This window comes from Ostrinia nubilalis, chromosome 2 (genome assembly GCF_963855985.1).
Source record: "Ostrinia nubilalis chromosome 2, ilOstNubi1.1, whole genome shotgun sequence".
Lineage (NCBI taxonomy): Eukaryota > Metazoa > Arthropoda > Insecta > Lepidoptera > Crambidae > Ostrinia > Ostrinia nubilalis.
The window spans coordinates 10855855-10911610 of record NC_087089.1 but is presented as its reverse complement, the minus strand read 5'-3'; the positions used below and the strand labels follow the sequence as shown (position 1 = coordinate 10911610).

At 38.2% G+C, this 55756-nt stretch overlaps 4 protein-coding genes and 1 long non-coding RNA gene across 11 annotated transcripts; 2 read left to right on the top strand and 3 right to left on the bottom strand.

Annotated features, from left to right (window-relative positions):
- Positions 1-2984: 2984 nt before the first annotated feature.
- On the top strand, positions 2985-20713 carry LOC135083166 (serine/threonine-protein kinase Pak). The gene is made up of 13 exons (XM_063977904.1): positions 2985-3134; positions 3525-3656; positions 3878-4038; positions 6970-7141; positions 7682-7797; positions 9641-9742; positions 10339-10499; positions 11088-11216; positions 11582-11759; positions 12205-12406; positions 15139-15254; positions 15763-15981; positions 18179-20713. The coding sequence occupies exons 2-13, from the start codon at positions 3545-3547 to the stop codon at positions 18260-18262; spliced, it is 1752 nt and encodes a 583-aa protein (XP_063833974.1). The 5' UTR covers positions 2985-3134; positions 3525-3544; the 3' UTR covers positions 18263-20713.
- A 2067-nt stretch (positions 20714-22780) lies between these two features.
- On the bottom strand, positions 22781-28228 carry LOC135083231 (methionine-R-sulfoxide reductase B1). 2 transcript variants are annotated; one of them, XM_063977971.1, is made up of 4 exons: positions 27973-28228; positions 27713-27817; positions 27133-27294; positions 22781-23572 (listed from the first exon to the last, which is right to left on the bottom strand). In XM_063977971.1, exons 1-4 carry the CDS (start codon positions 28058-28060, stop codon positions 23391-23393), a joined length of 537 nt encoding a protein of 178 aa, XP_063834041.1. In that variant the 5' UTR covers positions 28061-28228; the 3' UTR covers positions 22781-23390. The 2 variants fall into 2 exon arrangements, with proteins under 2 accessions (XP_063834041.1, XP_063834047.1); XM_063977977.1 differs by having other exon boundaries at positions 22781-23536; positions 27973-28226.
- A 1001-nt stretch (positions 28229-29229) lies between these two features.
- On the bottom strand, positions 29230-41058 carry LOC135083193 (uncharacterized). 6 transcript variants are annotated; one of them, XM_063977931.1, is made up of 19 exons: positions 40807-41058; positions 40438-40563; positions 40105-40245; positions 39911-39967; positions 39699-39825; positions 39433-39585; positions 32713-33307; positions 32440-32618; positions 32171-32307; positions 31907-32082; positions 31720-31824; positions 31396-31553; positions 31209-31313; positions 30963-31133; positions 30686-30878; positions 30414-30576; positions 30145-30273; positions 29889-30014; positions 29230-29481 (listed from the first exon to the last, which is right to left on the bottom strand). In XM_063977931.1, the coding sequence occupies exons 1-19, from the start codon at positions 40948-40950 to the stop codon at positions 29383-29385; spliced, it is 3084 nt and encodes a 1027-aa protein (XP_063834001.1). In that variant the 5' UTR covers positions 40951-41058; the 3' UTR covers positions 29230-29382. The 6 variants fall into 6 exon arrangements, with proteins under 6 accessions (XP_063834001.1, XP_063834007.1, XP_063834015.1 ...); XM_063977937.1 differs by having other exon boundaries at positions 40105-40242; XM_063977945.1 differs by lacking the exon at positions 31209-31313 and having other exon boundaries at positions 40807-41057.
- LOC135083246 (uncharacterized) lies at positions 33320-39384 on the top strand. The gene is made up of 2 exons (XR_010259552.1): positions 33320-33803; positions 38524-39384. It is a non-coding gene; the product is annotated as an uncharacterized LOC135083246 (long non-coding RNA).
- Positions 41059-41489: 431 nt separating the features above from the next.
- Positions 41490-55447, bottom strand: LOC135083315 (E3 SUMO-protein ligase RanBP2-like). Its single transcript, XM_063978054.1, has 12 exons — positions 55254-55447; positions 54945-55170; positions 48641-54438; positions 48408-48550; positions 46909-48323; positions 46492-46697; positions 45887-46027; positions 45080-45277; positions 44335-44658; positions 43365-43565; positions 42803-42925; positions 41490-42694 (listed from the first exon to the last, which is right to left on the bottom strand). The coding sequence occupies exons 1-12, from the start codon at positions 55320-55322 to the stop codon at positions 42650-42652; spliced, it is 8889 nt and encodes a 2962-aa protein (XP_063834124.1). The 5' UTR covers positions 55323-55447; the 3' UTR covers positions 41490-42649.
- Positions 55448-55756: the final 309 nt, after the last annotated feature.

Here is a 55756-nt window from a genome sequence, read left to right as displayed (position 1 = left end):
CAAACTTCATTTGGCGTCGCCTCTTCTCGCTTACCATCAATTACAGCTGCGATTTTGACTGTTCCTTTACCTTCTGCACGGATTGCTGTTCCGTCTGCAGTTGTAACAGTATGAGAATCTCGTAACACATCAAAGTTTTGAAATAAATCTTTCCGCATTGTGACGTGATGCGTTGCGCCGTTGTCCACATACCAATTATTTTGGTCTATAGTGACATCCATGGAATAAAGCGGCAACATCATGCTCACTCCTGCATTTGTTTTCTTTTCAACATCACTTTGTCTCCTTGGGCAGTCCCTTTTCAAATGACCCACTTGCTTGCACTTGAAGCATTTCAATTTGCTTCCTTTGAAGTCTGTACCCTGTTCCTGACTTTGCTCTTTCCTCAAATCCTTTTTCTTGGATTTCAAAGCAAACGCCCCAGCACTGACTTCTCCTTCCTTGCTATTAAGTGCCTTTTCATGAGAACATAACTGACTTGTTATATTGTCAACCGTCCGGTCTTTGTTTGACATCAACAGCCAACTCGCCTTAAACGAAAAATAAGATTCAGGCAAGGTATCCAATATCTTGCAAATTAATAAAAGCTCTGGCAAATCAGCACCAGCTTCCACCTTTTTCAATTCTTGTCGCAATTGGAACCAAAGATTCTTTAATTTCGATATATGAGTCGCCATGTCATCAGAATCCGCCTTGGTATATCGGAAAAAATCCAGACACAAATCGTAAACTTTGTTGTCATTTACACCATCATACAGTTTGTGCACTTCTTCCCATACCTCCTTAGGTTTCGACAGTCTTATAACTTTGTCCAATGTCTCATCGCTTATATTATTTGTTATGAGAACTAGAGCTATGCTTTCCAATCTCCTGTGCTCTTTAACAGCAGCAATGTAAGTTGCCAACGACTCTGCCGCACCCGCTGCATCTCCCGCAGCTGCTTCAGGTCTTACCGGCTCTACTGCTCTACCTTCAACTATATCCAATAGTCCGTCAATGCCCGATAGTACCGCGGACATCCGGTACCTCCATTGGACCCAGTTGTTGGTGTCCAACTTTGCAATTTGTACTCTCGTCAGATCCATCTTCTAACTCGAAAAATCTGGGCCCATAACCTGTTGTAGCAGAGCGTAGTTGAGTGTTATTTGGCAGTAGAAGAATACACCATGGATAGCTCTTATTATTTCCTGACACAAGTGACAATTAACCAAACATTGTTTCCATAGCAACTTGAAACTTTACTTATAACGCCGCTTTGCTTGCCAGCTACATTAACAAGCATAAGGCGAAATCTCAGATCGATCTGCGGAGCAGAGTTGCGATCGTATTGCTGCCGAAAAATTTTCCAGACGCCGCTAGCATCAAATAAACTGCGTATCAGGCTGAATAGACGATGTTCATCCTTTACCGTTTATTACACAGACTCACTGTTTATCTACACAGTAACAGCATAGCGTTTTCCTGAAATCATAGTTTAAGAAAACCACAAAGGTATTATTATACCTACGTACCGTATCCTAATAGGACAAACTGCACACTTCACTCTTGGGTTATAAGCCATGCGTTAGACTTCCATAATGGCGGTAGAATAGGTACGTCGGTACGCTACCCTACCTAGTGGAAGTTTTCATATTTTCCCCGGATGCATATTGATAAAGGTAGTTTACCGTTTATTTATTTTGTTGATTTATAAATCAACACAATCCGTCCGATGGAATTCCTATGTCTGAAATGGTATTGGTAAGTTGGTACTTACAGCTTATTGTAGCAAGCAATCACATCTTGCGACTATCACATTACACCACACCATCCTTTGATTTGACCTCTACGCCAACTCTTGCTCCTCTTCTGCACGTGGACATAATATTTCCTCTTTCCTTTTGAAAATAAAGACATCTAACGGAAAACCCTTAGGAACAAACACAGCTAAAAAGGAGTGTTATACCGTTAGGAATGAACATTGCTAAAAAGGAATATTAGTTTTAAAACACATCTAACGAAAACCGTTAGGCACAAGCATTGCTAAAAAGGAATGTTAGTTTTTTTAAAACACATCTAACGGAACACGCCGTCAGGTACGAACATTGCTAAGAAGAAAAGTTAGCTTAAAAACATATCTAACGAAAAACCGTTAGAAACAAACATTGCTAAAAAGTAATGTTACTTTTAAAACACGTCTAACGGAATACCGTTAGGTACAAATATTACTAGAGAAGAAAGATAATTACTTAAAATTACACTGAGTTAGATTGAATGCAATCTACCCCCGAACGGTAACACCGTTGTAAAAATAAATTACACTGCGAAATAAGTAATCACAGTAATTTTTATAAGTTTTCAGCCAGTACATAATAATTTAGAAGTACTTACATTATGATGGTAATATTTTACCTGAATCACGTCACGACTAGTACCTGTGAGATGGGTCGCGAACTAGCGGAGCTAATTCTACGACCGTCTCGAACGGGAACTAAAACACCAATGGCGAGAATATCGAAACCTAGTTTCGAGCTACCGTTGGTGGCGCTAGTGTCGTTAATTGAGGCGTGCTTAGGAGGTGGGGGACCGGAGCGGAAGTCACGTGGGCAGATTATACGTCAAAACTAGTACTCAAACAGGAAAAGACAGACACTACTCTCATTATAAAGGCTTCGAATAACGGTACAGTACTGTTTAATAAAAATATTTTCTTGCTACAAATAATACGTAACATTTCCAGAATCTACTATTTTATGTATTTTATTGTTTTTAGCTTTTTAGCACCTGCACCGCCTACTCAAATTCTCTGTTTTGCTCAAGGTCAGCTGGGAGAGAATGCCATATGGCATTAAGCTCGCCTTTTTGTACAAATCATTCTTATGCGTATAAACTAAGCCGGAAATATTAATATCACACTCATGAAACCATTATGACTAATATTATTCAATTGTTTTTGTTTATAGTCATGATTCTTGGAATCACTAGACCATAGTGTAATGGCGGCTCATCGCTGCTATTCTTTCATGTGTGTGAATGATAAAATAATTTAGTTTTTGTAAAATTTATGTATTTATCCGTGACATATTTATTGAAATGTAACAAAAATATAAACGTGCTTGTTCATTTATTATTTTGAAGACCTTATTTTCCCTTAGGTAAGTAAAATCTAGTGTTTAGTCCACAAATTTTGTCGCATTCGCAAACCTTTGCGGGGCGCGTCCATGAGTAATATTGTGGTTTACTTTTTATTCTTGTGAATGGATAGACAAGCTACACTGTGATTTGTGCCCCCGTGACCCTTTTACATGAGTTTAAAAAGGAGATGTATTGATAGAATGTAGATCCTTACATTGAGGACAGGTTTGAAACATTCTGGTTATATCCTAAGAATTTCTATACTACTCAAACTGAAAGTGTTATAAATAAACAGTTGAAATTGGTATACAAGTTCAGTCTCAGTGTATCCAGAATATTGTAAAGATAATAACAATGAATGGCAATCATACAACCATAATTTCTAAATATGTGTATGTTTCTATTTGCAGAAGGGCAATAAATAAGCAGGATGTCGAGTGATGAGGACAAACCTCCTGCGCCTCCTGTGCGCCTCACTAGTAATAGAGCCACTGACCGAGGGGACTCTGTGGCATCAGTGGACATGAGGCCACTGCCAAAAGGTATTGAGCATCTCAATAGTGTCTTATTCATTCAATAGCAGCACAACACTTACATACAATAAGATTTTAACAATAACTTGTTGTATATTCATATGGCACTACCAAAACTTTTGGTTTGTACCTTATTAGTATGCTACCAGTAACTCATTGTGCTCCAACTTTATTAGTCTCAACATATATATTTTATCCAATTGTTAATTGAATCATAATTTATCTTTCAGAACCTGATGATAGTGGTGATAGAAAAAAGAAAACACTAAAAGCAAAAATTAAAGGCTCTAAAAGTACCGCCCATAATGATAATAAACCCAATATTAGCTATCCAACAAATTTTGAGCATACTGTGCATGTGGGATTTGACGCAGTGACTGGAGAATTCACAGTGAGTATCTATAATTATGTTAGTTATACAACATTGATTAGAGATTAACACAGTGTCTGCATAAACCAAATGTTTACTTTGCACTTTTGGAAAAACCCATGACACACCACACTGCCTTGATGCAATCTCAAGCCACCCCTCTGAATTTTCAAATACCTATTACTAAATCAATATAGACACATGTTCCTGTAGGGCATGATAAATACTCATTCATTTGTGCCATTATTATTCATTACAAATATTACAATAGAGATCAGTAAAGGAACAAATTATTCATTACTTAATCTAGACATCATTAGGTTGATATTCATTTAAATATCTATACAGGGTGTTACGTAAATGGGTATATGAGCCGACACTAGCCTATGTTAACATGGTCATATAAATGGTATGGTGAAGTCAGAAAATTGATATCTTCATTTTAATTATTTTATTTTTCATACAAATCGGATTTTATAAAATTAATTTAATGAAAATTAAAAAAAATAAAATGATGATATCAAATTTCTGACTTCACCATACCATTTATATGACCATGTTAACATGGGCTAGTGTCGGCTCATATACCCATTTACCTAACACCCTGTAGAAAATTAATTTTATATTAGATGATTCATGTGCACACACACTTTAATACAACTAAAATATCTTGATACCTGTATTGTTCCCGTGGATGTTGTCACAATTATCAAGATTTATTATTGATACTAAATCTTCAAAAAGATTTGGTTAAAATCTCAGCTATCAAATGTGCAAAATTTGGTTATGCCTTTACACAGTGCCTTATAGCTGCTTTGCTTTCTTTTGCAAGCTACAAATTGATATACCCATATTTTATTTCGTTTCTTTTTAGTATAGGTAGGATTATAATATGGCAATGAAACCAAAATAGTTATTTGAAAAGAAAACATTAAATGTTGTTCTTGGATTTATGATATAGACTGCAGCTGTAACTTTATATTTAGATGACTAATGAAAGCAAGGGAAGCATGTTTATTAATAGATTGTGATAATCTAGTATAAATATTTCTATTTGAAATTGTAATATCTCATGGAATGTTTTATAAAATAGAAGCCACATCTTATAACCCAACTTGTAAATTATGATGATGGCGTGTATCTAATTTAGTTGTATTTTAGGAATCTCTTGTTTTAAATATGGCCAAGACTGAATATATTTTGATGTCACATAATTGAGTTCCATGTATTACCGCTTTTGTTTCAAGCTGCCTATGACAGTAAGTAATAGCTTGTATTACTGAATGCCTTTGTGTTTTCTGCAAATATGAAGGCATTTCTTCATAATTTTGTATATTTATTGTTTTATAAATACTTATTTTTGTACTTAACTCCTATAGATCTCTAATGCTGTATGCTTGTATGTTGTTTTGAATACTTGGAGGGTTCTTTATAATAGCATGAAACAGTTTTTTTTTTGTTAAATGGAAGTGCATTCAGATAATTTAAATTCAATGATAACTCAAGGTTAATGCTGTATTCTTCAATGAAGAATCTATAGAAGTTTACCTTTATGGGATGGTCTCAACTCAAACATTGCATTTTATTGATGTTTTACTTGTATGGCCTGGGTTTATGCTTTATTAAGGTTACACTTTTCAACAAAAAATATGTATACACATTAGTATTTTCAAATGCTATTATTGACTATGCACAACCATAATTTTGAGATAATTGTTTATGTTAGTATAGACTCCTGTTTTGCATCATTGCATGCTCTAATAAAGTATTTTATATCTTATTTATCTATTTTGCTCAAGTACTTTATTTTTTATATTCTGTTTGATAAATGTATCAGCTCTTAATTATTTTATGCTTATATGCTCCTTCAACTGTGATACCTATTCTTCATAGTGTGTTAGACATCTAGCTAGTTATCTTTAATGGAAATCTGTCACCTGTTTTAAACTAATCCTTATTTTCAACCGACTTCAAAAAAGGAGGAGGTTCTCAATTCGACCCGTATGTTTTTTTTTTTCTATGTTTGTTACGCGATAACTCCGCCAATTATGAACCGATTTTAACAAATCTTTTTTCGGCGTATAGGTAATACCTCAAGGGTGGTCCCATTTAAATTTAATAATAGAAAAAACAACCCCCAAGGGTGGAAAATTGGGAATTAACTTTTTTATACGCAATATCTCCGCCGATTATAAATCAATTTGAACGGTTATTTTTTTGTTGAATAGGTATTATCAAAAGGGTGGTTTCATGCGAATTTGAAGAAAATATTTCACCCCCAAGGGTGGAAAATTGGGGATGAACTTTTTTATACGCAATATTTTTAATTTTTAGTTTTTTTTTGTGTTCACGCATTTGAAGTCGGTTTTATTTTTTTAAAAAGTTAATTATATTTTAGATTTTTAAATAATGTAATTAGTTCTATCCATGTATAATTCACGTATATGTTAGTCAAGCATGTTCTTAAACAATATTCATATTATCCCTAACAACTTGCGACCGCAAAATCTGTATTTGTTCAGATAAAAAAAAACTGGCAAAAGTAGTTTTGCAGAGGCCTTTCTGCAGTTGTTTTGTAAATATACAGCTTTGACGAGCACTGACTGCGTGCGTGTGCCTATTATAATATAAAAACTAAAATTGATTGTGTTAAAACAATGTTTAAATTAAGTATTAACACAAGATCTATCCTAGCTGGCAAATGCTATTTAATAACCTGGTTGTCTTAATTTTCTATGGACTTTTTAGCCATAACCGGTGGCCATAGTTGAATGTTAGTGATCCCTAGATGTAAATTGGTGGTTGTCCATGGGTTATGTGTCACTGGCTCCAAAACTGATATTGTTTGTAATCTGTGGCTACCTAAATATCTTTTATATTGATGTTTTATGTTTTTTATTGAAAAAAAAAAAGAAATATTTTTAATTTTATTTTTCGTTCGTTTTCGTAAAGGGAATGCCGGAAGCATGGGCGCGGTTACTGATGGCTTCGAACATCAGCAAGCAAGAGCAGAAGAGCAATCCGCAAGCCGTGCTAGACGTCCTCAAGTGGTACGACGCCTCTGCGACGCAGCCGCCCCCATCCAAATACATGACCTCAGCTCAGATGCACACCACTCATTCCGGTAAACACTATTAACAATAACCAGTAATTCAATATCATTCAATATGCATACCATTTCTATAATGTGATGACTAAACGCCTAAGCTACGCGGCTACTATTGAAAAATTCCTTATTGTCGTGTAACAACTGCCCCAAACTAACAGCTAGGAAGAGGGACAATTGGTGTTATCTATACCAATCTCATGTCAATGACGATATTGTATTGTATTGCGGTTGCCAACTTAAAATATTAATGCTAAAAAAGGAACCATGTAGGCAACGTAAGCAATCCCGCATTAGCGTTGCCGTTCCTGTAGTAAAAAATACTCAAAAACTTAACTCGGACAAACGTTACTTCGACATTACGTTACTCCGACACTATTGACATTACGTTACTCCGACACTATTGGATATCGAGTAAAACGCCTTATGTTTTTTAACGTTTGTCGGAGTTCAGTTGTTAGCCAGAAAAAGTTCTGGGTGGCCTCCACAAAAAAGGATGACATTTTTTATTACGCATTAAATAACATAACCATAACTAACGGTTCCCAACTCCATCAGGCTCGTCCGTATCGAGGGTGTCTTCTAGCAGCCCGTCGTCGTCAACGCCCACAGACACGGAGCACCCCGAGCCGCCGCCTCCGCCGCCGTCCCGGCCCGACCGCACCAAGAGTATTGTGAGTCTAGTTGATATTCCTAGTGAACATAAATCTTCAACCACACCAACGCGTGCAGATCGCCATCGCTGGCGTGATCACGGCGCAATCATAGGGAAATAACAGGTCGCGTGAACTGTCATGGGTCGCGCAACCGCGTCTTTCCGTTCTATACATAGCCAGAACGCAAGGGTGTGAAACTAATCGAGTATAGTTTGGAAATGACTTTTTTTACTAAGCTCCTCCAAACTATACACGACCAGTACGCATATGCTGCGTACTGCTCGCGTATACTTTGTAGTGACTTAGGTCAATTATCTTGCTCCAAAATATACATCGCCAGTACGCATATACGGACTAATTATGTATGTATTGTAATAAGTGCGTGATTCATGTATGTATTGTAATAAGTGAGTGACAGATAAATTCGAAAGTACGTAAACATTGGTTTACGACTTTAGGAGTAGCCCTGATGTACCGCAGCATATTCATGGGTAAACATGCGGAAGGTATACTAGTTACTAGTATTAACTTACCTTTAATAAGCATTAAAAGATAAAAAAAGATAAAGATATTTATTTACATAAACATGTGTGAAAACATATTACAAAGCAACATGATTTGGTCTTACAGTTTTAACTGGTGATAGGTACAACATGTTTTACCAAGATATTCTCCATAAATAGAGAAATCAAATAATAATTATCTGTAAATGATAATAGCGAAGACCGCTTTCATCTGTCCGTACTTCCTGTAGTCCATTTCTCCAAGGAATGACCGGAGCGGTGAAGACTAGTTTCTAATATATATTTTTATTCGCCGCTGAGGTAGCTCAAGTATAAAACATTGTTAAATGTAATGCTAATGTCATCTTAACCCTTAAGTAACACCGTGGGGTAATTTTTTACCCCAGGCGCATAAAAATTGACATATCTTTTTTTCAAGCGAAGCTAGTGCATTGTTGTTTTGTGTATTCTCAATGCAGAGCGTGTGCTTTAAGCTCGTAAACGCGGGATACGAAAAAAATCATCCGTTTGGCTTTTACAGGTAGGTGGGGTAGAAATTTACCCCAGGGTGTTAGTTACGCATGCTTTAATTTATCATCACCTGACATGTTATCATCAGGGTTTTATAATATTTAAACAAAATTAATAAATATTTATGACGATCAAGTAGCACGTTGTCTCGAGAATGCAGAAAGATAAATAGAGCTTCATTTACATGATACTTTTCGAACTTTGAAGACATCCCCTCAGAACAGAGCATTCATAAATTTGCCATAGAAATAGAGCTCGAAAGTGATAATTATGTAATATTTCAGTGTGTTTTATGTGTTTTGAAAATAATTATTAGGAATAAAATAAAATAAAAAATATTTTTTTCATAATTTTATAAAAAACAAGTTTTTTTATCTTGCTTTGTTATAAATCCAGAAATTTTCGTTTTATTTAACTTTGAGTCTAAAATGTGTACAAAGCATTTATTCGATATCCGATTAGTGTAAGTTTTTGGTTGCCACAATAACTTTCCAAGATTTTTCTAGAAGACAATTGTGGAGACTATTAGTTGCAAATGAAAAATTCTTTGTTTTTTGTTATGATTTATTTAAAATGTTTTTTTTTACGCTAGATAGACGTTTTCTTTAAAACAACCGTATAATATAGTGAGCCCGCTAATACAATTAAATCAGAAATTGAATTGATTTTAAATATTTACATAAAACTTTCCAATTTCCGTTTGGGGTAATTTTTTACCCCAGGGTGTTCAATGTGTAACCAAAAATAAGGATGTTACTTAAGGGTTAATATTATGTGGTTGATATTAACGCTTATACCCTGTTCTGAGAGTCGTAAATCGCTTGCAGTATACAAAACCAATAGAGGAGGAAGAGGCGCCGCCGCCGCGACCGGCGCCCGCGCCCGCGTCCCCGCCGCACGTGCCTCACCCCGCTCTCACCACTCATTCGGTCAGTATACAGGGTTTATTTAGTTAAGTTTATTCACTATAATGGGTATTCGTCCAAAAGGAGTATGCAGAAAAAATATCTGAATCGAGATGAGGGTTAGTCTCGGCCATCGAATCGATTAATAGATTTGATTAAATAAATAGTATAGTTAAATTACACTAATCTGTGTAAAACTATGTGCCTCCCCAACCCGTTTCCCCAGCATGGGGAGTGTTGACCAAATGCTTCTGCTGGTTAATTAGCGGGAATTTGCTTCTGGTTAATCAGAGGGTCGTTATGTCGTGGAGATTAAATGACCTGAGTCTGTGTAAAAGCACCCTCGAAAGTTATCATCAATTAAGTTCAACATCAATTCTATCCGTCGACAAAACTGTGGGGTTACTCTGGAAAACGTTATCTGAAGTTTCGAATGCTGCCACCCCTCTCACGCAAAGCGAGATGCCAGCATGGGCGACACGGTGACAGGTGGACTCGAAACTACGCAAACAGTTTCGAAGTGCTGTGCTTCTTGTGAACAAATTACCTCGATTTTTTGGTCAATTAAATTGAACATCAGCTTTGTGTTCGTCAATCGTAAAACATCGCTCCTCTCACAGATATGCAGCAGAGCGGAGGTGGGCAGCGGGCCGGTGCCGCTGGACCGCAACAAGAACCCGGCGGGCGCCGCGCCGCACACGCCGCCGCCGCACGCGCCGCACCCCCCGCACCCCGTCCACCCGCCGCCGCCCAACGGCGCGCCTGTTACTACAGAGACTGGGTAAGAACTAACCCCTCTTCTATCGCATCTTCTTTGTGATCGCGTGGCTGGATGGTGCAAATCAGGCCTAGAGCTTCACCACCGTGGTAAGAAAGAGTAAAAAAATGTTAGTAAAAAATCTCGACTTCTTCAACTCAATGACACCTGACAGTGGTTGGCCAGGCCGCACGCCTCGCTGCCGCACGCCCCGTATCTATTTCACGAAAAAAACTAAGTTGATTATCCCAAACAGGGTTAAATCTTAAGCCCGAGTCCGCCTTGGTGGAAACCGGGCCTTAGTCCCATCTAAACTCTTCATTTTAAACCATAACGTCCACTTTCGGTAGCTTCCATAAACTAAAAAGTTTAATCAGGTGAAAGTGAGTTCTTAGCCTGCAGCTCGCCAGTTACCAGCTCGCCGCTGATAGCATAAGAAATACGTCTTCCTATGCTATCACCGGCATAATCAACACCTACATAATGATACTACACCATCGTTTTAAGATTTCACTTGATAAAACTCGTTTGCTATCCCAACTAAGTCAGGCTATAACTTCTTGAGTATAAAATGAGCTTGTCTAAAAAGTCATAATCTTTTTTATTTTGCAGAAGAGCAACCGGTCAGCAGCAAAGGAAAAAGAAAATGACAGACGAAGAGATATTAGAAAAATTACGAACAATAGTCAGTGTGGGTGATCCAAATAGAAAATATACGAAAATGGAAAAGATTGGTCAAGGGTTTGTATTTGAATTCATAATAAATATCCTCTTGTAAAGATTTGGTTCTGCTGTCAACTTAGGATTTTTTTGAGTATTCTTGCTGCAAATATACGTAACTTATGAAAGACGTTAAAACATGTGGGCAGGGCAAGGTTCTGGAGTGGAGGCCACGTCCCGGAAAACGCAGCGTGAGACTTCCACCCACAAGGTGGACCGACGACCTGATAAAGGTAGCAGGAAGGCGCTGGATGCAGGCCGCTACCAACCGTGCGATGTGGAAGTCATTGGGAGAGGCCTATGTTCAACAGTGGACGTCCTGTGGCTGAAATGATGATGATGAAAAAATGTAGCCTTATTTCTCAACAACCTATATTTGTATACAGAGCGTCGGGAACGGTGTACACGGCGATCGAAACGTCAACGGGGATGGAGGTGGCCATCAAGCAGATGAACCTGAGTCAGCAGCCGAAGAAGGAGCTCATCATCAACGAGATCCTCGTCATGCGGGAGAACAAGCACAACAACGTCGTCAACTACCTCGACAGCTATCTTGTTAATGAGGTATTATGCTCTAATAAACTGGTGTACTTTTTTATGATTAGAGAGATCACACTATGTTAGATCTGAAATCCGTTATAAGGCCCTGTTTCCGTCAAAGCGCAGCAGAGGAGAGGCGAGGTGTTTGAATAACCAGATGAGCGTAGGTGTTGTGGAAATGACGAAATCTGACTACAACCCTATCGAGTTAAGGCACTTCGCTGAAATGCGACTCTCCCCCACTTACCCGCACGATGTGACGTCACGGCCGTCAGGTACGCATTTAACTCGACCGGTCTGTAACTAGAGATATCGGATCTAGTGCGTCATAATCATAAAAATAGTTCTACGACTTCTCTGGACATTTGAAATGAAATGAAATTATTTATTTGCAGAATGTGGTACATTAGATGTTACATTTCTTTGTATTTTTTAAGTTTATATTCATTTATTTAATTCTGTCCTACAGGAGCTATGGGTAGTAATGGAGTACCTAGCAGGCGGTTCTCTAACGGACGTGGTGACGGAGACGTGCATGGACGAGGGGCAGATCGCCGCCGTGTGCCGCGAGGTGCTGCAAGCGCTGCACTTCCTGCACACCAACCACGTCATCCACCGCGACATCAAGTCCGACAACATATTGCTGGGGCTCGACGGGCAGGTCAAGCTGAGTGAGTCGCCAGTTGTAACTAGCAGGTGGTTCACTAACTGACGCGCATGGACGAGGGGCAGGTCGCCGCCGTGTGCCGCGAGGTGCTGCAAGCGCTGCACTTCCTGCACACCAACCACGTCATCCACCGCGACATCAAGTCCGACAACATATTGCTGGGGCTCGACGGGCAGGTCAAGCTGAGTGAGTCGCCAGTTGTAACTAGCAGGTGGTTCACTAACGGACGCGCATGGACGAGGGCAGGTCGCCGCCGTGTGCCGCGAGGTGCTGCAAGCGCTGCACTTCCTGCACACCAACCACGTCATCCACCGCGACATCAAGTCCGACAACATATTGCTGGGGCTCGACGGGCAGGTCAAGCTGAGTGAGTCGCCAGTTGTAACTAGCAGGTGGTTCACTAACGGACGCGCATGGACGAGGGCAGGTCGCCGCCGTGTGCCGCGAGGTGCTGCAAGCGCTGCACTTCCTGCACACCAACCACGTCATCCACCGCGACATCAAGTCCGACAACATATTGCTGGGGCTCGACGGGCAGGTCAAGCTGAGTGAGTCGCCAGTTGTAACTAGCAGGTGGTTCACTAACGGACGCGCATGGACGAGGGCAGGTCGCCGCCGTGTGCCGCGAGGTGCTGCAAGCGCTGCACTTCCTGCACACCAACCACGTCATCCACCGCGACATCAAGTCCGACAACATATTGCTGGGGCTCGACGGGCAGGTCAAGCTGAGTGAGTCGCCAGTTGTAACTAGCAGGTGGTTCACTAACGGACGCGCATGGACGAGGGGCAGGTCGCCGCCGTGTGCCGCGAGGTGCTGCAAGCGCTGCACTTCCTGCACACCAACCACGTCATCCACCGCGACATCAAGTCCGACAACATATTGCTGGGGCTCGACGGGCAGGTCAAGCTGAGTGAGTCGCCAGTTGTAACTAGCAGGTGGTTCACTAACGGACGCGCATGGACGAGGGCAGGTCGCCGCCGTGTGCCGCGAGGTGCTGCAAGCGCTGCACTTCCTGCACACCAACCACGTCATCCACCGCGACATCAAGTCCGACAACATATTGCTGGGGCTCGACGGGCAGGTCAAGCTGAGTGAGTCGCCAGTTGTAACTAGCAGGTGGTTCACTAACGGACGCGCATGGACGAGGGGCAGGTCGCCGCCGTGTGCCGCGAGGTGCTGCAAGCGCTGCACTTCCTGCACACCAACCACGTCATCCACCGCGACATCAAGTCCGACAACATATTGCTGGGGCTCGACGGGCAGGTCAAGCTGAGTGAGTCGCCAGTTGTAACTAGCAGGTGGTTCACTAACGGACGTGCATGGACGAGGGCAGGTCGCCGCCGTGTGCCGCGAGGTGCTGCAAGCGCTGCACTTCCTGCACACCAACCACGTCATCCACCGCGACATCAAGTCCGACAACATATTGCTGGGGCTCGACGGGCAGGTCAAGCTGAGTGAGTCGCCAGTTGTAACTAGCAGGTGGTTCACTAACGGACGCGCATGGACGAGGGGCAGGTCGCCGCCGTGTGCCGCGAGGTGCTGCAAGCGCTGCACTTCCTGCACACCAACCACGTCATCCACCGCGACATCAAGTCCGACAACATATTGCTGGGGCTCGACGGGCAGGTCAAGCTGAGTGAGTCGCCAGTTGTAACTAGCAGGTGGTTCACTAACGGACGCGCATGGACGAGGGCAGGTCGCCGCCGTGTGCCGCGAGGTGCTGCAAGCGCTGCACTTCCTGCACACCAACCACGTCATCCACCGCGACATCAAGTCCGACAACATATTGCTGGGGCTCGACGGGCAGGTCAAGCTGAGTGAGTCGCCAGTTGTAACTAGCAGGTGGTTCACTAACGGACGCGCATGGACGAGGGCAGGTCGCCGCCGTGTGCCGCGAGGTGCTGCAAGCGCTGCACTTCCTGCACACCAACCACGTCATCCACCGCGACATCAAGTCCGACAACATGTTGCTGGGGCTCGACGGGCAGGTCAAGCTGAGTGAGTCGCCAGTTGTAACTAGCAGGTGGTTCACTAACGGACGCGCATGGACGAGGGCAGGTCGCCGCCGTGTGCCGCGAGGTGCTGCAAGCGCTGCACTTCCTGCACACCAACCACGTCATCCACCGCGACATCAAGTCCGACAACATATTGCTGGGGCTCGACGGGCAGGTCAAGCTGAGTGAGTCGCCAGTTGTAACTAGCAGGTGGTTCACTAACGGACGTGCATGGACGAGGGCAGGTCGCCGCCGTGTGCCGCGAGGTGCTGCAAGCGCTGCACTTCCTGCACACCAACCACGTCATCCACCGCGACATCAAGTCCGACAACATATTGCTGGGGCTCGACGGGCAGGTCAAGCTGAGTGAGTCGCCAGTTGTAACTAGCAAGGGTAGACGGCGATTGCATGACAAGGGGCAGATACTATTACCTGCACACCAACTACGTCATCTACCGCAACGTAAAGTCCGACAGTGTGGATAATTATAGCGAGGGTAGACGAAAATTGCATGACAAGGGTTGGGGCTATAAAATACCTTGTGCTTTTATTTGGAAAATACCAAATACAAGTTTATCTCTCTTTTGGGACGTTGTTGATTGAGTCTGGAGTCCCTCCTACTCTGCACTGATTAGGGAGATTGAGCAATGTGTAATAACAGCCGTTTAAAATATTGTCCTTTAGAAACCTACTTTTAATGTTATGTGTTACAAATTCCTAAACCTATCATGTTGTTTTCAGCTGACTTCGGGTTCTGTGCACAAATATCACCCGAGCAAAATAAGCGGACTACAATGGTCGGCACGCCTTACTGGATGGCGCCTGAGGTTGTTACGAGAAAGCAGTATGGACCAAAGGTATGCATTGTTGACCATTGTATCGTATCTTTTAGCATTTTATTCAATTGAAATTTTCATCCCTTTTATTTATTTGAATGCACTAAATTGTACACAACACTAAACAGACATGTATAACTTAAACCCTTAAGTGTATATGTCACCGTAAAATTGTGAATTCCGTCAGATTATAATCTGACGTAGATAAATTACAATCTAACCTAACCTAACCCACTGTTAGTTTACAATCTAACGCGTTATATTATAAACTGACAGAGTTCACAATTTCACGTTGACATATACAACGAGAGTATTTGTATATCGTAGTAATAATACTGTAAAGTTTCATCAAAATCCGTTCAGTAGTTTTTGCGTTAAAGAGTAACAAATATCCAGACATCCATACAAACTCTCACATTTATAATATTAGTAAGATAGTAGGATTTTTGTTGTAAAATAGCACCAATCACTAATACTTAAGTTGCCATAGTGTTTACTCTGTACTTCTGCTAAAAACATTATTTTACAGGTGGACGTGTGGTCGCTGGGCATAATGGCGATAGAGATGATCGAGGGCGAGCCGCCTTACCTCAACGAGAACCCGCTGCGCGCGCTCTACCTCATCGCCACCAACGGCAAGCCCGACATCAAGGACAAGGACAAGCTCAGCGCCGTCTTCCAGGACTTCCTGGACCAGTGCCTCGAGGTCGACGTCGACTGCCGCGCCACCGCGCTCGACCTACTCAAGGTAGGCCAATGTCGGCAACGCAAATGGACACGAGTAGAGTAACTATAGTCTGGTCTGCGAGCACGTAGAATTTTGTCCAATGACCCCAAGCTACCCATCCTTATCGCTCGCGCGTAATTATATTGCTGTCGCGACTATGCGACGGGCGCCCGCAGTGAGCGTGCGAGCTGGGCTTTAGAAACTATTTACCAAGACCACTCCCGGAATGGACGCAACATGATGGTGAGATTTTCTCTTTTATTTATCTGTCAAATACTAAGGGTCGACGTCGACTGCCGCGCCACCGCGCTCGACCTACTCAAGGTAAGGCTATGTTGCCGGTAACACTAGTAGACACGCGTGGAGTATCCTCGCAATGGTATTTACTAAGACCACTCCCGGAATGGACGCAACATTATGGTAAGATTTTCTCTCTTTTATTATCTCTCAAGTACTGTTGACATTAAAGACAAGCGACAAGCTCAGCGCCGTGTTCCAGGACTTCCTGGACCAGTGCCTCGAGGTCGACGTCGACTGCCGCGCCACCGCGCTCGACCTGCTCAAGGTAAGCCAATGTCGGCAACGCAAATGGACACGAGTAGAGTAACTACAGCAGTCTGGTCTGCGAGCACGTAGAATTTTGTCCAATGACCCCAAGCTACCCATCCTTATCGCTCGCGCGTAATTATATTGCTGTCGCGACTGTGCGACGGGCGCCCGCAGTGAGCGTGCGAGCTGGGCTTTAGAAACTATTTACCAAGACCACTCCCGGAATAGACGCAACATGATGGTGAGATTTTCTCTTTTATTGATCTGTCAAGTACTAAGTTGCCCGTTGTAAGGTCGACGTCGACTGCCGCACCACCGCGCTCGACCTACTCAAGGTAAGGCTATGTTGCCGGTAACACTAGTAGACACGCGTGGAGTATCCTAGCAATGGTATTTACTAAGACCACTCCCGGAATGGACGCAACATGATGGTAAGATTTTCTCTCTTTTATTATCTCTCAAGTACTAAGTTACCCGACATTGAGGACAAGGACAAGCTCAGCGCCGTCTTCCAGGACTTCCTGGACCAGTGCCTCGAGGTCGACGTCGACTACCGCGCTACCGCGCTCGACCTACTCAAGGTAAGGCTATGTTGCCGGTAACACTAGTAGACACGCGTGGATTATCCTAACTATTTTACCAAGACCACTCCCGGAATGGACGCAACATGATGGTATGATTTTCTCTCTTTTATTATCTCTCAAGTACTAAGTTATCCGACATTAAAGACAAGGACAAGCTCAGCGCCGTGTTCCAGCACTTCCTGGACCAGTGCCTCGAGGTCGACGTCGACTGCCGCGCTCTACCTACTCAAGGTAAGCCCTTAATTTTTTCTTGGGCGGCAATTTGTGTTTGGGAACATTATTTGCTTCATAAATAAAGGACATCATCCGTTTCATATATTTTTGGTCCAAAATCAAAAGTGCCGGCCAACAAAAAAAAGTGCTGTATTCTGACAGAATACGTCTGCCTTAGCATTTGTTACTATGGCACCAAAGCCGTAGCTCCACTGTGCGTCGAGTATTTGAGATCTAAAAGTCATCGACTTCATAAATTTTTTGTTCAAAATCAAAAGTGTCGGCCAATAAAAAAAAAAGTGCTGTATTCTGACAGAATACGTCCGGCTTAGCATTTGTTACTATGACACCAAAGCTGTAGCACCACTGTGCGTCGAGTATTTGGGATCTAAAATTCATCGACGATTCATACATTTTTTGTTCAAAATCAAAAATGTCGGCAAATAAAAAAAAAGTGCTGTATTCTGACAGAATACGTCCGCCTTAGCATTTGTTACTATGACACCAAAGCTGTAGCACCACTGTGCGTCGTAGTTTTTGAGATCAAAGTCAGTCGTTTCATATATTTTTAGAACTCAAATACTACGATGCACAGTGGTGCTACAGCTTTGGTGCCATAGTAATAAATGCTAGGGCGGACGTATTCTATCAGAATACAGCACTTTTATTTTTTGGCCGGCATTTTTGATTTTGGACCAAAATGGATGATGTCCTTTCTTATTCATCATGATGAATTTAGTCTAACTTCAATCCCTAGATTGTAAATGAATAGTAGATGTTTAGATAACTTTTAGGACTTCAGACAACTTACGGAAACTATGTCCTGAACCTGAAAGCAACCAACCAAAATACTTACGATTATCGTCTTTCAGCACCCGTTCCTAAAGATGGCGCGGCCGCTCGCGTCGCTGACGCCGCTGATCATGGCGGCCAAGGAGGCGGCGAAGGGCCATTAGCGCCGGCTGCCGGCGCCGCGCGCGCCCCCCACGAACGATACTGACCCATTGTGATAATACCCGTGAAGTATCCCTAGCGAGACGCCTCGAGCGCGTCCCGACGCCGCGAGTGTCGGTCAGTCCCTCCCCCGAGCTATTCTAGGAAGAAAATTAGAGCATTTTTTGTGCGGGTGCCGGCCGCCGAATAGTGACCATATTTTTACAAGGGAAGCGCGGCTCGGCGCCCGAAGCGTAGTGACGCTCGGTAGCATATCTCTTATTGACGTGTTTCGTTCGACTGTTATTCCGTGGGATCGATTAGGATGTAGATACTAGATAGACATTAGTTACTTAGATACGAATTGAGAAACTACGAAATAATCTAGCTGCGACCGAAGACTGGCAGTTACGTTTAGGTGATCTTGTAAAGTATAAATAGTAGAATACGGTAGGTCCGTTACGTTTAGTACTGTTTCAGCTTTCACTGTGATGGTAGCTGATAAGGAAGCGGTAGGCGGAAACACTTCAATACAGAGGCGAGGGGCGCGGCCCGGGGGCGGCGCCCGTTGAGCGATGGTGACCGAATGATGTTTGAGTGAATGAATGGGTTACGCATTTTCATTAGATACTTGTGTATTTTCGTAACAGAAAATTAAGTAAGATGTGAAAGTAATATTTTAACACATAAATTTTATTATGGAGTGACGAAATTACGTAATATTTATATATTAATTTTTAACGTATTAATTATATTAATGATTTGTTGGCTTCTATTTGCTTACTTGCTTATGGTAGTTAAAGATAGTTTAACCGGTGTATACAAATTATTTATTAAATCGTCGGATATGACTTCTTATTGAGATTATAATTGAGGCGACTTTTATTATTTTAGTCACGCATTATTTCTATGGTTGATAGGTATTTTTTAGATCAACAGGCAATTATTATTATTACTTTGAATTTGTTTGTTTGTAATGTTTTGCGACTGATGTTTGTTAGCCTGCCATTGCATTGTGAATGTATGCATTGTCTTAAGCCTACAGCAAATATATGATCCTATGTGTCATTTACGACGCAGATAACTGCGATATAATGTAATTTCGCTTTGTCATTTCCTAAGTATTGTCTTGAGTGTCGGAATTTGTATCCTGTTTTACCTCAACTCTAGTTTCATTCTGCTTCTAGTTAAACGATATTATGCAAATGATTCCTAGTTCTTTTCTCATATTTCTATTTTAAAAGCCAATTTAACTTCCACATGACAGGTTTGTATATTTGTTGAAGGCGGCCTATAAAATATTTTAATTGTATCATGTATTGTTAGTCATGAAGGTAAAGCATTTACGTAGTATTAAGTTTATAAAGTTTATAACATACATTGATTATGAATAGCAAATTCACCATAATGGCACAAAACTGTATTTCTAAGGTTTCATTGACGAATCCATTCAGTCATCAGAAAAACAACATTTAGATAGATCATGATAGTTGTTTTATCATCTAATTACACTTTATATTACGACAATAGTAACCTAGTTAGTACCTATTTAATAAATATTTCTAAATACAGCTACATGAAGTATTTTTGCTTTTATATTAAGACTTGCGGTCTCTCTGCTTTATTGTTTAGGTTGTGCCGACAGACGCTGTTAAATTTTATTTTGTCGTGTATTTACAGTTTTATTGGTTATAAGGTATGAGTGTTGAGCGATGTGCGTTTGATGAAGACTTGTTTTGGGTAGGATGCGCGGGACATTATCTCGTCTGCTGTAAATAGTACAGACACAGGTTAGAAACGAGTAGTTCACTCATTGACAATATAAAGTGACCAATTAACGCTATTTAGTCTGTGCAGTCGTTCTGGGTTGGTGCAGTTATTCACATCCTTTTTTATTAAGTTTTGGCACTGCATATGCTACGATTAACATTTAAACGTAATTATTTTTATTGTAATGTTATAATAAATATAATTTCAACGGAGTGACGTAACAGTTTACGCTAATTTTATTGATTTACGGCCTAAAATATTTTTAATAATTAATCATTGATCGTTTTGGCCTATCGCTAATACAATTATTGAAGAATATTAATTAAATGCACCAACCAAAACAACATAAAATACTTGTGCAATAATGTAGAAATGTAAAAAATATAGCCAAATCTTCAAGAGAGCTTGAACAAAGTTATTCAGTATCTATAACTAAAATATAAATAAGAAGTGTATTAACTATGTGATCATGAAAATGAATTTGAGTATGGATTAGAGTATGATAAGTTGAGAAAGTAACTGTAATTATGAATATAGTTTAAGTTGAAATGTATTAATACATGTAATAGGATTATTGTACAAGACATTTAATGTGATTAGAACATTTTTCATGATTTTGTCAGTTGTAAAACACCAGTGCCATGTATGAGCAACTTGTGCATATTAATTACAACCATACTATAATAAAAGACTCACCATGATCATACTTTTGTTTTATTTTTATAAATACAAAAAATATTTACTGTTTTAATTTTAAATAATGTATGCATGTCCATGAAGTCGTTTTTTATATGAAGGGTTGCATTAATGTACTTATACTAGCCAAGTATAACATTAGTTAAAAGGCGACGTTTTAGGGGTTCGGTTCACCTAGCATAGGAATAGTCTTCTTCGCTGGTGTTTAGTGAAGTCGGCCAACCGTGCAATATTTTTATGTCATTCGCTTCATCGACTCTGGATAGCTCGAATGAGGAAAACAATATTGTAGGTATACTGTAAATGTAGGTAGTATATTGGCTGGAATCCTAGTTATGAGTGATAGGAATGTTTGTCGAAGCCACTATGATGGCAAGAATTTGAATTATGAATACGAAAATGCGTATCTACTACAGACATATACAGGGTGGAAACGATAAGTGATCTCACTCGATTATTTCTAAACTATACAAGATATCGAAAAACTGATTATTGATCCTGAAAGTGCTTCACGAGCTTTTTCAAAAGGTATCAGTAATAGGTTACAGAATTAACTGGATCTATCCGAAAATTCAATGTTTTCAGGCTTCATACTAAATGTATGCAAGCCACACAATATAAGAAGTAGAGATGAAACGGATATCCGGTAACTATCCGGTAGGCCGGATATCCGGCCTAAATTTACTATCCGGCCGGATACCGGATAGTACCTCACTATCCGGCCGGATACCGGATATTAAAAAACAACGACAATTTCCTATTAATAAAATGAAATAGGTACATGAAATCATTGAGGTAAATATCAATAAAATGGCTTATAATAATGACGGCTTTTCTTTAAAGTCCAAAAAGTTACAAAAGAGCCATATTAAGGCCTTTCAAAAAACTTATTTCTTTTTCTAGGCTATTCTCTCTAATGACGAATACATAAATGGTAAATATTATCTGTTAATGTCGAAATATTGCCAAATAAATTGGCGATCTTTTTTTCACTGATGATGGTCTGATGTGATGACATGATGCAGTTCAGTCACATTACGCAGCAAGTAAACTAATTTAATTTTCGCTATTCAATCACACACTCACGATGGCAACCGAAATCGCCCGAATCTGCCCCCTAGACAAGTGGCAAAAACTGACATTCTATTCGGACGGATTCGATTTTCGAAAAATGTGACTAGTCTAGTCTACTATAGACCCACTGATCGCGTTCGAAGCACCTGTGCGGCGCTAAACTCGTCACGACATGCAACGAGACAATGGGCCAACTATCCGGCCGCCGGATATCCGGCTATCCGGCCTAGCAGCTGGCCGGATATCCGGTATCCGGTATCCGGCCAAACAACTATCCGTTTCATCTCTAATAAGAAGTGTTAATTTTTTTTTATTCAATAATAAACACTTAAATTGAACTCCAAATTGCATTCTTATTTAAAAAACATTGGTTTTAGGCTTTACTTGCTATAATATTATCAAGACATGAGTGCCATGACTGTGGCAGTACTAAATGTATGGAAGCTGGTAATATTGAATTTTTATTTTGTATAGTAACTATAGATCAAGTTTATTTTGTAACCTATTATTATTGGTACCGTTGGATAGAGCTCGTGAAGTACTTTCAGGATCAGTAACCAGTTTTTGGATATCTTGTATAGTTTTTAATATTATATTGTGGTTTTACTAAATGTATGGAAGCCGGAAACACTGAATTTTCGAATAGATCCAGTTTATTTGGTAACCTTTTATTGGTACCGTTGGATAGAGCTCGTAAAGCATTTTCAGGATCAGTAATCAGTTTTTGGATATCTTGTATAGTTAAGAGATAATGGAGTGAGATCACTTATCGTTTCCACCCTGTATAGCGCATACCTGAGCAAGTTCCTGCGATAGTGAAATGGCGTGGGAGGTTTGACGACTGACAAGACGTAACAGAGTAGTCTAAGCATTTTTTTTAAATTTCGCTGATGTTTGATGTAACAAAAAAAAACTCCTGCACCGCTCCACTACCGCAGAAACCTACGCAGACCTGCAAATATTTGAAATATAGAGTAAACATGCCAAATAAAAACAAGAAGTGCAATCATTACAAAAATATTTATTAAAACCTTCTTCAGTTTACACTTACATTACGTAACAAAAACATCGCTGAAAATCGATTTGTACTGACGCAAGCATAAATTTTATCAAAACAAAAAACGAAACAGATTGTAAACTATGACTCGTTATGGTAACAAAGCAATTTAATAAATTATTTACTTATAATGAATATTATTCATTTATCTTCTATCTACTAATTATATTATTCACATGTATTACAAACTGAATATTAAATGCTGACACGGGTACCTACTGATAGTTACAGTTGTTAATATCATTTTAATTAATCACAAACGAAGGGTAACAGGTAGGTATCATCATTGTAATCATAATATAGATCGCCAGGTAGATTAACGGTAAATGACTATTAAAATTCAATCGGCTTACAAAAAACAAGTGATTGTTAATTAAGCTGCACATAAAGACGGAATTTCACAAAAGAATATTACATTCAAAGAAACTTTATTCTAGGCGGTACGTGTACAGGGTACGCGTCCGTGATAGTACATTTTTATAAAAGCACAAAATGTAGTAGGTAATAATGATATTTTGTTATATTTGTAATTTCATCGTTTAATCACAATTATTTTAGTCTTTGCGTTGTTCAGCCGGTATGAAGTCCAACGACGCGGAATTAATGCAAAAACGTTTCTTGGTGGGCGCCGGCCCGTCATCGAACACGTGTCCCAGGTGAGCGGAGCACTTGGAGCATCGCACCTCAGTTCGCACCAAACCTGGCCGTGTTAAAACCAGTAATATATTTGCTCCAACTTTTATTTAGGAGTGTCCATTCACCAACAAAACCAGTTATTTACACAAGTTTTATATTTATAAAAATGAATGATATGGGCGCATCCAATATGATGTTCTTAGAGTTGATGTGGTGAGGTATTGTAGTCGCCGTTGCAGAGTCCGCGCGGAGACGTCCGTGGCAGCATCCGAGGTCGGGAGGGGACAGGGCGGGTGGTTCAGGGAGAGGTGAATGCATATTAATGTCATGCACATTCCACAACAGTTAGATGATAATAGATGACATTGAATTCCATTAGCAAATGAAGACGAAACATTGTTACAAATAAAATATAATAGATAGAGTTATTATGTGTGCACATGTATTGTTTGTGACCACCCAACCAGAATAGTGAACATGATAAAATATTTCACAATGGCATGTGAATAAAAAGAGCAGTGCGTATTGTGTTGTGAACAGCGCTTAGCACAAATTTTTAAGATTTTTTGATAGTATTAATGAAGCATAAATAAAACCATACAGATACAGAATTACCAGTCGAGGCCGACTTACGTTTGTTGTGGAGAGACAGGATTGTATCGGATTGTGGTCAAAGGTTCAGGGAGAAAGACAGAAAACAGATAAAAAAACGCATTAGCACCAATATCCATTTCCCAACACCAAAAATAAATTAAGTTGGTAATTATATTGCTTTTGTTTACTAAATTTTTAAATATTGTTTTGAGCATATCTTAAAATTGTATGTTTCATATACCTACCTAATAATGTAATAAATTAAAGTGTAATTGTATATTATATTACATAAATTACATAATATCCATATTATAATAATATAATTATGTACACAAAATAAATAAGAGTAATTAGAAATTAAGTTTAAAAATTTAATCAATCAATCATCATCACATGGATTTATACAAAAACTAAAAAAAGGATAAAATATGTATTTCATTCTATGTGTGAATTAATTTTGAATAAACTTACCTCATATTATAGTATACAAATAATCAAGCAAAGCAAAAGCAGTATGATTTATTGATAAGTGTCAATGGATTAATGGTGGACTTGCTCCTTGTAAGGCAATGCATTTATAAAACACTAGCTGACCCGGCGAACTTTGTTCCGCCTTAATGGCAATAAATAAGCAGACTTTTTTTTAATTTCGAACGGGATAAAAAGTATCCTATGTCCTTCTCCTGGCTCTAAACTACCTCCCTGACAATTTTCAGCTAAATCGGTTCAGCCATTCTTGAGTTATAAGTGGAGTAACTAACACGACTTTCTTTTATATATATAGACTAGCTGACCCGGCGAACTTTGTTCCGCCTTAATGGCAATAAATAAGCAGACTTTTTTTTAATTTCAAACGGGATAATAAGTATCCTATGTCCTTCTCCTGGCTCTAAACTACCTCCCTGACAATTTTCAGCTAAATCGGTTCAGCCGTTCTTGAGTTATAAGTGGAGTAACTAACACGACTTTCTTTTATATATATAGATTACTTACATGCAAAAAAGTTTAATTAAAATAAAAATATAATGCAAAGTGAATTATGATTTGAAAAAATGTTACACTTTAGACATGACATAATATACATACATTAAATCTGTATAGTTACCTACTATTATTTTTCAAAATATCAATATTTTTTTTTTTTGGTTATGAAGAAGATATTATTATATTTATGTGTACTATAGAGTGTGTGGAAGAAAGGTTCAAAATTTAAATGGAACCACATTAACATTGTTAGCCAAAAAGATGTTCTTAGGCAGTCTTTTCTTACATCATCATATCCAATAAAATGTCTACTTTTTATCTAATATGCATCATCATATTATAATTTTGTGAGATATCCTTAACATATTTTCCTCAAATAACAATTGACTAGTTTGTGAAACTGGTTGAACAACATCTATTTTTGGATGACATTTGATTTTGATCCTACATCTTCAGTCAGAATGTAGAATTTTATGATCAAATAATAATATTAGATTTTATACATGTCGCAGTCGGATTGTATAATCCGCCGTTTTACATTACCACTAGGCATTTTACATTACAGCTCTGTTTTGTAATACGGCGGTTCAACGTTTAGGCGGATTGTCATTGCGATACGTTCTTCAATACGGCGGCCCACGTTTAGCCGCATCGTTTATACTATAGATTGTAGGGTGACCATACTTACAAAATAAAACAATGTTTAATGAAAATAAATTTTAATAAGACAGATTTTAAGAATTATTACCTTCGTTACTGTATACTAAATAATATATTTGGCTTCAGTATTTTTTTTTTACTTATTTATAAATCACAAGGGATAGCCATCTAAAAAAAAGCAACTCAAAACAATTAGACTTTTCTAAACATTTTAAGAATTAATTAGATATTTGGCTTTAGTCTTTTTTAGACATTAAAAATGATCAAAGGGAACAGAACAGGTAACTCAAAACAATAAAGTTTTAGTATTTTTTTCTGGGTTATTTTTCTTTAAGATAAAATTATGTTCACCGGCCACAGCCATGATGTCATATTTTTACACTAATAATATTGTGTAGGATTCCGCCGAACACCAGAATCCATAGCCACTTTGTCCGGCAGCGCCACGGTATTGAAAATAGGAACTAAAAACTGTCAAAGCGGCGGGTAATGACACGCTGTTTTACATTACGGCTAGCCGTATTGAAGAACGTTTGGCGCCGAATACATTACGGCGGATTTTCATTCAGCCGTATTCAATCCGGCTAAACGTTAATCCGCCGTATTACAAAACAGAGCTGTAATGCAAAATGCCTAGCTGTAATGTAAAATGGCGGATTATACAATCTGACTGCGACATACACATCATATTAGACAATGGATATAAACTGGTCTTCAGAAACTAACATATTTTTACAGCCGCACCCACTCTCATAACATTCTGTATAAAGTATTTACAGGAATTTAAAATATTATGTGCTTTTAATATTAGTACTAGAAAAATTAAATCTTTCATATTGATAATAGTAAAATAGTGAATGCCTTGCACAGACAACATGGCATCAAACATTCCATATAAGTAGTGTGTGTGTAGTATAGTTACTTTAAATAGGTAACAGTAAGGCTATATCCTTACTTGGTAAAGGAAAAATAGTAATACATATTGTACTATCAATCAAGGTCATATAACAAGGTATTGAGAATATAAATGTCATTGGAATGATTTTTAAAATTGTGTTCTCTGTAAATATACCTACACAATGTAGAATGGTAACCACACAACTTGTTTATAAAAACCAATCAATGTCATCTATTATTCTTTGGCAATGGTATTGGCTATGCATGGTTTACTTCAGTGAAAAGGACTAAATGTAAACTGTACAGACAAGATACACAAACCTTCTGTATGATATGACTGACTTATCAACATTTATGAATAGAGGTATTAGGCAGAATTAGCTGATGAAATGGTTTATTATTTTTACTGATTTCACAGTATGTACTTACATGCTTTTTAATAGAATTACACATACAGGCTATCATAACAAAATATTATTATGGATGCCATTCATAATACGCAAGATCTATTTTATAAGAACATACCTGCACTTGTGTCCTGGTGAAGAGTGACCTTCTCCTTGGCAAGCACATCATTGAAAGCCGGCCAGCCACACCCAGAGTCATATTTAGCTTTAGAAGTAAATAAATCTTGTCTGCAGACTACACACACATACATGCCATCTTCATAAAATTTGTTGTAACATCCTAAAACAAAATCAGATTATTTATCTAAAATTATGTCTGATAAAGTAATATTTATCAGATCTGAAACCTAAAAATGTTATTTATGCTCATGAATAGTTAATTATATTACTAATATTAAATTTTAACATGATATTGAATTGATATTATTTTTCATTTATAATTGACTAGTATACTGTAATTATATTTTCATTATCTCATTGTTACTAGTGCAATTTTAACAAATACTAAGAGAAAGTATGTAGGTAGGTGCTAAAATAATGAAGCATCAATTAACATTTTTATTTACTAAAGGAGGTCAGCATCAATGAAATAATTAAAGCTTTCACTTCATAAAAAGCAATTAATTTGTAAAAGTAGAGTAACCTTGCACTTGATTTAAAGGAGTTAATGAATGCTAAAATGTAAAAGGCTTACAAACCTGTGTAAGGTCTTTCAGTACCCGCTTCTTGTGTGACATGATATTGTATTGGTGTCAGACGTTTCTTTAGCGACTCTTTATCTTCCATGGCTCTCCAAACAAGCGCTAAATGAACAAACCAAACGGCGTTAGACGATATGTTTGAATAAAACTCTTGGCACCGTTCCAAGATTACTACGATGGCGAGGTGTTTCCGTGTTTAAATACCGATACACACACATGCACTGCGATGCTGACAAAAATCACAAAAGCCGTCTTACCTGTTGTAAAGGGATGTCTCAACTGGATACTTCTATTTGGTTGTAGAATTTGTCTGATTACAACGATAGGTCTCAGTAATAAACGCATAACTTACATTACCTAATATGTTATCTTAAATAATTACGCAATATGAAATGTTTAACAAGAGTGATAAGATAAATAGGACAGTAAATTCCACCTTTGAAGCCCAAAAAAAGCGATTTTTTAACTGAATTTGTGTCCGATGATGAATTCACAGCGATGATGTAATGTCACTGTCATGTTTTGACATTGACAGTTTTTTTTTACAATACTTTTTTTCAGGCTAAGATCAAAAATCATTCTGCTATGCCAGAGTGTGCCAGAGGTCGTGGGTTTGATTCCCGCTGTTTAAACATAATATTTTGATTGTTTGCACAAATACTTTGTTTATATTGGTCTGATGTTTTCTATCTGATACGCTGTCTAGATTAATTCCGTTGTGGGTCCAATGACGGTTTAACTTTCCCCCGGGACAAACTTGACCACAGGATATGGAACTTGACCTTCGCTGGTTGGGTTTTTATTAGCGGTCAAGCTGTAGGTCTTGGCAACACAGGAGTTGCAGCGGTGGGAACGAGAGGTGGGAATAGCCCCATGTCTGCGCTGACGACCTATGTTGCAGAACTTGCAGTCTGTTGCAGACATAACAAGAGCGAGGTGCGAGGTAACTGCCGCATTCGTTATTTTGAACTTAATGTGGTGTTGTGTTCTATTACCAGTGGTCAGTGTAATTCCTACGTGTTCTCTCCTCAACTTTCTTTCCCTGGGATTGTCTTGGAAAAACGATAGTTAGATAGAAACCACGGAATAAAAACTTTAAAATTAATAAATTATGGAACTTCCCATAATCTGCTTTGTAAAGAATAATCAAAACATTATGACCTTTTCCTCATTAGGTCATCGTTCTAATCATAAAAAAATTAAATACAAAGGTTACCAAATACGTATTTAATTCAGACATTAGATTAGGTCCTACTTAAAAACAAATTAGTAGTTAAATCTTTCTGTTGTTTAAGTTTGTGTATGTAGTTGTTTAGGCAAGCATCTCTAAAAAAATTTAGTTTCGCTAAACATCTAATAGACGGAGCTCAGAGGTCCCATCAAAGTTGAGACACCTCAACTTTCTTCTTCACCTCAGACTCCCATCACAGCGACTGCTATAAGCAAAGCCTTTATTATTAAGCCAATTCAACGTAATGAGACGAATCCTGAAGTAATGAAGTAAAAAACTCTCATAAGATAACAAATTTATTTTAAAATATTGAATACAAATAACGTAAAATCTAATAGAACATTTGTAAGTAACTACCACTAAAAATATGGGGCAACAGTTAAGCTAGCACCTAATAAAAGAATGTAATGTAACCAATAGCAAATAAATATTTTATCTAATTTTGACGGATGATGGTACGCGATAACTTATTTTCAGTATTCAGCGGCTTTCGTGCGGATGACGGTCCCGATTCATTCAATTTCTTTTGGCTCCTCTGCAAATAAAATCCATTGTTGAGTCGAGCGTTAATGAAAACTTTCTTATGAGATCATAACATAGACAATGTTAGGCAAGTGCCTCGAGTCCCTTCTAAGAAGTGGTAACATTATTATTTTATTACCTACTTAAATAAGAAACAAATTTAACCAATCTGTTTCTTTTGGACCGTTAAAAAGAGAAAAAGAGAGAAATACTGACACGGTGACAAAAGTCACACGTGCGCGCGCGCTGTTACATAAAACATTGCATAATGAAAAATGACGGTACTTACTACCTTTTACCTACTACCCTGAGCCGCAACCGCGCCTGCGCGATTCCCATTCGATTGGACATTAACGTGCGCTACTCGAGTATGAATAATTCCTAAGGTCCAGTATTGTATTGATAATTGACTTGACTTACTGCTAGTGACTCTTTGCTCTTCTGCATTTGCCTGAGAACGTATTCGGTGTCGTCTTGTTCCGAGTCCACGCACGAAGAGACAATTTCGCCAGTCCTATGATGTCGTTCATGTAGCAAAGGTCGCATCTGAAAATTAGTATTTTTGTAGTTTATGACCTCTCAGATTCTTCAGTTTCACATTAAATATTATTGTTTAAAATAACATTGCCTGATATTGAATTAAACGTTCAACTCTATTAGTTTATGTATTTCTTACAAATTCACATTCAACAGATTTTCGTGTAGCAAGTCCTTTGCTCCAAATGTCAGTCGAGAGGTCCTCGGCTTGCGGAGTCATCCACCGCCGCAGCCCGCCGCGCCGCCGGCGCCACCGCTGCTGCAGGCCCTACGGACAGCCAGGAATTGCACTTCCAACATGAAAGAGACAAAATACGCATCAACGAAGTCGTTAATATTCAAAATAAGTGCAATTCCTAACTGTTCGAACTATTCAAAGACCTTATGGAAGATGAATACCTAAAATACCTGCATGTCATGAGTGCTGAAGCATTTTTGGTCATCTCTCCCATCTGGAGCGGCGCCACATTGACGCGGTGAGGACCGACATAGCAACTGCGTTACGGCATCGCGCAGCATTATACACGGCACCGTGATAAAAAATATTATGTTCAATATGAACTCCACTAATCTACAAAGAAATAAGTTGGATTGAGTCTATTATACAAATGACTAAGTACGCGGTATCTACTTTTCTTCTGAATTATTTCAAATAACGGAACAAAAATAACAGTAGATACTTAGGTACTAGACGAACGCTGCGTCTCTTGGTATCAGGATGTACTGGCCAACCTTCATCATCGTAGACGACGCAGCGGCCGCTCAGGCCAGGCTCATAATAATGGTCCAGTTTGCGAGGCATTTGAATTAGTTTGTCCAAGCCCCACTTAGCTACGCATCGGCAGAACAAGCCTAAACAGGCTTTTGCTAGTCCTGAAAAAAGACTATTGCATTGAAAAAGGTACATAATCTTATGATTTCTGAACGTTTTCGAGATGTCCACTTTATGGCACTAACCAAGTAACAATAAGGCCATGAGCACACCCACTGCTACCACGAATAAATTCAAGGACACGACATCGGGGTAGCAGACAGACCGGGCCCGGCGGCTTCGTTCGCGGGGTGAAAGTCCAGCGGCCACTTGTCGAGCATCTGCCATTTCTCGGCATACCAACTTTGGATCTTCATCTGAGGACAGTTCGAAGGACTTACGTATACCTTTATTAAAACCGTATATCCATGAAGCAGTTTAACCATACTTACTGAGACAAACACAGTCACAATGCCAGACGCAAAAGCACCGATCCCCTTTCTTAATAGCGACATCTCTCACAGCGACTGATTCTTCATCATCATTTACTAATGCCACTGTTAAAAATATATTACGTATTTTTGCAACTGTAAAAGCTACATAAGTTAATATACTTACATAAATACTTAACTATTTTACCTGAACAATGCACTACGTCAACGGGAAGTTCTGTGGGTAATTCAAGATGAAAACGCTGCGTATGTCGAGGTGGCAACAGAGTGGGACCAGCCACAAGCTCACTCTCTTTCTGATTAAGTAAACTTGCCATTTCTGGTCCACAATCTCTAGCTTTAACCCTGAAGAATTGGTGAGAAAGTAAACAGTACAAGTGCTATAGGTACACACTTTATGGACTGGCAGACACATAACAGCCTTTCTGAAATACTTAAACCAGTGAAACTAATAGGTATAAAAATTTAAATTAAATTTTGTATACCCCATACCAAGGAGAAAGTGACTTGCCTGAATCTAGCTGCAGCTAGTCCCTTGTTAGTAGCTTGAACTGTTATCAGAGAACGAGTTCGTCGCGAGTTATCAGCTACTATTGTATTGATGCTTCCAGACGATCTAAGAAAATATTCATCCAAAAGGTTACAAAGTTAACTACTAACAAATTTTCAATAATTTCCAAATCAAAATCTAAATTTACCCAACACGAATAAGTTGGTTTTCATCGGCGCGTGCTTCCAGGTCAATTTGAGCATGATGTGGATGCCGATGTGGTAACGTTAAGAAGTGCTCCGAGCCAAGAGAAGAAACTTTTAAATCTTCCTCATTCCCAGAGAGTAAGGCTCTTGAAACTCGAACTAGAACTCGACGATGACCCTTAACAAACGACAACGACGAATAATAACGACTTGCATTCCATATTTTTTTCCTAACAAAGTCTGAAAGTATTTCTCTTAACCTTTACCTGTTCATTTCGACCGTTTGATTCGGGCATACTTGTGAAATCTGAATAATTTCCATCACGTTTGCTCAACATATTTTTTGCTCCATCTACATCGATGATGTCATTCTTGTGTAGGACAATGTATTTTCCAACAGTATCTACAATGCATAGAAAATTAAGGATTTCGTTAGATAAATGGACTATTTCTTACTACCCAAATAGCCCGGGGCCCCCTATTTTTAGCCGTTATCGCGTTAGTAAATCATAAATAAATATTATTTTGTTCTTACTCAGATCAGTTATCATATTGTCATCACCAACGTCTGTAGAACCTTCATCACGCATAGGGACCAAGAGGCACAATTCAGCAGATGTTGGTAAAGTGAATTCATCCTTTGAAATCCATTCTGAGGGCTTATATTTTACATTGATATCTTGATCCATCCATTCGGGTTGTACAGAACTAACGCTGAAGTATAATGATTGTTAGAGTAGCGATCGATACCTATACATTAAAAAGAAAATAATTATATAAATTAATAGACATTATTATATTTTTATACCTTGCCACTTCACCTTTAGTAATGTCGTTCCACACTGTTTTTCCTTCAGGTGTACTCATCTTCTCAAAGAGTTGTACGTGTACACTGTTCCAAAGGTCAGGGCTGCCGATATCATACAATACGAAATTCTTTTCAGGGGCATTAACTCTTGACATTTTATTAGTATTTTTAGTTCTTTTATCAAAATTTTTGTGCGTGGTATGATCTAGAAAATTGTATGGTTTATCTCTATTTTCTCTAATTTTTGCAGTAGATTTTCTATGATTCTCATTTCGACTTGATCTATCTTCGGGTTTTTCCCTCTTTGATGATAGTTGATGAAGTTCGTTTTGGACATGTGAAGCCCGATGCGTATGCGGTTCAGTGTTTGGTGCCGATTTCATATAATTGTCGTCTTCTACATTATGCGTTGAGGATTTTTTGTCTAGTGTATCAGCACCGCTCGCAGGCTGTTCGAGTCTTCGGTAAAATCGATCTTTTTCGACCCAAGGAATTTTATAATCATCGGTGATATCTTCAACGATGATGTTATGTTCATGCCTTTTATCTCGTTTCCATGCAGGGTTGTTAGCTAGCGTACAACTATCTCTTTTAACTGTAATTAAATGTTTTGATGAACATAATTAATAGAACTACGTAGCATAACGTTGCTGATGTTTAAAGTCTAAGAATGATAATAATAACGTCTCGCATAAAATACAGACACGTTAAGAATCCAAAACAAGTTTTTTGTCGTTACCTCAGCGCTAACATGCAAACAGGTAAGTAAAGATAGACGTGTGAATACCGTAGCAGGGGACTAAAAACCGGTTTGGCCGTATGGGGAGACGGCGCCGACCGGCGAGGCGGCGCGGCGAGCAGAGACCCCGCGCAGCGCCGAACGAGGCCGGTTAGTTAATGCAGTGCGCTTACGTCGGCATAAATACGTCACAACAAACTATCAAAGTAACACATGGAGAAACTAATATCAGGCGTACGCGCCGAACCTTGCTTATGGAATCCAGTTCATTCTGACTATCGGGAAGTCTTAGAAAGGGAAGCAGCTTGGCAGCGAGTCGTTACGCATTGTAATTGCAAATCTATACCTGACGGTGAGTTATTTTTTAACATGAATTGTTAACATTAAAGAACTGGACGTGTGAAAGTTATTTGTTTGAGTACACATAGCAGTGTTAGCACTGATACTGCTGTTAGACACTTTCTAATGAGATAGTTTTAAGCGGTTAGAAAATGTTTATAAAATAAATTACTTTGCTTAGTTACCGTTATTACCTACTCATTGCTATTTACAGAGAAACCTAAACAATTTCATGCCGTAAAATGTTATATTGTTTCCAATACATGTAAATATGGCGTTGATAGTTATTTACGTTTATTTTTGTAACTATTCAAAAGTTTTTGCGTTCCGTACGTGTCGTAAATGTTCAGTGATTGGATAGAAGGTTAAGGTTAAGAGCCATTTCACAAAAATATTCCGCGCGAATTTAGGTAAAAGCTGTCAATGCAACGTCAAAAGAGTAAAAAGAACGCTGAAATGGACAAAAAAATCTTGAGCCGTGACCGTATTAAGACTTGATTTAAGTTATTAATTTTAAGGTAGAATGAGGTATTCAAACTTGATTAATTAATTTAAATTTTTAATAGAGTTTGTTAAGTCTTTTATATTTCGATTCATAATGAAACACGAATAGGTATAATATGTAAAATATATTAAGTACAAAATAAAGACAGTCACATAGTGAAAAATAAATCTGCCCCCTTACAGCTCCATCATCGGACCCTGGATACGAATAATGAAACACGAATAGGTATAATATGTAAAATATATTAAGTACAAAATAAAGACATTCACATAGTGAAAAAAAAATCTGCCCCCTTACAGCTCCATCATCGGACCCTGGATACGAAATATTCGTCAAGGCGAATCACACAAGCCCAAACTCCATATGGTTCTATTGTTTTGTTACGGAGGTGGCCATTGCATCTCCTCCAGATCCATTATCAGACAGAGCTAAGAAATAAATAAATAAATATTATTATAAGTAAACAAATAACTAAAATAATTCATCTTACTATCTTACTTTTTACTAGTCTTACTAATATTATAAATACGAAAGTTTGTGTGGATGTCTGGATGTTTGTTACACTTTCACGCAAAAACTACTGAACAGATTTTGATGAAACTTTACAGTACAGTACAGCAGTACTAGGCAGTCTGTGTTCAACTATCACTCGGGTCGGACGTTCCTATCGCAAGACCTTTGGTTCACTCAGTTCCGATACGACTCTAGTGCTGTGTGTAATTATTTTCGTTAATACACTGAGTTTATTAATTTCTACGAGTGGATTTCATTTTGCCTGAGACCTACGCCATGAACCCTGAACCAGAAGACCCTGTCGCCAGCGACAGCGACGCTCATCCATCCCTGGCGTCGACCAGAATAACAATGTATAGGCTATAATTTATGACGATCTGTGACAAACTAAATTTCAAGCGGGTGAAGCCGCGGGCAATACTACATATTTCATACTAGCTTTTTGCCCGCGACTTCTTCTGCGATGAAGTGGAAAATGGTTCTAAAAGAATTAAAATATTCTAAGAAAATTAATTTTGTTAAATGATTATATTTTTTGATATAAAATCTACACATCATTATGTTTAAATATTTGAATACTTACAAAATTATGAGATCTTTCTAAAACAAAATTAAAACACTACACCTGCCGCAGATTTCTTTGTAAACAATGTTTTTTTGTTTTTCCTTCAGGTGCTAAAATCACCAGGCTATTGTGTGCGCATACTCTGGAGTATTCCACATACAACTGGTCGTCGGAGAAGCATAGATTTCCATTAAGTCTACTCCCGCTACCATATGGAACTCCGCTAAAACTCGTGAGGGCGCCAACACTTGCTTTTGTATCGAAAATTAGTATGAGCAGCTGCGCACGCGGTTGCCCGTTGCAGGCTCTATGCAACCACACTATTTTATACCGGGGTCCCTAAGCATGAGATGGGAAACTGCACTCTCTTGAATTCTCTTGAATTTGATGGTGTTAGGGGAATCCTAGGAATGAATTTCCAATGGAATCTCCTCATCAATATTGCGAAATTGCGAGTTGCAATGCAATGTTACGTTTTCACTTGTTATTTTATTGTAATCTGACCTTGATTTTTCAAACACGTGTCAAAATAAAAAATAATAATTTAAATCAAAAGTACTAAGGAATATTTAATTGATATCAACTTAGAAACAAGCACAGATCACAGAAACTAAAGGGAAATGTGACAAGGGACAAATTGGAACATATTGCTTGTGAAAGCAATGATGACAGTAGCGACGTCATTATGTAAACAGTTTATATTGCTTGCATAGTACTAAAGATTATTCGAACGTTGAATACTGATACCGCAATGGATAATGAGCACATAATTTGATTTCTTTGTGTGTGTGAATTTCTAATACGACACTGAGTTTCGAACTCAGCGCATTACTTAGCATCTCTCTATATTTCTATGGAACCAAGTTATCTCCAAAATAACATTCCACACCTTTTTAACCTAGTCAGGTAATAATTTTAATAAAATACGAAGCACGTCATCTATCAATAGGATATATGTATATTTTAGAAGTTAATAAATTATGCATAAAATATAAACACTTTAGAAGTTTAGTTAAATCGTAGAATTTCTGAAAAACAAGTACTAAAATCGTACTGAAAAAAAGTATTAACATGTTATCTAATTTATTTATTAAACGTCGAATTTTATCAAAGATTTTGGACTAAAGTTTTTGAAAATATTTTATTGTAGGCTATATAGAAAAAAATTAGGATTCTAAATCGTGAAAGAAATTTTTTTCGGAGCCTATTGCCTCCAAACAAACAAACAAACAATTAAATCTTTCCTCTTTTATTAGTATAGATTTAACAACAAAACAAAACGCTTCTTTTTCTTCTTCACGAAACAAAACTCAAAGCGGATAAATAAATAAACAAATCTTTGGACAATTTCATAGCGCCATCTAGTCCAAAAGTAGGCAACCAATATGCTTGTGTTAAGGGTGGATTACTAATGTTTGGCCAAAAAACGTTTCCCAAATTATCACATCGCAAACAACGTTTCGCAAATTTTCATTTGGCAAATTCTCATTTGGCAAAACAACTTATAGCAAACTTTTAATTCGCAAATGCCGTTTTTGGCATATTATTGTTTAGCAAATTATTGTTTGGCAAAGTATGTTTTGGCAAATGTTTCATTTGGCAAAAATATTTCACGATACACTATTTACAAAATAATTTGATTGGTGCTTAGAATGGAGTACAAATTAACAAGTGGTTATTATTTTGTTTAGTGGGTAGTTAATATAAAATTTGTTCTATATAAATTTTTCATATTTCATTCTTTTTATCGAAATTCCCAAATGATTCATTAACAATAGAGGTGATTCTAGCGCTCGGCGGCCGCTGCCGCGGCACGCTTCGCTCGCCTTCGCGCGTTAAGGGTCACTGTTCTAACCTAACCTAACCCACTATTTTCTGCAATACCTACTTTCTGCAACCATACTATTTTCTGCAATCTCTTTGTTTTACATAACATTCTTGTGAAAACCATGATCAACTGCTTCTGCCTTATGGTTTGATTTGTGGGTAAGTATGTGAAGTGTCGATTTGACCAAACAAATTATTTGGGATATAATATTTGGCAAAATAAAACATTTGCTATATAAACATTTGCCAAGTAAAATTTGGCCAAATGATAATTTGTCCAAATGAATTAGTTGCGAAAAGTACAGTTGCTAAAAGTTCATTTGGGAAATGAAACTTTGGCGATAAGTTGTTTGCGAAGTGAAATTTGGCGAAAAGTAATTTGGCCAAACGGAAGGATACCGTTAAGGGTGCTATCATAATGGATATACTTTTTTATAATTTATTTATTAAATTAAATACATGGTACCTACATATTATACATAGTTACACCCAGATCCGTCAAAGAAATTAAAATTCATCATTTCAATTTCTGCTCGGCCGGCCGACTCGAAACAGCCTCTCGGCATAGTATCAAATGTATTTGGTCGCCGTACAAATCACCGCTTTACGACACGAACGCACGTAAACGTCACGGCGGGAAAAATGACACAGGTCCTGCCTTGACGGGCGCTCGCGCCATACTAATCGATGTCGGCTTGCGCATTGTAATTTATACTGATATTCACATCAATATTTTGACAAAGTGGTTACTAATATTTAAACAATAACTGTAGAAATTAATTCTACAATGAATATTCTTTATTTTGGGATACTTTTATTGCAGTTTATGCTGTGTTTTTAAACCAAAAACCACGATCAAAATGTGACGTTAATCTTAAAATTTGCCAAATTATTTTTAGATTTTACTCAATAATGGTAATGAAATTCAAGAATCTATTTCATTAATGGACTACAAGAATATATGTCCGATGATTACTATATATTTTTAAGCTTATTATATGAGCATAAATAATAGATACAGGACTTTGAAAATGAGTCTGCGGCAATTTTTTCGTAAAATGGTTGTGGGAGATGGGGCACTGTGAATTAAGCAAAAGAGTTTTAGTAAATCCGTTTCATTAATGGTCAACAACAAGGATTGACCTATCTTTCGCAGTTATTAAATAATCTCTGGGTGTTGCTTAAGATAGTAATTCATGCTTCCAAAATCTTAGAAATTCGCACGAAAATGTAAAATGGCTCTTAACCCAATCAGTGGATTAACAAAATGAAACAACTAGCACGAAGGTTTAGATAGTAACATTTTTTAAAATTTGTTTACAGTCAAAGCCGCAAGAGCAGCGTGGAGAAAATTGCGTGACAATCATAGGGAGGCACTAAAAAGGGCTAAATTGGGCCAAAACAAGCTTTTACCTGCGCAAATAACGACATGGAAATACGCCAAAGCGATGCAGTTCCTTGAACCCTACATGAAGTACAGAATTACAGAAACCATAGAAGCCGACGGACTCGACGAAAAGGACGTAAACACTTTGGACTCCGATGTATCGACTAGTGACAACGGAAATGTATCTCAAGATGTGCTTTGTTCTGCACAAAAGCGACGGTGTGTCGAAAACACAGGCGACTCCACATCAAGACCTCAGTTTGCTAGCGAATCCTCGTTGAGACTTACCCAAGCAGACGCCTTGGAATCATTTTTTGGTTGTATGTTGAAGTCTACAAGAGAAATGCCACTATGGATGCAAACACAAGTGAAGAAAAAGATTTTCGCAATTATAATAGACGCTGAAGAACAATTGTCATCGAATAATCGAAATGATGAGAGCAACACACAAAATATTCCTACTATAACAAATATAAAAACAGAAGTAATATACCCTGAAGATACCTACTAGCTAAAGTAGCTGTTCTATCCACTTTAGTATCTAGAACTTTTTATAATAAGAAAAGAAGTGATTGTGAATTACAATATTCGGTTACACACGGAATAGAACTAACTAAGTACGTGTAAAGCCACGTGTAAAAAAACTAACTAAGTTAATTTATCGGTAACATTTACATTACAGCCAAAGAAAACCGTGCAAAACATTTTTCTTTGTTTCTTTTACCTTGGTGTTACTGAAACTATATTTAAGAGCTCAATTTCATATGTTTAATATGAATAAAGACATACAATGCTGATTCTATTTTTTAATAAAACTACGACAATAGAAACATAGGATACCTTACCTCTAGTGTGATCTTGAATTGCCAGACCAATTTGGTTCTTCGAGAATTCATTTGCATGTTTTACACTAAATAACGTATTTAAGTTTGCACTGGCTTTAGACGTCAGCGATGTCATTTGTCCAGTTAAATTGGCGGCATTTTCAGGGATTAAACCTATAAAAAAAAAGAAAAAGGTCGAAAAGCTTACACGAGAAGTTCTTTGGACGATACTTACTTGGGTAAATTTAGCATTTTACATTAGAAGTTACACAACCACAAAACATTACATTGCTTAGAGTCCTGTCTTTCTTCCACTTCAGAGTCGGCCATAACATTTTGCCGCTCAGTGTTCTCGAAGTGCTGTCTCCATTCCTTCTGATCCGCCAATTCATCCAAGTTACGCTGAACACGACTCTATGTATAAAAAATCATTATTCCAAAATTAAGCAGGAACGAGTTAAAATGGGTCTACATCTACATACATAGATGACTTACTAACCTTTTTTAATTTACCCGTACCTCGATCGCTTGTTAACGTTAAAATTCCACTGACAGTCTGCAAAAAAATATGAATCCTCGTAATATTCCTTTAGTCTGTATAAAATGATACCGGTTATGAATCGACAATCAAAAATAGATTTAAATTCAACTTATCACATGCTTGATTTTTAAGAGAAATGTAATTTTGCTTACATCAATACGTCGCAGCTTGTACGCTTGCACTGGAGGATCTCTTCTTAAACGTAGGATGTAGGGGTCCAGGAGACGAGCTCGTCTCTTGTTAGATCCATCGAAGACATGCTCTATAGGAATGTATTCGTCGCCTGTGCTCTTCTGAGGAATAGTCCATTACATATGGGTTGAAATTGAATGCTCAGTCATGAAATTAATGAATTAACGGATTACGACACATTTATTATTATTTATTATGTAGTCATTGTTATTGAATAAAATTAGATTACCATCAGAGATATTATAAACCTAGCAGATACCAATGATATACAAACATCTTAGGCAGATACTTACACCTGGCTCACTAGTCACTTTAACGGTAAGTGCTAGCTTTTTAAGACATCCTTGCAGAGCGCTATGTTTATACAACTCTTCACGTTGGAAACGAGTGGCTTGATTTTCAAGGAAATTCTGATCTTCCTGTTGAATAATTGCGGCAATAACATGCACTAAACTTGTTATGTTAAAATACAAGAGCATAAAAGCAAAAATCATAGAGCGATTTTATTGAATGCTTAAAATGGTTAAGTTTCTTATTTTTTGTAGAGCATGTGGCTATAGCCTAAATATCTGAAGTTTGATTAAAACTAATTCTATACAACCATTAATAGGGTGGGTACGGTTTATACTCGATAATTTAATAGAAAACTGATATGTACTAACATTCGTTTCACAGTTTATAAACACTGCCCTAACTACAACTTGTTCTTGCTTGGGATCACTATATTCGTCAGTGTCTTTTAATTCTACATTCATTACTAACTTCGCAATGAAAATAAGAAACATCGCATTCATAATTATATGCATATTTTTGCAATAAAATTATTTCAACTTAAATTGCAAATGGTTTTGAAAATAAATACTGATAGAAATGACAGCTACGCCACAAATGTCAATATCAAGTCAATATCTTTCATTAAAACTATTTAACGTAGACGAATTCTCTATAGCGTTTACATGACACAAAAACAGGTTTCAACCCTTATCACTTAACTCTATACCTTCCCTACAAAATTATTATTGAAAGAATACCGATTATCTTTTATCGTCTTGCTGTGTGAACCGTGACCGACTAAAATCGAGCCGTGACTTCGCTTATTTTCTTCGCCTACATTTTATTATTAATACTTGGATCTTAGCCTGACAAAGCAGATAGATATTAAATTGCGATAGTCACACAAGACGCTACGTGCCGTCATTATAGCCACGATAAGGCCGACATGTGGACTAATGGTATGATAGATAAAGTATGTATATCTTTTTAACTTCATAATCTATAAGGGGATCATCGCGGCAATATAACTATTAGTCTAATGAGGAATGAATGCTTTTAATTAAAATAACAATTATCATTCTTGCGTTTATTCCACTGTCTGGCTTTAGATTAAACTAGCTTTACAATATCACGATTCAAACGAGAAAAGGAACACTATTTCTTTTAACTTTTATAAGCATGAATCTATTTTAAATAAATTAAATTCTTCAAAAACAATTAAATTCTTAACGAAAGGCAACCACTCCCTTTCTCATTTCAATTTTACATTTATATGGATTAATAACTATCATATTAAATTGAAAACTTATTAATGTCATTCATCTACAAGAAATTGACTGAATAAATCTATCTAAAATTGGCCACTTACGCCAGATTATAATGGGAAACTACGTGAGCAATTACTTTATATAAGAATGCCACACTTATGCATGCAAAAAGACCTAACCAACTCAACAACAGTCAAATACTTTTTAAAATTAACATTCATCATTGTCGGACAAATTATGTATGTCCTATCACAATAAACAATTTACATGGTTCGTTAGATCTTTTTTGAGATTAGTAAACCTAAACATTACATCCTATTTTACTTAATACGCAAATATACGGCGGAAAATCTTATCTAATATCAAACGTTTGTTCACAATTTTATTGCATGCAACAAAGCATTATCATAATAGTATCAAACAAGCAGGGTTCATCTATGCTTCGTTACTTTTATCACTTTGGTAAACAATTAAAACAAGTCAAACTCGCAAGTCACAACCAGTTTTAAGAAACTTTTTTATTTGATACTACTGTGTATCAAATCCCAAACATTACTTGTATGACTAACGATAACGCCAAGCTTTACTACAATTGAAGCTTCTATTTATCATAATAACACGTAAACAACTGTAAGAGTCAAGTGATTCCCGATTTTATCATTTAAGTCTACACATGATTGAAAATACGAGGTCAAATAATACACTTAATTTTTAAGATGATTACAATCATTAAATCCATGAATATATCTGCTTGTGAGATCTATGTTTACATTATTTAAAAAAACAATTAAGTATTAACAAAAAAAAAACAATGATTCTAACAAAAACCCTTTCGTCACCTAGACTTTGCGAACATAAATACAGACTAAGAAAAGAAAAAACATTATACACTTATAACTTATTAAACCAATTCTAAAACTCTACATCCGAATCACTACGCGAGATTTGTTACACAATCCGACTTCTAGGATTCTGGATCCGTTGACGAATAGGTAGCAGCTTTGCTGGTCTGCAACAACCAAAGTCGCGGTCACTCTCAAAAGTCAAAGTAAAAAATAACCAAAATAATGTTGCATAAATGTCCTTTCGTGACGTAAAATTAAGTAAAGACACTCACCTCACAACTATCGTAGAACTGCATAGCGGTCTCCCCATCGTGGAAGTTGATGGTGACGGTTTTGTCCACAGGCAGGTTGCTGGTGTAGTCTATACCATACCACGAGCACGAGTTGCCCGTCATCTGTAAAAAGGGGATTAGATAACTTCTCATATAATTAGGCAGTAGAAGAGGGCTCAAGAAACGTCGTAATATTTGTCCATCACATTTGGAATCGTAAATTTATAGTAAGTCTATACTTATAGTCTATCTATACTATAGACGGTAATACACATGCATGCCTGTAAGACGGAACAGTAGCGTGCATGATAGTTATCGGGGGTTTGGTTCATAATATGGACAGTCACTGCATCGACAGTCGCTGTATCAAAAACGTTGCGTCGACAGACATAACTCCAAAATTCCAAATCGATGGTACACTACATCGACATTTGACAGTACATACATCAAATCGATAGATACCATATCGATACTACGTTGTATCGACGCGACAGTACACCATTATTTACCGATGATACACAAGTTTTTTTAAATCACAAGGAGTCACAAGTGGATTGCTCACCTTGAAATCAGTGTCGGTGTGTATGAGCATGTCGGCGAGTATCTCGCCGGTGTCGGCGTCGGTGACCTGGATCTTGGGCGAGTAGACGTCCTGGTCGTACAGCACCTGGATGTGCGCGTTGTCGCAGCTGGTGCTGGCCGAGCCCTGCTGCACGCGCGCCGCGCCCGAGCACGCGAAGTGCACGCCCGTATCGTCGTCCTCCTGGGACAAAGGCATAGTTGGGTATTTGACACCCTTCGGTATTATTTCGGTATTATTATTTGACGACCGAAGGGTGTCAAATAATATAATAAAAGTACGGCTAGCACGAAAAACTTTCGAGTTCGAATCGTTTGCGTATTCGAATCGCCATCAAAAGATTTAGTACGAAAACTACAACAGCGCCCTTGGGAACGTGTCGTAAAGTGAACTTAGTATGAGAAATGGATGGACGAAACTTATTTTGAGAATAATTGTCACGTTATCGTTTATTTCGAAGATTGAGTATTGAATTTTGTCGAATACGCAAACGAGTCGAAGACGAAAGTTGTTCATGCTAGAGGTACTGGTAAGTGGTTTCGACAACGAAAATATAAAGACAATAATCCTCTTACGCACAAGTTACATACATAGAACACATTTTATTGTACACCACACTAGAAAAGAAAAGAAAGAGAAAGAAGTATACAAAAGATACGTCACAATTTAGGCGGTCTCAAGTTCTACAAAAGAACTCTTATCATTATAGCATTACAATAATAGGATTTCAAACAAATGTAGATTTCTGTTTTTAGTTGCTTGGAAATGGGTAAATAGTCAATGACAAAGATTGTTTGGACATTCCTTAAAAATATGCCAATTGATTAGTGGTATAAATGCCTATTACACAACATCTTTAATCTTGTTGTGTGTCTAGCTAGCTAGAGAAAGAGAACTAATAAATATCAATTGAAAATATGTGTCATATGCTGAAATACTAAAAATTACATACCTCATTGTAATATCCATCGTAGTCATCTTGATTTTCATAATCGTGCTCGTAGTCTTCGTCATCGTGTTCCTCTGTTTCCTCTTCGGCCGGCTCTTGGAAGTGGACTTGCCTCAGCGGCTCCGACTCAGACGGCTTGCTCGCTTGCCCGTTGGCCTTACTATCAGCCTTCGAGTCGTCTTGTGACGTCACCGCAACGGCTGAGACAGCGGGGTCGGCGCGGGCGCTGTCCGCCAAATGCTTGGGTAGCCTCAGAGGCGCCACTCCCGAGAATGTTTTACCCTCTTTAGCCTCTCTGATGGCTTGGGCGGCCAGAGCTTGCAACTTCTATAACAAATTATTGAATTTTTTGTCAGTATTTTGGTCGATGTTTATGGATATATGGTAAATTAGATGGCATTTCAATTAAAAACTGCTAAATATTTTTTATTTTTCTGAAATATAAATGCTGACTCTTTCTTTGCTCAGAGGCTAAGTACATAACATCCTCGTCTCTGAATCGAGAATCCGATGTATTTTCTAATAAATAGTTCACATTTAGTTTCTTTAACACATAAGTTTAGTTATTATTATACATACAATAGCACATCAGAATAAACATTTTTGTTGCAAGTCACCCCCATTACAACAGCTTTAGCGTTTAGCTTGACGTACTCGTCTGTACATAACGTGCCAATGATTTTATGAAAAAATATGCGAAAGTGGTAAGTGTGCGAAAATGATTAAAAAAAAACTCATAAAAACGTACCCTTACACACTCCATGACCTTATCTCGGAAGCTGGTGGCCATGTCGAGGTTCTTGAACCGGACCGCGAGCGTCTCCTGCTCGCCGGCCGCCGTCTCCGCGTAGTTGATGCCGCCCCACGTCCACGCACGGTCGGAGTTTTTCATCGGAAGGAGGTCTAGGTCCATGAATAGTAACATGTTTAACACGGCTTTGTGTACCTGTGGAACAATTTACAATGTTACATTTCATTTTGACTCTTTTGCAGTGGGAATTTAGTTTCAAACATATTTTTTGTAAACTCATTCCCCTTTTCAAAGACAATGATGCGCTTTTACACCATCAATCCCTAATTTTTAAGTGACCCCTATGAAAATAAAATTCCTGTTATGTGTTACCATAGGGATTGATGGCGAAAACGGGCATGCGACATTTGAAGTTGCTATGTCCGTTTAGGGGTTAACCTGTATGTTATGTAATGCTTTTGTAGTCGTGGTTAAAAAATGAATTGATATAAGCTTTTTATTAGCTAGATCGAGTGGTTCTCAAAGCGACTTCGATTTTTAGGAGTCGTTTCTGATAAACCATAGAAACTCAATGGTGATTCAGGAGAGTGACCTAAAGCAAGCAAGGGTTTACCCTCAACAGAAAATAATGGAAAGTGTTTATTTAGCTCTCATGTACCCTAGGACCTAAATCACTAATTTTAGTTCAGTTCACAGCAATACTGCTGCATATTAAATAATACCTGAAAATAGGTAGATTTGAAGCATTCACATTGCACACAATAAGAGGCCCTGTTAACATTGATAGAATAAAATTCGCCTTACCTGTTCCCTACGAAGCAACATTCTGTAAGTTTTCTTCCCGGGGTGATACAGAATTTTCATTTCGCCAACGCCACGTTCTTTCCACTCCCGGGATTTGTCATCATACCGGTACAACTTGCCGCGCTCGCCGAATATCTTTTCCTGGTAAATGAATAAACTGTTAAAAACAAGTTCCAATAAATACTATAAAGATCACACAGCACATCAAGCTAAAGACAGTGTGATACAGGCTATTTTTCAATAAAAAATGTATAGTCTAGTGCTGTACATATGAGCCGGTTTCCACCAAGGTTTAGCGAAGTGGAGATGAGAAGTGTTTTGAATAAAGCTTCAACCACACCAACGCTTGCAGATCGCCAACGCCGGCGCGATCAAAGGCCAATGACATGCCATAAGACATGGCCATGTCGCGCGACCCATGACAGTTAACGCGACCTGTCAGTCCCTATGATTGCGCCGTGATCGCGCCGGCGATGGCACGCGTTGGTGTCGTTGAAGCATTACCAATCAGATAAGTTCGCGCGATACATCTCTTCTCTTCTTCGCTCCGTTCCGCCTTGGAGGAAACCGGGCCTAAAGATTTTTTTAGAGAAGTGATAAATTACCTCGTCTTCTTCGCCAGTGGTAACAACAATTTTGTCTGGCAGAGGTACTATGGGTTCGTAATGAGGGTCGTATTCCTCGTCGGCACCCCCGCCGCCCTCGTCGCCCGCTCCACTCTCATTCTTAGACTTATTGGCTGCATCTGATGATTTTGAAGCCGAAGTGAAGAGCTGCTGGCCAGCACCTTCCCATTTGAAATCGGTATTTTCTGGAATAAGGTTAACATCGTTAGTTATTAATTAAATCGTTTATAAATAAAATTATAGAACCCAGCACTTCTTTTTCCGTAACTTTATTTGTGAATTTGGTTTGTCTATCATCTATTAAACAGAAAAGTAATTAATGTATATGAAACAGTCATCATTTTCAATTAATAGGACGCAACTAGAAGTGCCAGGTTGATATTAAAGTAAACATACTTTGAGCATTGAAGCCAGGACCGCTAGTTGACAATGCAGCGAACGTCAAAGTGTTGTCGACCATGAATGGCGTATCTTTCTTTTCATCACTGTCTGGTTTGGACCCGTCCGTTTTTGTATCAGGTTTCGGGGGCACTGTCACGCCTTGCTTAGCCGGTTCCATTGCTGCACCCGCTGTCCAGGGTTGTTTAGTGCCAAAAATAGATGTACCGTTTCCAAAAACTTGGGGTTGTGGAACAGACACATTAGACCCAAATGATGTAATGCCACTGGTTCCGAAGATTGATCCCGGAGTTTTCGACTGGTTGTCTTTCAATGACGCCGGGCCGAACAAACTGCCTTGGTTAGCACCACTAAATAAATTAACAGGTTTTTGGTCATCGCTGCCAAACAATGATTTTACTTCAGATTTTTCGGAATCATCCTTTTTATCACTTGAAGAAAAACTAAATATTGATTTGTTCATAGATGTTCCAGAATTCAAACCACCAAAGACAGGATTCGCCTGGCCGAATAGAGGATTTTTTTGTGCAGCCCCAAATATAGATTTAGCATCAGTATTTTGCTTTTCTTCTGCAGATATATTTAAAGTATTTAATTTTGGTGGAGCTATGATGGAAGTCTTGGCACTTGTCGGCGTCTGTGTCTCGCTGCCGCTGAATATAGATGAGTTTTTACTGATTGGTGTTCCAAATAAAGTTTTTTGTTCTCCTAGACCACCAAAGAGGCTTGGTTTCTGAATAAAGCTGTTTTCTTTGTCGGTGTCATTGGTAATTGTAGTGTCAGCTGAGGTCGGCGTGATTGATTTAGTGTTGGAGCCGATCGCGCCTAAAGGAGTCCGGAATACAGATACGTCAGCAGTTTTATCAAAGTTGGCAGGAGTACCATATAGCGAAGTTGCAGGACTATGGAAGGTCGGTGTTGTAAATTTAACAGGAGTTGAAGTTGCTGTCGTTATAGCTGGTAAACTTTTAGGCGCAGCACTTTTAGATTTAGATTCTTCGTCGTCTGCTTCACAGCCGCGGCAGCCTTGGCAAGGTTCTTTAACTTTGTATGTGAAGAAATTCTCGGGTAGCATTAATTCCTTGGCCTTTTGTTTCTCTTCTGTCGTAGCTTGTGTTTCACTAACGAAGACTACGTCATCACTTTCGCCAGCACTCTTACTTTTTTCTGTATCGGCTTTAGTGGCGCATTCAGAACTGCCGCCTCTAGCCTTATCTGCAGCGTCTTTGAATTGCGTTGCAACGTCATTGTTTTTGAACCTGAGGCAGAAGTTTTGCAGTTTTAGCTCTCCTTCGCTGAAATCATTTGCAGTAAACAGCCATGTCTTCTCATCTTTTGGTTTATAAATAATTTCAGCTGTTAAAGCATGATTGAGACATATTTTGTGGACTTGCTCCCGACGCATTACCACCCTGAAAAACAAAAAAAATAGTGTGATTATATTTTGTAAAAAAATAAGAAAATTATGACTTTTTGTCATCCTATTGCTACATTACCTTAATTTTCCAGTTTCTTTATGTTTCAAAATTTTCACTACGCCAAGTCCGCGTTCTTTCCATTCGCCAGAAGTGAAAATGAACAATTTTGCTCTATGCCCATATAATTCATCTTCATTTTCTTCTCCTGTGATAACTTCCACCTAAAAACGACAAATATTTATAAATATTGGAAAAAACACAATAATATAAAAAGTTAATTTATCATAAACATCAAAGGATAAAAATCTTACCTTATCTGGCATAGGAATCACAGGGCTGAAATGAATGTGGTGACCTTCATCTTCAGAAGCGTACTCATTATCATCACTGTCGTCACCCTGTTGCCCCTTTGGCGACTTGATGGGACTCTTGCCCTTAGGTGGTGTTTTGGGTTTAAAAACGAAATCAAAAGTACTACTCTCCTTAGATCCAAATGGACTATTAGTGAATGCATTTTGCGGGGTTGGCAACAGAGCTGGTTTAGGTGCAGGTTTCTCAGTTTCTTCAGTCTTCTTTATGCTAAAATTGAGTGGTCCTTCTGCCCCAGTGGATAATTTCAGTGGTTCAAATACATTTGTTGTAGCTTTTTGTTCGCCAAAAGTTAGGACACTCGGAGTGGTATCCTGAGCTGATGGAACACCAAATTTGAATTTATGTGCACCAGTCCCATCAAAAATGGAAGATACTGCTACGGCAGGCTTTTGCTCAGTTCCTGGAGTTGCGGCTGGTATGCCAAAATTAAATTTGGGTCCTGAACTGATCGAACTAAATATTGATTTTGACTCTTTGGGCACCGCATTCGGATCTTTGGGACTGTTGCAAGCACTGCAACTTTCGAAACTTTCTTCATTCCTGACTAAGCATTGTTTGCATTCCCAAGTACCCTCTTTGGGTTTGAATTTGTCACCCCAACCAGTTACAGTTGTTGTAACTACTGAATCAGTTTTTGGTGGCACGCTAGCCGGCGGAATGCCAAATCTAAATTTCATAGTACTATCTGTTGTTAGTTTCAATCCTGGTTTAGTAGCTGAAGGGTCTTTTGGGTTGTTGCATGCTGTACAAATTTCAACAGCTGCTTCATTACGAACCAAACAATTCTGGCATTCCCAAGATCCAGGTTTTGGTTTAAAGGCATCACCCCAACCGGCTGGCGAAACTGTAATAACTGCTGTTGGAGTGCTTAATACTGGCTTTGTATTAACAGTCTTTGAATCATTTGCTGAACTTTGAGGCTTAGGCTGTTCGCAACAAGCGCATTTAGTAAAATCTTCTAAATTATTAGTGTAGCATGTTTCACAATGCCAAGACCCAGGCTTTGGTTTAAACTTATCACCAAACCCACCTTGAGTGTTTTGTTTTGCAGCATTTTGCTCTTCTTTCGCTGCTTTAGTGTTTTCATTCATTTTAGATTGAGCAGACTTTACTGCTTCGATGAAATCGTCACAAGTTTGTACAGTTTTAAAACGTAAGCAAAATGTTTCTGCTACTAACTCTCCCTCTGAAAAATCTTTTGCACACCACGTGACCGCTTTATCGATATTGTTCATCTTTTTGAAAGTCATTTCTTTTGTCACAGCGTGATTACAGCACACTTTCATGATTTGTTCTCGTCTCATGAGAAGTCGCACTTTTTGGTTGTTATCTTTATGTACTAACAGTTTAATGTTGCCAAGACCTCGTTCTTTCCATTCTTTCGAAGCAGCATCAAATCTTAATAACTTAGCACGATGTTCAAACAGAATATTTTCATCTTCTTCACCAGTTTTTTGTTCTACCAAAGCTGGTAGTGGTACTACAGGTTTGAATTCAACATTGGGTTCGAATTCTTCAACTGTGTCTGAATTGTTCAGTTTATTATTTGATTCCACTTTTTCCTGAGGTGTACTACTGGTATTAGATGATGGGTTAGTCAATAGCTGGGAGCTGAAAAGGTTGCTAAATGGACTGCTTGTATTAGTTTTAAAAGTCAATCCACTAAATATATTAGCCTTAGTGGTAGGAGCCTCTATTTTACTTTCAGTTATTGTATCATCCTGTACTGGCTTGAAGGTGGGTGTACTACTAAACGTAAAGCCTCCGACTGCGAACCCAGATTTAGTTGTCTGAGGAGTGCTAAGGGCTTCACTTTTGACTGGTGTGATCGACACATTTGGCGTCTTGACAACTGTTTCTCGTGGAGCAGTCATATCTTTGGGAGTGTTTACGGTGCTGGTGCTTGACTCATTGCGCGCTTCTTCAAACTTGTTATAAAATTGCAAAGCAATATCTGCTGTTTTAAAGCGTATGCAGAATTTCTCCAAAATTACGGCCTCATCAGCAAAGTCATTTGCAACCCAAAAGTAAGCTTTGCTTTCATTTTTCATTGGTTTGATTTCCATTTCAGGGGTAATAATATGATTGGCACATATTTTATGTATTTGTTCTCGCCTCATTAATACTCGAACCTTTCCAGTAACACGGTGTTTCAGAAGTTTCATTTCACCAATTCCTCTTTCTTTCCATTGTTTATCAACAAACCGGAATAATTTAGCGCGTGCACTAAATATCACATTTTCATCTTCTTCGCCGGTAGTGACTTTCACTTCAGCTGGTAAAGGTATAATTGGTTTAAAATCGGGACATGGATCATAATTTTCCACAGAAGTGTTGCTTCTTTCTGAGAGAGTTCTAGATTTATTGAGACTTGTATTCGGTGATGGACCAACTCCATCAACAACACTTCTAGAATTATCCAATGTGTCTCCAAAGCTCGAATACGAGTCATTAGCAGCAGTTGGTGTAGATATTACACCAGTTGACGAAGCAGTCTTAAATACGGTTGATTGATTCCAGTTGGTCAACGGGCTGCTACTTGTATTAACATTGAGTTTGTTGCCTGAAGATGGGAAACTGAATACTGGCGGGGACACAACTTTGTTGTGACTTGTAGTTGGCATCGGTATTTGATAATTATGTGGCGTCGTGCCTTTAATATGTTTAGATGGAATAGTTACACTCAGAATTGGTGCAGGGGTCGTTGTGCATGTTGGCAGGGGGTCAGAAGAAGTTATGACAACGTTAACCGGTAAAGATCGAGGGATTTCTTTAGAATCCTTTGAAACATTAGGAACAGATTTGGTAGCACTTACTGCCGTGGCAGAAGATGGCACAGTTACTGTTGGAACAGTCGGAATAGATGAAACTGATGGCAACGTAGGAACTGTAGGTGCTGTAACGACGCCAGAAACTGTAGACGCTGTTTGAGCTACAAGTTGCGCAACATCCAAAAACATTGGATCAGGGGTAGGATAGACACCAGGATAATTCATTTGCCTAGTAGGGTCAAAAATTTGAGGTGCCCCTGGTACTTGAGATGCTTGACCAAATTGAGAATACTGACTGTAAAGATTGTATAAGTTCTGACCGTACAATTGATAGGGATTAGGTGGTGCAGGGAAAGGAGGCACTAGACGCTGATTGAATGGAGGCATTACTTGTGGAGTAAATTGTAATGGAGTAGTAAAATTACCAGCATTTTCATTTGTTCGGTATTCATCTTCTAAATTATATAAATCATTTTCATCAATATTCTGTTCAGAAGAAGCTTTTTTAAGTTTATTTATCTCTTTCTTCATTTCCGCAATTTGCTTTTTTAATTCACCCACATCTTTGCACTCATTTCTACATTCATCTATTTGATCTTTAACATGATCCACTGATATCTTCAGAAGTTTAAATTGATCTGTAGTGTTTTGTGTGTTAGTCTGAATAGTACTTATAATTTCATTTCCTAATTTGCGATTTTCTTCAAACCATCTTTTTGTTTGTTCTATGAAGTCATTCATTGTTGAATCTCTTTTCTGTAGATTCCTTATTTCTGTTTCTATTCTCTCTAAATATCTATGATCAATTTGGGTGGATTCGAGAATGTGCGAGTCAACAGCTGTACGGTAATTAGTTACATTCCTGTTTGTTGCCCCTTTAGGTGTTGAACTTAAATTTCGAAAAACATGATTGCTTCTTTGTGGAATATACTCTCCAACAAGGGACACATTCTCATCTGATGAATACTTACCATCTGCGTCATTTGTAACAGAGCCAGATAGATCAGGGTCTACTTTGTTAATCAACTTTTCAAGATCATCAACTAACTCTTGAGTATCGGAATATAGCTGACTGTTTTTGTATGTTTCATTTTGTTTTAAACTTTCCATAGCTTTATAGGCTATACCTCTTGCTCTTGTTAATAATGTAACATACTTGTCTTTTGGGCAATTTTCTTCCAAAGCAATTTTTCTGTATGTTTGGCTCAGATGATAAAATGCTTCAGGCGATTTTAAATTTGAAAGTAATTCAATGGCTCTGTCATATTCGGAATCATTTATGTAATTCAATGCTACAAAAAGTTTGCTTTCCTCAATCAAAGAATTCAGATCTTTGGAGCTGAGTTCTTTGTGTGTATAGTCAAATAACCTTTTTTCAGGTAATTTTATGACTAGTTTGCTTTTTAGTTTCTCTAGAAGAGGTATAGCTGAAGAATAGTATAAACCTGCTCTTTTCTCCAAATTGTTCTTCTCCTCAACAGCAGTAGTAAGCTTGGCTCGTTCACTGAAAATGTGAGCTACTATACACAGCAGTTCTGGATCTAAGCCATGATTGTCAACACATCTTACTACTTCAATTCCTCTACTCAGTGTTGCTCTAATGTCTGTCAAATCTGCACCCAACTTATTCTGGCTAAAAAGGTAAGCAAGCTCCCACCACTTCAGGTGAGGGATGAGACACAGCAAATCTGTGATGTTAGCAGGAATCACAGCAGGTTTATCAGAGGGCATGTAAGGTGTCTCTTTGGATTTTTGTTGCTTGGATGTTAATGCAGCAAAGTAAAGGAAAGACTGAATATCTAACTTATTTAAAGACTCAGGACCATAGTTAGATGCACTTGGTGTCAGAGAATCAAATATAGTACACTTGAAATGAGCATAGTTTTTATAATTAAGTATCATCCAAACAAAGTGGTGTAATGAATTTGCATATTCTCTTTGAGCATCAACATCAATAGCTTCCACTTCAATTCTTCTTGGCAATCTTAGGGTTGGTGTACTGAAAGCATTAGATGTAGCAAAATGGGATGATTTGATCTTGCTCAAATGACCTCTGTTAGTAAAAATTTTCTCATACAACTTATCTCTCCAATGTGTCCCAGAACAACATTGAGATATGCGTTCCAGAAAAGCCTGGCTTTTATCTTGGCTATTTGAAATTAGATAGTGTCCAGATTGAGAACACCTGTATGAAGCTTCAGAATGCCAGCGTTTTACTGCTTGTTGTTGTTTTTCAGGAGCATTTGATAGCCAGTTAACTTTGGAATCTATGGGTGCAGAGTGCCATGCAATGAGCATCAAAGGACCTGCAAATTGTGTGGCGTCACGCCAGGTCATCTGGTCTTTTTTAGCTTTTTTCAAAAGAAATGTAGCAGAATGAAATGCAAATTGTCCTCTATGATGCTGCATAAGACTTGCATGAAATTCACCAAAACCAGGTGTAGCTCCAGCTTTGGCTACATTCTCAATATCTTGGTCATAATGAAAAAGAAGTTCATTAGACTCAACCAAACTTTTAGATGGACCACTTGGAGTTTCTGTCAAACTCAAGACGCACATGCGTTCTCTGACTGTTAATAAAAGTAACTGATAAAGCCAATCATTAGTGTTATGGGAATGATGTTTGAGAAGCTCAGCTAAGGTTTCATACCAAGCAAAGTTGTTATGAAATGTTTTTCCTCCAAATTCTACATTACAACTGTGATCAATTGCTTTTTTTATTTGGTTGGTATGAAGATAGTGCTTCAGAAGTCGAGCATGAAGTATGGCATCCATAGGCCTGACCACTAATTCGGCAGTCAAGAGATCAACGAGTGCCTCAGAGTCCGGGTTCGACATGGTAACTAGTCTCTCACGTAATCTGAATGTTACTGGGTGTCTTGGGAATATAGCTTCGGCCTTTTCACACCAGTATCTAGCACGTCCAGGATCTATATTTACCTCATCGTCGACAAGAAGTTCACAAACTGAAAAGAAAAAATGAATCTTTTATAAGGCAAGATCATAATTCACCTATTTACACATTCAGATTTACTAAAATTTCTCTAAATTATAATATGTAAAACTTATGCAAGTATTTACAGTTTATCTGTTAATTCCAGCAAACTACATGAAGAAACACAAGAAAATAAATTGTTTGTATGCTAAACTAGTGATTTAAAATTATGCAAATTTTAAAGAACAGTTATTTCATACATAGATCCTTTGCTCACTTTTAGCACCCGAGATAAAGGCGATGGAAATAATAACAGCTCAGTTGATTTGGTCACTAACAATAACAGTTGCCTTTACAAAGTATGTTACATACTGTGATAACAATACGAATATTGTTAGTTTATTTTAGTACTACACTAAAAGTTCTGTCTATAAATAATATAGGTACCAGCTAGGGATACTGATGATGCATCATGCCATAGGTTAGCCTCATAAATACACAATGTAATAATACAAAACAAAGTCATATTCTACTTACTGTCCAAAATCGTACTGGTCTGTGTCGGGTCTATATCCAGAGAAGTTTTGTATTGTTCAAGTGCTTTCTCCTTCTGTCCCAATTTTTGTAATGCTTGTCCAAGCAATTTGTACGCCGCTGCGTTGTTGTCTTTCTGGGTGAGGTATTGCTCAACATATCTCTGACAGCTTGCATAGTCACCCACTTCGTAATAGAGTCGAGCAATAGAATATGCCCGAGTTTTGAACTGAAAAGAATGTATCGTAAAATTAACGCCATCATAACCCTTGAAAACATGATCGTCACCGCAATGTGAAAGATTAAACTCACTTCTTTTACCGATAATTTTGATATCAAATTCTCCACGTGTTTATCTACGTCCTTTTTATTTCTATACATTTTCACAATAAATCACAAACCAATTTGCAACCAATTTGACCGTTTTTCACTTGCACAAGATGAAATCGCGTGGGGTAAAAGATCGGCAAATTCGTTTTTTTTCGAGATTTTTAACCTGGGTTGCCACATAAAATTGTATCTTCCTTGAATCTCTGAAATCCAAAAACTTTTTTTAAATAATTTACTCCAAAAGTAATTAAACCGACGATTTTTGATACTGTCGTCATGCCTATTAGGTACGTACAATAATGACGTTGAATAACCCCTCCAGTTAATGTTTTTAGGTGCATATTTATTTAAATATTTTTATGGTCTCGCGATAAGCCATCGCACAGAGCACATCATAGCTTAGCCATTTATTAGTTATAGTAATTTCATTTTTGCGTGTTTGTCTTGTTGGTTGTCCTAATAAATAAAATAAAAATAAATAAAAT

Bases quoted from the DNA above. Each gene is read 5' to 3' on its own strand.
- LOC135083315 (XM_063978054.1), bottom strand. From the start codon at position 55,322: ATGTATAGAAATAAAAAGGACGTAGATAAACACGTGGAGAATTTGATA. The intron at 54,439-54,944 runs GTAAGTAGAATA...TTTTCTTTTCAG, and splicing joins GACCAGTACGATTTTGGACA to TTTGTGAACTTCTTGTCGAC. The intron at 48,551-48,640 runs GTAAGATTTTTA...TGTCGTTTTTAG, and splicing joins TGATTCCTATGCCAGATAAG to GTGGAAGTTATCACAGGAGA.
- LOC135083231 (XM_063977971.1), bottom strand. From the start codon at position 28,060: ATGCGTTTATTACTGAGACCTATCGTTGTAATCAGACAAATTCTACAA. The intron at 27,295-27,712 runs GTTTGTAAGCCT...ATTTTGTTTTAG, and splicing joins TACTGAAAGACCTTACACAG to GATGTTACAACAAATTTTAT. The intron at 23,573-27,132 runs GTATGTTCTTAT...CCTAAATAAAAG, and splicing joins TCACCAGGACACAAGTGCAG to TTGGAGCAAATATATTACTG.
- LOC135083166 (XM_063977904.1), top strand. From the start codon at position 3,545: ATGTCGAGTGATGAGGACAAACCTCCTGCGCCTCCTGTGCGCCTCACT. The intron at 11,760-12,204 runs GTATTATGCTCT...TCTGTCCTACAG, and splicing joins ACAGCTATCTTGTTAATGAG to GAGCTATGGGTAGTAATGGA. The intron at 15,255-15,762 runs GTATGCATTGTT...ATTATTTTACAG, and splicing joins GAAAGCAGTATGGACCAAAG to GTGGACGTGTGGTCGCTGGG.
- LOC135083193 (XM_063977931.1), bottom strand. From the start codon at position 40,950: ATGCATATAATTATGAATGCGATGTTTCTTATTTTCATTGCGAAGTTA. The intron at 39,586-39,698 runs GTAATGTTTTGT...TTTTTTTTATAG, and splicing joins AAGACAGGACTCTAAGCAAT to GTTTAATCCCTGAAAATGCC. The intron at 31,554-31,719 runs GCAAGTCACTTT...CCAATTCTTCAG, and splicing joins CTAGCTGCAGCTAGATTCAG to GGTTAAAGCTAGAGATTGTG.